General features: G+C 46.7%; 1 protein-coding gene across 1 annotated transcript; it reads right to left on the reverse strand.

Moving 5' to 3' along the window:
• Positions 1-7,784: 7,784 nt before the first annotated feature.
• LOC112238825 (sodium bicarbonate transporter-like protein 11) lies at positions 7,785-26,498 on the reverse strand. Its single transcript, XM_042330447.1, has 5 exons — positions 26,292-26,498; positions 15,095-15,179; positions 14,377-14,502; positions 14,183-14,296; positions 7,785-7,939 (listed from the first exon to the last, which is right to left on the reverse strand). Exons 1-5 carry the CDS (start codon positions 26,496-26,498, stop codon positions 7,785-7,787), a joined length of 687 nt encoding a protein of 228 aa, XP_042186381.1.
• Positions 26,499-72,089: the final 45,591 nt, after the last annotated feature.

Consider the following 72,089-nt stretch of genomic DNA (forward strand, 5'->3'; position numbering starts at 1 on the left):
GTACCTCTGTTTAAACTGGTAGAGGGGGTTCTGCTGTACCTCTGTTTAAACTGGTAGAGGAGGTTCTGCTGTACCTCTGTTTAAACTGGTAGAGGGGGTTCTGCTGTACCTCTGTTTAAACTGGTAGAGGGGGTTCTGCTGTACCTCTGTTTAAACTGGTAGAGGGGGATCTACTGTACCTCTGTTTAAATTGGTAGAGGGGTTCTACTGTACCTCTGTTTAAACTGGTAGAGTAGGTTCTGCTGTACCTCTGTTTAAACTGGTAGAGGGGGTTCTGCTGTACCTCTGTTTAAATTGGTAGAGGGTGTAGCCCAGCCACAGGGTTCCCAGCATCAGCAGCAGGCACAGGACTGGTCTCTCCCTGGTACACTGGATGAAGGAGTCAGGCAGAGGGAGAGAGCTCCCCATCCCTCCTCCCCCCGCCCCCGTCCCATTACCCCCCAGTAGGGTCACACCCCCCTGCTCCTGTAGCCGTAGCAATGCCTCCCCACTTCCATTGGTCAGTACCGGGGCGTGGTAGTATTTATGGAAGACTGAAGGGTGGAGACACAACAGGGAGTAATTAATTATCATCACTTCAACATATCAAATTGGATCATCTCCATGACACCTTGGGCATGGTAGCCTACTGAAAGAAAATGGTATATAGTAATCTGAATGGTCTGTATGGTATATAATCATCTGAATGGTCTGTATGGTATATAATCATCTGAATGGTCTGTATGGTATATAATCATCTGAATGGTCTGTATGGTATATAATCATCTGTATGGTCTGTATGGTATATAATCATCTGAATGGTCTGTATGGTATATAATAATCTGTATGGTCTGTATTGTATATGGTCTGTATGGTATATAATCATCTGAATGGTCTGTATGGTATATATTCTGTATGGTATATAATCATCTGAATTGTCTGTATGGTATATGTTCTGTATGGTCTGTATGGTATATAATCATCTGAATGTTCTGTATGGTATATAATCACCTGAATGGTCTGTATGGTATATGATCATCTGTATGGTCTGTATGGTATGTAATCATCTGAATGGTCTGCATTGTATATAATCATCTGAATGGTCTGCATTGTATATAATCATCTGAATGGTCTGCATTGTATGTAATCATCTGAATGTTCTGTATGGTCTGTATGGTATATAATCATCTGCATGTTCTGTATGGTATGCAATCATCTGAATTGTCTGTATGGTATATAATCATCTGAATGGTCTGTATGGTATGTAATCAACTGAATGGTCTGTATGGTATATAATCATCTGAATGGTCTGCATTGTATGTAATCAACTGAATGGTCTGTATGGTATATGTTCTGATTGGTCTGTATGGTATATGTTCTGATTGGTCTGTATGGTATATAATCATCTGAATGGACTGTGAGGTATATGTTCTGATTGGTCTGTATGGTATATGTGCTGAATGGTCTGTATGGTATATAATCATCCGAATGGACTGTATGGTATATGTTCTGATTGGTCTGTATGGTATATAATCATCTGACTTGTCTGTGTGGTATATAATCATCTGAATGGTCTGTATGGTATTTGTTATGTATGGTCTATATGGTATATAATCATCTGAATGGTCTGTATGGTATATGTTCTGATTGGTCTGTATGGTATATAATCATCCGAATGGTCTGTATGGTATATGTTCTGATTGGTCTGTATGGTATATAATCATCTGACTTGTCTGTGTGGTATATAATCATCTGAATGGTCTGTATGGTATTTGTTATGTATGGTCTATATGGTATATGTTCTGATTGGTCTATATGGTATATAATCATCCGAATGGTCTGTATGGTATATGTTCTGATTGGTCTGTATGGTATATAATCATCTGACTTGTCTGTGTGGTATATAATCATCTGAATGGTCTGTATGGTATTTGTTATGTATGGTCTATATGGTATATAATCATCTGAATGGTCTGTATGGTATATGTTCTGATTGGTCTGTATGGTATATAATCATCCGAATGGACTGTATGGTATATGTTCTGATTGGTCTGTATGGTATATAATCATCTGACTTGTCTGTGTGGTATATAATCATCTGAATGGTCTGTATGGTATTTGTTATGTATGGTCTATATGGTATATAATCATCTGAATGGTCTGTATGGTATGTAATCATCTGAATGGTCTGTATGGTATATAATCATCTGTATGGTCTGTAATCATCTGAATGGTCTGTATGGTATATAATCATCTGAATGTTATGTATGGTATATAATCATCTGAATGGTCTGTATGGTATATAATAATCTGTATGGTATATAATAATCTGTATGGTCTGTATGGTATTAAGTTCTGTATGGTCTGTATGGTATATAATCATCTGAATGGTCTGTATGGTATATAATCATCTGTATGGTCTGTATGGTATATCATCATCTGTATGGTGTGTATGGTATATATTCTGTATAGTCTGTATGGTATATGTTCTGTATGGTCTGTATGGTATTAGTTCAGTATGGTCTGTATGACCTATATTGAGTTGTCCTCCTCCTTACTTTTGATGGTTCCTTTCAGAGCGTCCACTACGAAGGCTATAGAGATGAACAGAGCTATGACCTCCTCTGTTGACCTGGGAGACGACAAGAACAACAAGAGAAACAACAATAGACAAGGCAACAGTAAACATGTTGTCCCCCACCAACGATTCAGCACTTCCCTTGGGCCAAATGAGATATCACATTTCACTAACACATTCCAGTTAATTACTATAGCTCCCGACTTGGGCCTATCGCTGTCATTTTGTAAATGTCGGATCTCTATGGCAAGATGCATCATTCAACCAAGTTTTGTCAAAATCGGGCCATTGCTGTCTGAGTCACTAATGTACGGACGAACAGAGACACATCCACAGTCCCCTCCCCAACGACAACATCAGTGAAATGATGGCTTGTACCCCATGTCTATGTGTCTATGATGTAGGTGACAAGACCTTTAAAACAGCTTCATGACATTGTAGATGTTACTGTACGTTATACCATGGCATTGTTGAATACGTGTTTCTGATTGGCTTGACGGCCATTCTAGAGCGTGCATTGTTTAAGGAATAAGGCCAGAGGGGGTGTGGTATATGACCAATCTACCACGGCTAAGTCTGTTCTTCACACGACGCAACGCAGACTGCCTGGATACAGCCTTTAGCCGTGGTATCTTGGCCATATACCACAACCCCCGAGGTGCCTTATTGCTATTATAAAATCAAATCAAATTTTATTTGTCACATACACATGGTTAGCAGATGTTAATGCGAGTGTAGCGAAATGCTTGTGCTTCTAGTTCCGACAATGCAGTAATAAAAAGCAAGTAATCTAACTAACAATTCCAAAAAAAACTACTGTCATATACACAGTGTAAGGGGATAAAGAATATGTACATAAGGATATATGAATGAGTGATGGTACAGAGCAGCATAGGCAAGATACAGTAGATGATATCGAGTACAGTATATACATATGAGATAAGTATGTAAACCAAGTGGCATAGTTAAAGTGGCTAGTGATACATGTATTACATAAGGATGCAGTCGATGATATAGAGTACAGTATCTACGTATGCATATGAGATGAACAATGTAGGGTAAGTAACATTATATAAGGTAGCATTGTTTAAAGTGGCTAGTGATATATTTACATCATTTCCCATCAATTCCCATGATTAAAGTGGCTGGAGTAGAGTCAGTGTCATTGACAGTGTGTTGGCAGTAGCCACTCAATGTTAGTGGTGGCTGTTTAACAGTCTGATGGCCTTGAGATAGAAGCTGTTTTTCAGTCTCTCGGTCCCAGCTTTGATGCACCTGTACTGACCTCGCCTTCTGGATGACAGCGGGGTGAACAGGCAGTGGCTCGGGTGGTTGATGTCCTTGATGATCTTTATGGCCTTCCTGTAGCATCGGGTGGTGTAGGTGTCCTGGAGGGCAGGTAGTTTGCCCCGGTGATGCGTTGTGCAGACCTCACTACCCTCTGGAGAGCCTTACGGTTGAGGGCGGTGCAGTTGCCATACCAGGCGGTGATACAGCCCGCCAGGATGCTCTCGATTGTGCATCTGTAGAAGTTTGTGAGTGCTTTTGGTGACAAGCCGAATTTCTTCAGCCTCCTGAGGTTGAAGAGGCGCTGCTGCGCCTTCCTCACGATGCTGTCTGTGTGAGTGGACCAATTCAGTTTGTCTGTGATGTGTATGCCGAGGAACTTAAAACTTGCTACCCTCTCCACTACTGTTCCATCGATGTGGATAGGGGGTGTTCCCTCTGCTGTTTCCTGAAGTCCACAATCATCTCCTTAGTTTTGTTGACGTTGAGTGTGAGGTTATTTTCCTGACACCACACTCCGAGGGCCCTCACCTCCTCCCTGTAGGCCGTCTCGTCGTTGTTGGTAATCAAGCCTACCACTGTTGTGTCGTCCGCAAACTTGATGATTGAGTTGGAGGCGTGCATGGCCACGCAGTCGTGGGTGAACAGGGAGTACAGGAGAGGGCTCAGAACGCACCCTTGTGGGGCCCCAGTGTTGAGGATCAGCGGGGAGGAGATGTTGTTGCCTACCCTCACCACCTGGGGGCGGCCCGTCAGGAAGTCCAGTACCCAGTTGCACAGGGCGGGGTCGAGACCCAGGGTCTCGAGCTTGATGACGAGCTTGGAGGGTACTATGGTGTTGAATGCCGAGCTGTAGTCGATGAACAGCATTCTCACATAGGTATTCCTCTTGTCCAGATGGGTTAGGGCAGTGTGCAGTGTGGTTGAGATTGCATCGTCTGTGGACCTATTTGGGCGGTAAGCAAATTGGAGTGGGTCAAGGGTGTCAGGTAGGGTGGAGGTGATATGGTCCTTGACTAGTCTCTCAAAGCACTTCATGATGACGGATGTGAGTGCTACGGGGCGGTAGTCGTTTAGCTCAGTTACCTTAGCTTTCTTGGGAACAGGAACAATGGTGGCCCTCTTGAAGCATGTGGGAACAGCAGACTGGTATAGGGATTGATTGAATATGTCCGTAAACACACCGGCCAGCTGGTCTGCGCATGCTCTGAGGGCGCGGCTGGGGATGCCGTCTGGGCCTGCAGCCTTGCGAGGGTTAACACGTTTAAATGTCTTACTCACTTCGGCTGCAGTGAAGGAGAGACCGCATGTTTCCGTTGCAGGCCGTGTCAGTGGCACTGTATTGTCCTCAAAGCGGGCAAAAAAGTTATTTAGTCTGCCTGGGAGCAAGACATCCTGGTCCGTGACTGGGCTGGGTTTCTTCCTGTAGTCCGTGATTGACTGTAGACCCTGCCACATACCTCTTGTGTCTGAGCCGTTGAATTGAGATTCTACTTTGTCTCTGTACTGGCGCTTAGTTTGTTTGATAGCCTTGCGGAGGGAATAGCTGCACTGTTTGTATTCAGTCATGTTACCAGACACCTTGCCCTGATTAAAAGCAGTGGTTCGTGCCTTCAGTTTCACACGAATGCTGCCATCAATCCACGGTTTCTGGTTAGGGAATGTTTTAATCGTTGCTATGGGAACGACATCTTCAACGCACGTTCTAATGAACTCGCACACCGTATCAGCGTATTCGTCAATGTTGTTGTCTGACGCAATACGAAACATCTCCCAGTCCACGTGATGGAAGCAGTCTTGGAGTGTGGAGTCAGCTTGGTCGGACCAGCGTTGGACAGACCTCAGCGTGGGAGCTTCTTGTTTTAGTTTCTGTCTGTAGGCAGGGATCAACAAAATGGAGTCGTGGTCAGCTTTTCCGAAAGGGGGGCGGGGCAGGGCGAAAAACATATTCTTGGTCGTACTGATGGTGAGTTGACGCTGATCTTATATTCAGTAGTTCTTCTCGGCTGTATGTAAAGAAACCTAAGATGACCTGGGGTACTAGTGTAAGAAATAACACGTAAAAAAACAAAAAACTGCATAGTTTCCTAGGAACGCGAAGCGAGGCGGCCATCTCTGTCGGCGCCGGAAACTGGTTACTGATAAGATAATTTATATGCTTAAAGGTAATGACTAAACAATTCCACCCTTAAATGTAATTATGACATTATGTAACAGATATAATGAATAATTAGACAAACGTAACTATTAGTAATCATTCGATTCTGTAACATGTATAATTCATTAGAACGATAAACGTAAGTCCAATAAGGTTCGGTAGAGACAAGTAAGGGAGAGAAATGTGTGTGTGACTAAGACAATACCGAGAACAATTCAACTGTGTATGACCTGACCTGGTTAGAACTCTGGGAAACTCACGACAGGACAGGGAGTCCAGTCAAGGTTCCTCTAATCTCAGGAGGAGGGAACTGCTAGCTTGGTAGTGATAAACAGTGGTGAGAACCATAGGGAAGTATACATCCCACCTACTGTTCGTGTGTGGAGGTATGTGGGTAGGTTATCTACTGTTTGTGTGGAGGTATGTGGGTAGGTTATCTACTGTTTGTGTGGAGGTATGTGGGTTGGTTATCTACCGTTTGTGTGGAGGTATGTGGGTAGGTTATCTACCGTTTGTGTGGAGGTATGTGGGTAGGTTATCTACTGTTTGTGTGGAGGTATCTGGGTAGGTTATCTACTGTTTGTGTGGAGGTTATGTCACGTTCTGACCATCGTTCGTATGTGTTTTCCTTGTTTTAGTGTTGGTCAGGACGTGAGCTGGGTGGGCATTCTATGTTGTGTGTCTGGTTGGTCTATTTCTATGTTTGGCCTGATATGGTTCTCAATCAGAGGCAGGTGTTAGTCATTGTCTCTGATTGGGAACCATATTTAGGTAGCCTGTTTTGTGTTGGGTTTTGTGGGTGATTGTTCCTGTCTCTGTGTTTGCACCAGATAGGACTGTTTAGGTTTTCACTTTTCTTGTTTTGTTTAGTCTGTTCATGTATAGTCGTCATTCTAAATTAAACATGAATAACCACCACGCTGCATTTTGGTCCTTCTCTCTTTCACCACAGGAAAACCCTTACAGGTTATCTACTGTTTGTGTGGAGGTATGTGCGTAAGTAGGGAGTGGGACATAAAATGGCATGTCTTTGTATTATGGACTTTAGAACGTTCTCTGAATAAACTGTATGAACCTTTTGCATTAGCTGAGTCTTTGCCTAATTATTATTATTAAACCCAGGGTCTTACAACCCTCTGGGATTGGTCAAATCTTATTGATTGTTAGTTATTATCATTGGGATTGAAAATTCTCGTGACAGTTACCAACGTAATTAGAGCAGTAAAAATATATGTTTTGTAAACCCTGTGGTATATGGTCTGATATACCACGGCTGCCAGCCAATTAGCATTCAGGGTTTAAACCACTCAGTTTATATTTCCCTATAACACACAGTGTATCAGCACGGTAGAATTCGATGGCTATAGTTCTTACATGTTCTATGTCTGAGCTGCTTTTGAAAGCAGAAGTTGAACTGAAAACATTTTTGCCGTTGCGATTGTTGATTTTAATAATACCAAGCTAGGACTGATGGTTTAATTAGCTAAACTAGCAAGTCTGTTTGTTTGGTTACCACAGAAACTACTGTAGATTTCTACTAATCTTTCAAGCTACTTCAGTGGATGTTTTAGCATTTCTAGCTTCATACGTGGTAAATTATAGACATGGTATGAAAGGGATAATCAACTCGGGGCTCTATGCGGTTTCTGGAAAATAATGCAACTCTGTGGAAGGGTGTGTGTTCCACTCTGCTAGCACGTCATGGAAAACACCTTCCATGTCATTCATTAGAACTATAGAACTCATAGCCCTTCGTTGATATAAACACTGGAACACAGTATACTATTCAATCCATACAGAGTACCTTTTGAACAGCTTCATGAGCAGGGAGACGTTGAAGATGCCTCCCAGGATGAGGAAGAGGGAGTTCCAGAGACCGATGCAGGCGTAGAACGCTGGAAAGTCCAGATCATAGTCGTCACAGAGACCACGGATCACTGTAGACACACAGAGAATTCTATTTGTTAATGATCAGGGAGATAGAAGAAGACTTTATTAGTCAACACAAGACAGAAATATGTCCAAACCCTGTGATATATACGCATTAGTAGAAGAGAGGAAAGGGCAGCTGTAGTGCAACACCCAATGAGAAGTTTAAGTTGCTTGTTCAAGCAGGTGCTGGCCAACTTCCTTAACCTTGATAGACAGTTTGTTTCCGGCAATGCATCAGTGCTCCTGCTTACGTTGCTCCACGGTCGGGGATATCCAACACCATATCCTTGAGACTACTGCAGTGCCCTGTCAGTCTGGGTAGACAGACAGGAAAGTGAAGACAGTGGGACAGACTACAGTAGGATTCAACTAGCCGTGAGACCAAACCCCAGGCTCAGCTACAGACATGTCTGATGGTGCCAGACAAATATAACTCCAGTGTTACCAACATTATACAGCAACAAAAACACCATGGGCTTCCTCAGACAAACAACTGTTTTACCACCATGGGCTTCCTCAGACAAACAACTGTTTTACCACCATGTTTTACCACTAGGTGATCCACCTCTACACAGACGACACCATTCTGTATACTTTGGACAATGTGTTAACTAACCTCCAGACGAGCTTCAATGCCATACAACTCTCCTTCCATGGCCTCCAACTGCTCTTAAATGCAAGTAAAACTAAATGCATGCTCTTCAACTGATCGCTGCCCGCACCAACATCACTACTCTGGACGGTTCTGACTTAGACTATGTGGTCAACTACAAATACCTAGGTGTCTGGTTAGACTGTAAACTCTCCTTCCAGACCCACATCAAACATCTCCCTACTCAACAAACTGGATGCAGTCTATCACAGTGCCATCCGTTTTGTCACCAAAGCCTCATATACTACCCACTATTGCGACCTGTACGCTCTAGTTGGCTGGCCCTCGCTTCATACTCGTCGCCAAACCCACTGGCTCCATGTCATCTACAAGACCCTGCTAGGTAAAGTCCCCCCTTATCTCAGCTCGCTGGTCACCATTGCATCATCCACCAGTAGCACGCGCTCCGGCAGGTATATCTCTCTGGTCACCCCCAAAACCAATTCTCTCCTTCCAGTTCTCTGCTGCCAATGACTGGAACGAACTACAAAAATCTCTGAAACTGGAAACACTTATCTCCCTCACTAGCTTTAAGCACCAGCTGTCAGAGCAGCTCACAGATTACTGCACCTGTACATAGCCCACCTATAATTTAGCCCAAACAACTACGTCTTCCCTACTGTCACGCCCTGGTCAAAGTATTTTGTGTTTATCTTTATGTATTTGGTCAGGCCAGGGTGTGGCATGGGGTTTTTGTAATTGTGGTGTGTTTGTCTTGGGGTTTTGGTGGTGGTATTGGGATTGTAGCTTAGTGGGTTGTCGAGCAAGGTCTATGGCTGTCTGGAGTGGTTCTCAATCAGAGGCAGGTGCTTATCGTTGTCTCTGATTGGGAACCATATTTAGGCAGCCATATTCTTTGAGTTTGTCGTGGGTGATTGTCCTGAGTGTCTTGATGTCCTTGTTTGATGTTAGTTGACACAAGTATAGGCTGTTTTCAGTTTTCGTTTCGTTTATTGTTTGTAGTGTTCGTGTTTAGTCGTGTTTACGTTTGTTTAAATAAACATGGATCGCAATCGACACGCTGCAGTTTGGTCCGACTCTCCTTCACTATATGAAAACCGTTACAGAATCACCCACCACCAACGGACCAAGCAGCGTGTCAACAGGCAGGAGCAGCAGGAGAGGCAACAGGTGCAGCAGGAGAGGAGGCAACAGGAGCAGCCCAAAGAGGAGTACAGTATGGACTATACTTCTTGGGAGGAGATAGACAGGTGGGCGGTCGACCCAGGGAGAGTGCCGGAGCCCGCCTGGGATTCGATGGAGCAGTGCGCGGAAGGTTATCGGAGAATGAGGTTGGCGAAGCAAGCATGGCGGCGCGGACGGAAGCCCGAGAGTCAGCCCCAAAAATTTCTTGGGGGGGGGCTCACAGGGAGTATGGCTATGCCAGGTAGGAGACCTGCGCAAACTCCCTGTGCTTACCGGGGGGCTGGAGAGACCGGGCAGGCACCGTGTTATGCTGTGGAGCGCACGGTGTCTCCAGTGCGGGTGCACAGCCCGGTTCGGTATATTCCAGCTCCTCCTATCGGCCGGGCTAGAGTGGGCATCGAGCCAGGTAAGGTTGGGCAGGCTCGGTGCTCAAGAGCTCCAGTGCGCCTGCACGGTCCGGTCTATCCAGTACCACCTCCACACCCCAGCCCTCCGGTAGCAGCTCCCCGCACCAGGCTTCCTGTGCGTGTCCTCGGTCCAGTACCACCAGTACCAGCACCACGCATCAGGCCTACAGTGCGCCTCGCCTCTCCAGCGCTGTCGGAGCCTTTCTCCTCTCCTGCGCTGCCGGAGTCTCCCGCCTATCTAGCGCTGTTAGAGCTTTCCTCATCTCCAGCGCTGCCGGAGTCTCCCGCCTGTTCAGCGCAGCCAGAGCCTTCCTCCGACACAGCGCTGCAGGAGTCTCCCGCCTGTTCAGCGCAGCCAGAGCTGCCAGTCTGCATGAAGCAGCCAGAGCTGTCAGTCTGCATGGAGCAGTCAGAGCTGTCAGTCTGCATGGAGCAGCCAGAGCTTCCAGTCTGCATGAAGCAGCCAGTCTACATGGAGCAGCCAGAGCTGTCAGTCCGCATGGAGCAGCCAGAGCTGTCAGTCTACATGAAGCAGCCCGAGCTGCCAGTCTGCATGAAGCAGCCAGTCTACATGGAGCAGCCAGAGATGTCAGTCTGCATGAAGCAGCCAGAGCTGTCAGTCTGCATGGAGCAGCCAGTCTGCATGGAGCAGCCAGTCTGCATGGAGCTGCCAGTCTGCATGGAGCTGCCAGTCTGCAAGGAGCTTCCAGTCTGCAAGGAGCTGTCAGTCTGCACGGAGCTGTCAGTCTGCACGGAGCTGTCAGTCTGTAAGGAGCTGCCAGTCTGCAAGGAGCTGCCAGTCAGCACGGAGCCGCCAGAGCGGTCAGTCTGTAAGAAGCCGCCAGAGCTGTCAGCCTATATGGAGCAGCTAGTGCCGCCAGTCTGCCCAGCGCCGCCAGTGCCCCCAGTCTGCCCAGCGTCGCCAGTCTGCACAGCGCCGTCAGTCTGCCCAGCATCGCCAGTCTGCCCAGCATCGCCAGTCGGCCCAGCACCGCCAGTCTGCCCAGCATCGTCAGTCTGCCCAGCGTCGTCAGTCTGCCCAGCGCTACCAGTCTGCCCAGCACCGCCAGTCTGCCCAGCACCACCAGTCTGCCCAGCGCCGCCAGTCTGCCCAGCATCGCCAGTCTGCCCAGCGCCGCCAGTCTGCCCAGCGCTGCCAGTCTGCCCAGCGCCGCCAGATCTGCCAGTCAGCCAGACTCTTCCAGATCTGCCAGTCAGCCAGACTCTTCCAGATCTGCCAGTCAGCCAGACTCTTCCAGATCTGCCAGTCAACCAGAATCTTCCAGATCTGCCAGTCAACCTGACTCTTCCAGATCTGCCAGTCAACCTGACTCTTCCAGTCAACCAGACTCTTCCAGATCTGCCAGTCAACCAGACTCTTCCAGATCTGCCAGTCAGCCAGGATCTGCCAGTCAGCCAGGATCTGCTAGTCAGCCAGGATCTGCTGAAACCACCAGCCAGCCAGGAGCTGGTAGATCTATCTACCTGCCTGAGCTTCCTCTCACTCCTGAGCTTCCTCTCACTCCTGAGCTTCCTCTCACTCCTGAGCTTCCTCTCACTCCTGAGCTTCCTCTCACTCCTGAGCTTTCTCTCACTCCTGAGCTTTCTCTCACTCCTGAGCTTTCTCTCACTCCCGAGCTTCCCCTCAGTCCCGAGCTGCCTCGGTCCCGAGCTGTCCTTCAGTCCCGATCTGCTCCTCAGTCCAGTGGGGTTCTGGGTGAGGACTACTAGGCCATGGTCGGCGGCGAGGGTGGACTATCCAGGGACGAAGGGAGAGGGGACTAAGACATTAAAGGAGTGGGGTCCACGTCCCGCACCGGAGCAGCCACCATGGACAGACGCCCACCCGGACCCTCCCTATTGTTTTGAGGTGCGTTCGGGAGTCCGCACCTTAGGGGGGTTCTGTCACGCCCTGGTCAAAGTATTTTGTGTTTATCTTTATGTATTTGGTCAGGCCAGGGTGTGGCATGGGGTTTTTGTAATTGTGGTGTGTTTGTCTTGGGGTTTTGGTGGTGGTATTGGGATTGTAGCTTAGTGGGTTGTCTAGCAAGGTCTATGGCTGTCTGGAGTGGTTCTCAATCAGAGGCAGGTGCTTATCGTTGTCTCTGATTGGGAACCATATTTAGGCAGCCATATTCTTTGAGTTTGTCATGGGTGATTGTCCTGAGTGTCTTGATGTCCTTGTTTGATGTTAGTTGACACAAGTATAGGCTGTTTTCGGTTTTCGTTTCGTTTATTGTTTGTAGTGTTCGTGTTTAGTCGTGTTTACGTTTGTTTAAATAAACATGGATCGCAATCGACACGCTGCAGTTTGGTCCGACTCTCCTTCACTATATGAAAACCGTTACACCTACTGTATTTATTTTATTTTATTTATTTATTTTGCTCCTTTGCACCCCATTATTTTTATTTCTACTTTGCACATTCTTCCACTGCAAATCTACCATTCCAGTGTTTTACTTGCTATATTGTATTTACTTTGCCACCATGGCCTTTTTTGCCTTTACCTCCCTTATCTCACCTCATTTGCTCACATCATATATAGACTTGTTTCTACTGTATTATTGACTGTATGTTTGCTTTATTCCATGTGTAACTCTGTGTCATTGTATGTGTCGAACTGCTTTGATTTATCTTGGCCGGGTCGCAATTGTAAATGAGAACTTGTTCTCAACTTGCCTACCTGGTTAAATAAAGGAGAAATAAATAAAAACATTTAAAAAAAACATGGGTTTCCTCAGACAAACAACTGATGAGAAAGACCTACTACTGATGAAGAAGAAGAGAAAGACCTACTACTGATGAAGAAGAAGAGAAAGACCTACTACTGATGAAGAAGAAGAGAAAGACCTACTACTGATGAAGAAGAAGAGATACCTACTACTGATGAAGAAGAAGAGATACCTACTACTGATGAAGAAGAAGACAGACCTACCACTGATGAGGAAGAAGAGAAAGCCCTACTACTGATGAAGAAGAAGAGAAAGACCTACTACTGATGAAGAAGAGATACCCACTACTGATGAAGAAGAAGACAGACCTACCACTGATGAGGAAGAAGAGAAAGCCCTACTACTGATGAAGAAGAAGAGAGACCTACCACTGATGAAGAAGAAGAGAGATACCTACTACTGATGAAGAAGAAGAGAGACCTACCACTGATGAAGAAGAAGAGAAAGACCTACCTCTGATGAAGGAGAAGAGAGATCTACCACTGAAGAAGAGAGATACCTACTACTGATGAAGGAGAAGAGAGACCTACCACTGATGAAGAAGAAGAGAAAGACCTACTACTGATGAAGAAGAAGAGAAAGACCTACTACTGATGAAGAAGAAGAGAGACCTACCACTGATGAAGAAGAAGAGAGATACCTACTACTGATGAAGAAGAAGAGAGACCTACCACTGATGAAGAAGAAGAGAAAGACCTACTACTGATGAAGGAGAAGAGAGATCTACCACTGAAGAAGAGAGATACCTACTACTGATGAAGGAGAAGAGAGACCTACCACTGATGAAGAAGAAGAGAAAGACCTACTACTGATGAAGAAGAAGAGAGATACCTACCACTTATGAAGAAGAAGAGAGATACCTACTACTGATGAAGAAGAAGATAAATACCTACTACTGATGAAGATGAAGAGAGAGACGTACCACTGATGAAGAAGAAGAGAGTGACCTACCACTGATGAAGAAGAAGAGAGAGACCTATCACTGATGAAGAAGAGAGACCTACCACTGATGAAGAAGAGAGACCTACCACTGATGAAGAAGAAGAGAGACCTACCACTGATGAAGAAGAAGAGAGAGACCTACCACTGATGAAGAAGAAGAGAAAGACCTACCACTGATGAAGAAGAAGAGAGTGACCTACTACTGATGAAGAAGAAGAGATACCTACTACTGATGAAGAAGAAGAGAGAGACCTACCACTGATGAAGAAGAAGAGAGAGACCTACCACTGATGAAGAAGAGAAAGACCTACTACTGATGAAGAAGAAGAGAAATACCTACTACTGATGAAGAAGAAGAGAGTGACCTACCACTGATGAAGATGGCCAGAGGAGCTGTGGTCAGAGGGATGACCAACGGTGACCCAGCGAAAAGAGAATAGATGAGCCCTCCTATACTTTGGCCGATAATGGTCTTCCTGACATCTGAAAAGACACACACACAGTCAGGTGTGTGTGTGTGTGTTTGCGTGCATGCGTGCGTGCGTGTCTGTGTGCGTGTATACCAATCTCGCCCCGCGTTCTCTCATCGTTGAGTGAGCCGAAAGCGATTGCAGGGAGGAGGATAGCAATGTACAGGAAGATAGCTGTTGTCATGTACTTCAGTACAGTCTTATTACTGCCTACTACACCTGGGGAGAGGGAGGAGGCAGAGACGAGAGGAGGAAAGGGAGGAGAGAGGGAGGAGCAGGAGAGAGGGAGGATAATAGAGGGAGGAGGTGAGGGTGAGGAGGTGAGAGGGAGGAGAAGAAGAGAGGGAGGAGGAGGGGAAGGAGGAGAAGAAGGGAAGGAGGAGAAGAGAGGTAGGAGGAGGTTAGGTGTCAACTCAAGCACTCAATAAACTTACTTGCTTCAATTACCCTGATTACTAAAACACAGTAACATGCTGATGTTCTATCTAGAATGTAGTTTATACACAATAACATACTGATGTTCTATCTAGAATGCAGTTTATACACAATAACATACTGATGTTCTATCTAGAATGGAGTTTACACACAATAACATACTGATGCTCTATCTAGAATGGAGTTTACACACAATAACATACTGATGCTCTATCTAGAATAGAGTTTATACATAGTAAATGATATATATATAATTTACTAATTGAATAAGTGAGAATAATGCTAGTAGTGGGAAACAGAGCAGGGTATGAGAAGCCAGCACCACTGAGCTGTTGACAGGAAGAGCTGATAAGCAGAGGAGTTTGACCCAGCCTACCATCTGTAAAGTCTGAAGAGTACAGTGGCAGTCTGCGACACAGGTCTTCATAAATCCCCCGCCCGGGCCTGAAGAAGTCTTTCCACTGGAGATACACAGTAGGGTTTACAAATAAAAGTCAAAAGCACCATCAAACAATTTCCAAATAAACCTCTAATTTACTGGTTATTAACCTATGTTTACAGGTGAAGACTTGTATATCTATATTTTAAATAAAAGTTGGATAGAGGTAAGAGAACTTAGTGTGAAAATCACTCCAGCCCCTTATTCCTGTCACGCTGGTATAAGGGATCAGGAGACAGGCGCAGGAATGCATAATGGGGGGTTTTATTTCCCAAATTATGGCGTGCCGTGTAAAGGCATGAGGACGAAGACCAAACCAACACGTACACAAAACACAGGGTTGAAACCCAAACAAAAGAGCGAGTAATACCTCAAATAAATACACGGGGCGAGACCCGTAATCATCTGCACAATACAAGTGGCACGAAAGCCAAAACAACACAGCACAGGTAGTCACACCACCAACGGACATTGGACCAATAATCGACAGGACAATGGTGAACAAAGGGTACACTGATACAATACACAATCAGTGGGAATGGGAACCAGGTGTGATAATGACAGTTCCGGAAGGATCCGTGACAATTCCTGCATTAAGACTATTGTTATGTCCAGGGTTGGGTAGGTCAATCTAAATGTAATCCGTTACTCCCCAACCCTGGTTATGTCCCAAATGGCAGTCTCTTATCCAAATATAGTGCACTACTTTAGGAGTCTGGGTGTCGTTTGGGATGCAGCCTTCATATTGTCTGTTAGTGAGCACTTCTCCTTTCCCAAGATAATCCTGACCGGTTTGGCATATCAAGAAGCTGATAAAACAGCATGATCATTACACAGGTGGACCTTGTGCTGGGGACAATAAAAGGGCACTCTAAAATGTGTAGTTTTGTCACAACAGAATGCCACAGATGTCACAAGTTTTGAGGGAGAGTGCAATTGGCATGCTAACTGCAGGAATGTCCACCAGCGCTATTGCCAGAGAATGTAATGTTCATTTCTCTACCATAAGCCACATCCAATGTCGTTTTAGAGAATTTGGCAGTATGTCCAATCGGTCTCACAACCGCAGACCACATGTAACCACGCCAGCCCGGGACCTCCACATCTGGTTCCTTCACCTGCGGGATCGTCTGAGACCAGCCACCAGGACAGCTGATGTAACTGTGGTTGCACAACCAAAGAATGTCTGCACAAACCGTCTCAGGGAAGTTCATCTGCGTGCTCGTCGTCCTCATCAGGGTCTTGACCTGACTGCAGTTCGGCATTGTAACCGACTTCATTGGGCAAATGCTCACCTTCGATGGCCACTGGCACGCTGGAGAAGTGTGCTCTCCAAGGATGAATCCTGGTTTCAACTGTACCGGGATGATGGCAGACAGCGTGTATGGTGTTGTGTGGGTGAGTGGTTTGCTGATGTCAACGTTGTGAACTGAGTGCTCCATGGTGGTGGGGGGGTTATGGTATGGGAAGGCATAAACTACGGACAACGATGGCAATTTGAATGCACAGAGATACTGTAACGAGATCCTGAGGCCTATTGCCGTGCCAGTCATCAGCCGCCATCACCTCATGTTTCAGAATGATAATGTACAGCTACATGTCGCAAGGATCTGTACACAATTCCTGGAAGCAGAAAATGTTCTTCCGTGACCTGCATACTCACCAGACATGTCACCCATTGAGCATGTTTGGGATGCTCTGGATCAACGTGTACGACAGTATGTTCTAGTTCAAGCCAATATCCAGCAACTTCCCACAGCCATTGAAGAGGAGTGGGACAACATTCCACAGGCCACAATCAACAGCCTGATCAACTCTATGTGAAGGAGATGTGTCGCGCTGCATGAGACAAACAGCGGTCACACCAGATACTGACTGGTTTTCTGATCCACGCCCCTACCTTTTTTTTTTAAGGTATCTGTGACCGACAGATGCATATCTATATTCCCCGTCATGTGAAATCCATAGATTAGTGCCTAACGAATGCATTTAAATGACTGATTTACTTACATGAAATGTAACTCAGTTGAATCTATAAAATTGTTGAAGGTAGCGTTTCTATTTTTTGTTCAGTTTATAAAGCCAGACCCACATGTTTGTTTAGAGGATGTCTGAACCGACTGAATGAGCTGTTCTCTGTGTGTGTAGTACATTTCATACCTCACCAGAGTACCTTTGACTGCACTATGGGGCCTCACCAGGGTACCTAAGACTGCACTAAATCAAATTGTATTGGTCACATACACATGGTTAGCAGATGTTAATGTGAGTGTAGAAAAATGCTTGTGCTTCTAGTTTTGACAGTGCCGTAATATCTAACAAGTAATCTAACAATTCCACAACAACTACCTAATACACACAAATCTAAAGAGGTGAATGAGAATATATACATATAAATATATGGATGAGCGATGGCCGAGCGGCATAAGCAAGGTGCAATAGATGGTATAAAATACAGTATATACAGTACATATGAGATGAGTAATGTAAGATATGTAAACATGATTAAAGTGGCATTATTTAGAGTGGCATTGTTTAAAGTGACTGGGTCTCAATGTAGGCAGCAGCCTCTCTGAATTAGTTATGGCTGTTAAGCAGTCTGATCCCAACTTTGATGCACCTGTACTGATGTTGCCTTCTGGATGGTAGTGGTATGAACGGGCAGTGACTCGGGTGGTTGATGTCCTTGATGATATTTTTGTCCTTCCTGTGTCATCGGGTGCTGAATGGTGTCATGGAGGGCAGGTAGTTTGCCCCCGTTGTGCAGACTGCACCACGCTCTGGAGAGCCCTGCGGTTAAGGGAGGAGCAGTTGCCGTACCAGGCGGTGATACAGTCTGACAGGATGCTCTCGATTGTGCATCTGTAAAAGTTTGTCAGGGTTTTGGTTGACAAGCCAAATTTCTTCAGCCGCCTGAGGCTGAAGAGGTGCTATTGCGCCTTCTTCACTACACTGTCTGTGTGGGTGGATAATTTCAAATTTATCCATGATGTGTACACCGAGGAACTTAAAACTTTCCACCTTCTCGACTGCTGTCCCTTCGATGTAGATAGGGGGGTGTTTGCTGAAGTCCACGATCATCTCCTTTGTTTTGTTGATGTTAACTGAGAGGTTGTTTTCCTGACACCACACTCAGAGGGCCCTCACCTCCTCCCTGTAGGCTGTCTCGTCGTTATTGGTAATCAAGCCCATTACTGTTGATGATTGAGTTGGAGGTGTGCATGGCCATGCAGTCGTGGGTGAACAAGGAATACAGGAGGGGGCTGAGCACGCACCCTTGTGGGGCCCCCGAAGTGGAGATGTTATTTCCTACCTTCACCACCTGGGGGTGGCCCGTCAGGAAGTCCAGGACCCAATTGCACAGGGCGGGGTCGAGACCCAGGGTCTCGAGCTTAATGACGAGTTTGGAGGGTACTATGGTGTTGAATGCTGAACTGTAGTCAATGAACAGCATTCTTACATAGGTATTCCTCTTGTTCAGATGGGATAGGGCAGTGGGCAGTGTGATGGCGATTGCATCGTCTGTGGACCTATTGGGACAGTATGCAAACTGAAGTGGGTCTAAGGTGGCCGGTAAGGTGGAGGTGATATGATCCTTGACTAGTCTCTCAAAGCACTTCATAATGACAGAAGTGAGTGCTACGGGGTGGTAGTCATTTAGTTCAGTTACCTTTGCCTTCTTGGGTACAGGAACAATGGTAGCCATCTTGAAGCATGTGGGGACAGCAGACTGGGATAGGGAGAGATTGAATATGTCCGTTAACACACCAGCCATCTGGTCTGCACATTCTCTGAGGACGTGGCTAGACCTTGTGAGGGGTAACACGTTTAAATGTTTTACTCACGTCGGCCACGGAGAAGGAGGGGGGGGCGCAGTCCTTGTTTGCGGGCTGCGATGGTGGCACTGTATTATCCTCAAAGCGGGCAAAGAAGGTGTTAAGTTGTGGCTGTGGCTATTCACCAAAATAAGGGGAGAACAGTTCTGGTAGCGCTTTGACTAGGGCTGTGGCGGTCACCAAAATAAGGGGAGAAAAGTTCTGGTAGCGCTTTGACTAGGGCTGTGGCGGTCACCAAAATAAGGGGAGAAAAGTTCTGGTAGCGCTTTGACTAGGGCTGTGGCGGTCACCAAAATAAGGGGAGAACAGTTCTGGTAGCACTTTGACTAGGGCTGTGGCGGTCACCAAAATAAGGGGAGAACAGTTCTGGTAGCGATTTTAGTTGGCCTTGCTGTTAGGATTTTAGTTGGCCTTGCTGTTAGGATTTTACTTGGCCTTGCTGTTAGGATTTTACTTGGCCTTGCTGTTAGGATTTTACTTGGCCTTGCTGTTAGGATTTTACTTGACCTTGCTGTTAGGATTTTACTTGGCCTTGCTGTTAGGATTTTACTTGACCTTGCTGTTAGGATTTTACTTGGCCTTGCTGTTAGGATTTTACTTGGCCTTGCTGTTAGGATTTTACTTGACCTTGCTGTTAGGATTTTACTTGGCCTTGCTGTTAGGATTTTACTTGGCCTTGCTGTTAGGATTTTACTTTGCCTTGCTGTTAGGATTTTACTTGGCCTTGCTGTTAGGATTTTACTTGGCCTTGCTGTTAGGATTTTACTTGGCCTTGCTGTTAGGATTTTACTTGGCCTTGCTGTTAGGATTTTACTTGGCCATGCTGTTAGGATTTTACTTGGCCTTGCTGTTAGGATTTTACTTGGCCTTGCTGTTAGGATTTTACTTGGCCTTGCTGTTAGGATTTTACTTGGCCTTGCTGTTAGGATTTTACTTGGCCTTGCTGTTAGGATTTTACTTGGCCTTGCTGTTAGGATTTTACTTGGCCTTGCTGTTAGGATTTTACTTGGCCTTGCTGTTAGGATTTTACTTGGCCTTGCTGTTAGGATTTTACTTGGCCTTGCTGTTAGGATTTTACTTGGCCTTGCTGTTAGGATTTTACTTGGCCTTGCTGTTAGGATTTTACTTTGCCTTGCTGTTAGGATTTTACTTGGCCTTGCTGTTAGGATTTTACTTGGCCTTGCTGTTAGGATTTTACTTGGCCTTGCTGTTAGGATTTTACTTGGCCTTGCTGTTAGGATTTTACTTGACCTTGCTGTTAGGATTTTACTTGGCCTTGCTGTTAGGATTTTACTTGGCCTTGCTGTTAGGATTTTACTTGGCCTTGCTGTTAGGATTTTACTTGGCCTTGCTGTTAGGATTTTACTTTGCCTTGCTGTTAGGATTTTACTTGGCCTTGCTGTTAGGATTTTACTTGGCCTTGCTGTTAGGATTTTACTTGGCCTTGCTGTTAGGATTTTACTTGGCCTTGCTGTTAGGATTTTACTTGACCTTGCTGTTAGGATTTTACTTGGCCTTGCTGTTAGGATTTTACTTGGCCTTGCTGTTAGGATTTTACTTGGCCTTGCTGTTAGGATTTTACTTGGCCTTGCTGTTAGGATTTTACTTGGCCTTGCTGTTAGGATTTTACTTGGCCTTGCTGTTAGGATTTTACTTGGCCTTGCTGTTAGGATTTTACTTGGCCTTGCTGTTAGGATTTTACTTGGCCTTGCTGTTAGGATTTTACTTGGCCTTGCTGTTAGGATTTTACTTGGCCTTGCTGTTAGGATTTTACTTGGCCTTGCTGTTAGGATTTTACTTGGCCTTGCTGTTAGGATTTTACTTGGCCTTGCTGTTAGGATTTTACTTGGCCTTGCTGTTAGGATTTTACTTGGCCTTGCTGTTAGGATTTTACTTGGCCATGCTGTTAGGATTTTACTTGGCCTTGCTGTTAGGATTTTACTTGGCCATGCTGTTAGGATTTTACTTGGCCTTGCTGTTAGGATTTTACTTGGCCTTGCTGTTAGGATTTTACTTGGCCTTGCTGTTAGGATTTTACTTGGCCATGCTGTTAGGATTTTACTTGGCCTTGCTGTTAGGATTTTACTTGGCCATGCTGTTAGGATTTTACTTGGCCTTGCTGTTAGGATTTTACTTGGCCTTGCTGTTAGGATTTTACTTGGCCTTGCTGTTAGGATTTTACTTGGCCTTGCTGTTAGGATTTTACTTGGCCATGCTGTTAGGATTTTACTTGGCCTTGCTGTTAGGATTTTACTTGGCCTTGCTGTTAGGATTTTACTTGGCCTTGCTGTTTTCTGTTTTCCTTTGTCTTTCTCTTTTTTTCTCTTTTGTTCATTTTGTTGATTGTTGATGCATTGGGGGTGGGGAATGGAATTGCTTGTAAAAATTATTATTATTATTATTATTTTTCTGAGGGGGCTGTGTGGGGGGTCTCGGATGGTTGAGGGGCAGCTCTTGGGGAACTCTGGGGGGGATCTTGGATGGCTGTCGGTTGGGAGCTTGGGCCAGTGGCTGATGGATTGCTGGTTCAGGTCACTGTTTTTTGACCTTGTGGGAGATCTGTCGACGTGCCCTTGAGCTGGGAGGGACCTTGGTTGCTTCTTTGTGTCACTCTGGATGGGAGTCTGTTCCATAACTAATGTGATGTCGTTTTTGAGCGGCTTCACTGCAAGTATATTGTATGTTTTAAACATTCAATATTTGTATTTTGTTTTTATAATTAAATAAAAACATTTCACAAGGCTTGTGAGCAAAGGGAAGGCGACAAACCTTAGCCTCTTATTGTGTGAGTCGTGTTCTGGCTTAAAAAATATTTAAAAGATGGGAGATGATCAAGGAAGCATTTATTGAGGCTGCAGACTCGCTGTTGGGGATTTTAAGAATAAGACTGAAATTTTGGCTGCCATCAATGACATTCAGTTGTCCAGAAATACGATGACAAGAAGATGTGAGAGTGCATGTTACGTAGAGCAAGTCCAGAGTTTGACAGTCATTTCACTGACTTTGAATCACTTGAGCCTATTGCCACTTATGTGCCTTCCGTTTGGCACAGACATAAATGTGGAAGTCTTAGCCTACAAAATGGGACCACTTTTTCAGTTGGACACAACTATAGCAGAAACCGAAATTCTCCCCTTTCAAAATGACATTCAGCTGAAATCCAGGGCAACCACCGAGATGAAGGAAGAGTTCTGGGAGCTACTGCTAGAGGAGAAGTATCCTGCCACGACTCCTGGTCGTCGTCAGCCGGTCCGCCTGCTCTTTGTGCGGGATTGTTCTATGTGTACTTGTCGTGCACGCATGTATGTCACGGCTGTTTTGTGTACGTGAGCTGTTTTTTGGATACAGTTTAGTTCCCCTGTGGTTTGGGGTATTTGTGTTGAGTGGCGTCTGCTTTTTCACCTGGTCGGTGTATTAAAGACGTGCCTCCTCTGAACTCTCTGTCTCCTGCGTCTGACTCCTTCCTCCACTACACCCCGGACATTACATATCCCAACATAAGAAGATGTGCTCTCAACTTATCAACCCTTTTTGGATCAACCTGCCTCTGTGAGTCTGCATTTTCTCACATGAAGATAATGAAGTCCAAGTACCGATCTACTTTGACTGATGACCATGAGACTTGCTACAAGCTGCTACAGCCCTGACTAAAAAAAATTACTTGCCTCCACTCAATGCCAAAAGTCACACTAAGGTAGGAAATGAAATTAGTTGCACTTATTGGAAAACATGTTATTGGTCCACATTATATTTGGGTGTCAAATAGATGTCATAGCAACAGGTCCATACTCAGTGGTGTGTTGCGTTTCATACAGTTTGTTGGTTGGTTTAGATTTAGAGACTGGTAGATCTCGTCAGGCTGATAAATGAAAAAGTAGATCAAAGAAGGTTGGGCACACCTGATGTAGAAAATCCCCTTCTAATGACTTTTGTGTGGCTTGCTTTAGTTTGTAGCTCAAATCATTTGGACTCTACAGATTTGATTGTAAAAAGACCAGGCCCCGGGCCCCTCTGGGAAAAGACCAGGCCCAGGCCCCTCTGGGAATAGACCTGGCCCCGGGCTCCTCTGGGAAAATACCCTTACCTGGGCACCTCTGGGAATAGACCCAGGCCCAGGCCCCTTCAGAATCCGCGCATGTCGCGCAAAAACCATTCTAGCTCAGCTCCCACTCTCAGCTCTCACATGATGTTCAAAGTTAGAATCCAAAACACACAGGTGTTACGGCGGGACTCATTGGGTTAATCCTTGTCCTGGGGAACCAAAGGGATGCACATTTCTGTTTTTTCCCCTACACACCTGATTCCACTAATTCACTCATTGTCAAATATTTCATCAGTGGAATCAGGTTTGTAGTGATGGGGCAAAAACTAAAAATGTGCACCCACTTGGGTCCCCAGGACCAGTTCATGCAGTTTTGGTATTGTGGCCCTGTCTAGACTTGACAGTTCATGGGGTTTTAATATTCTGACTGTGTCTAGACTTGACAGTTCATGGGGTTTTAATATTCTGACTGTGTCTAGACTTGACAGTTCATGGGGTTTTAATATTCTGACTGTGTCTAGACTTGACAGTTCATGGGGTTTTAATATTCTGACTGTGTCTAGACTTGACAGTTCATGGGGTTTTAATATTCTGACTGTGTCTAGACTTGACAGTTCATGGGGTTTTAATATTCTGACTGTGTCTAGACTTGACAGTTCATGGGGTTTTAATATTCTGACTGTGTCTAGACTTGACAGTTCATGGGGTTTTAATAATCTGACTGTGTCTAGACTTGACAGTTCATGGGGTTTTAATATTCTGACTGTGTCTAGACTTGACAGTTCATGGGGTTTTAATATTCTGACTGTGTCTAGACTTGACAGTTCATGCAGTTTTAATATTCTGGCCCTGTCTAGACTTGACAGTTCACGCAACATTAGCAGTCTGATCAGTGTTCTGATCATGGAATTCTGAACTCGTGTTGCGTCTACACCTACATTTAAACGTCTACCGTGTCCACAGTGTGTCTGAATTCCCTTTTCCTGCACTATATTCAAATGTGCATTCAATATGCATTCTACAAATGGTGGAATAGGCAAAATATGATAACACAACAACAACTGATGGCAGTAGCTAACTAGCCAGTTAACCTCTAGTTAGCCAGCAAGAAAGCAAGCAAAGCTAAAGGGATAGCAAATGGGTTAGCATAACTCTAAGACGAAGGGGTGGGGGTGTGTGTCTATTTGTCAATAACAGCTGGTGCGCGATGTCTAATATTAAAGAAGTCTCGAGGTATTGCTCACCTGAGGTAGAGTACCTTATGATAAGCTGTAGACCACACCATCTACCAAGAGAGTTCTCATCTATATTATTCGTAACCGTCTATTTACCACCACAGAATGAAACTGGCACTAAGACCGCTCCCAACCAACTCTATAAGGCCATAAACAAAGAAGAAAATGCTCATCCAGAAGTGGCGCTCCTAGTGGCCGGGGACTTTAATGCAGGCAAACTTAAATCTGTTTTACCAAATGTTTACCAGCATGTCACATGTGCAACCAGAGAAAAAAAAGAGTCCTAGACCACCTTTACTCCACACACAGAGATGCATACAAAGCTCTCCCTCGCCCTCCATTTGGCAAATCAGACCATAATTCTATCCTCCTGATTCCTGCTTACAATCAAAAACTATAGCAGGAAGTACCAGTGACTCGCTCAATACGGAAGTGGTCAGACGACATGGATGCTACACTACAGGACTGTTTTTCTAGCACAGACTGGAATATGTTCCTGGATTCATCCAATGGCATTGAGGAGTACACCACCTTAGTCATCGGCTTCATCAATAAGTGCATTGACGACGTCGTCCTCACAGTGACTGTACGTACATATCCCAACCAGAAGCCATGGATTACAGGCAACATCCGCATCGAGCTAAAGGCTAGAGCTGCCGCTTTCAAGGAGCAGGAGACTAATCCGGACACTTATAAGAAATTCCGCTATGCCCTCAGACTAACCATCAAACAAGCAAAGCGTCAATACTGGATTAAGATTGAATCCTACTTCACCGGCTCTGACGTTCGTCAGACTATTACGGACTACAAATGGAAGCCCAGACGTGAGCTGCCCAGTGACACGAGCCTACCAGGTGAGCTAAATGCCTTTTATGCTCGCTTTGAGGCAAGCAACACTGATGCATGCACAAGAGCACCAACTGTTCTGGATGACCGTATGATCACTCTCTCGGGTAGCCGATTTGAACAAAACCTTTAAACAGGTCAACATTCACACACGACTGCATGGCCAAACACGACTCCAACACCATCATTAAGTTTGCTGACGACACAACAGTGGTAGGCCTGATCACCGACAACGATGAGACAGCCTATAGGAAGGAGGTCAGAGAACTGGCAGTGTGGTGCCAGGACAACAACCACTCCCTCAATGTGAGCAAGACAAAGGAGCTGATCGTGGACTACAGGAAAAGGCAGGCCGAACAGTCCCCCATTAACATCGTTGGGGCTGTGTGGAGCAGATTGAGAGCTTCAAGTTCCTTGGTGTCCACATCACCAACAAACTATCATGGTCCAAACAGTCGTGAAGAGGGCACGACAAAACCTTTTCCCCCCCAGGAGACTGAGAAGATTTGGCATAGCTCCCCAGATCCTCAAAAGGTTCTACAGCTGCACCATCGAGAGCATCCTGACTGGTTGCATCACTGCCTGGTAATGACAACTGCACAGCATCTGACCGTAAGAAGCTGAAGAGGGTAGTGCATACTGTCCAGTACATCACAGGGGCCAAGCTTCCTGCCATCCAGGACCTATATAATAGGCGGTGTCAGAGGGAAGCCCATAAAATTGTCAGAGACTCCAGTCACCCAAGACTGTTTTCTCAAGCGATATCGGAGCACCAAGTCTAGGACCAAAAGGCTCTTCAGCCTCAGGCGGCTGAAGAAATTTGGCTTGTCAACCAAAACCCTGACAAACTTTTACAGATGCACAATCAAAAGGCTTCTACCCCCAAGCCATAAGACTGCTGAACAATGAATAAAATCGGCCCCGGACAATTTACATTGAAACCTGTGCTCCTACTCGCTGTTTATTATCTATGCATAGTCACTTCAACCCAACCTACATGTACAAATGACCTCTTGTGGATGGGTGGTGGGGGTGGGCTCATGATTAAACATTTTTTAGATTCTTCAAAGTAGCCCCCCTTTGCCTTGATGACAGCTTTGCTTTGGGGTAGGGGTGGGCTCATGTCACTTCATGTGCCCAGCTGGGACACGTGTGTTGAGTGTTGGGAGCCTCACCTTGAGTGGTTTGTGGGAGTGTGGGTCAGTCTCCTCCTCCTCTTCTTCCTCCTCCTCCACGGCAGCAGGTTGCTGATTGGCTGCTGTGAGCTGGTGTCGTTGGAACACCAGGGCTTCTTTAAACTCCTCCTGGGTCTTGGTCTCTAGGAGCTTCTGTCTGAACGAGATGTCTGAGAATAATGTCCCAAATGTCCTGCCCAGCTCCATCGCTGTCTTTGTACTCTTCTGTGCAAAGGAGAGGAGATAGAGAGACCATTATAACTGGACAAACCAAAACGACGAACAAGTTGTTTAGTCTGTCTATTGATGAACAAATTAGAAGAAGAAGAAGAAGAAAAAGGGGAAGAAGAAGAGGAGGAGCAGGACGTGTTGGGGAATAATCAGAATTAGTTGGTAACATAGATAAGATGTTTTATATTCATTATATGCTTGTGAGTTACTTCTCATCAGAATGTCTATTTTTGGATAATACTGTTGGCCGGTTGCAGTTCTCTGTTGTCTGACATGGGGTCAGTTACTTTGCCGCAGAGAGGGGAGGGGACATATCTTTTAAATCAATTATCTCTTGGCTCCACAATGTCTGTGTGCCAGTCACTGTGTCTCTGTGATCTTGTCAAGGAGGGGTGGATTTTATATATGCCTGTTGATATGAGGATTTGTTTTATGGTCCTGAGAGCGAGAAAAGAACATAGTTTAGGAGACAAAGCTGAACGATAATTTATGGCCAATGCTGACTGGCTATGTGTGTCTTTGCTATAAAGGATCTCAGTTGCAATGTGTAAGGACTCTCAGAGAATTCATTTATAAACACTGAATTGATCTGAGAGTCACAGGGTTGTGATGGAGCTCATATAATTAAAGATGGACTTTATGATAACTCTGACTTGTGTGTGGTTTGCTCTCATGATTTGGTAAATACAGGAAATTTCTACGACAGAAGAGAAGAAGACTGCGTTCAAACAGAGAAGAAGAGACCATATCACACAGCAGGGAGTTTAAAGCACCCCAACTCATCCTCCGTCTCCCCCTGGCTTCCCCCAACTCATCCTCCGTCTCCCCTTGGCTTCCCCCAACTCATCCTCCGTCTCCCCCTTGGCTTCCCCACCTTATCCTCCGTCTCCCCCTGGCTTCCCTCACCTCATCCTCCGTCTCCCCCTGGCTTCCCCACCTCATCCTCCGTCCCCCTTGGCTTCCCCCACGAGAGAGAGAGAGGGATGCTATGTTAGCTAGCTGGCTATGGCTATCCAACAGAGAGGGATGCTATGTTAGCTAGCTGGCTATGGCTATCCAACACTGGAACTCTTCCAAGTCAAGGTAAGGTTTTGGTTTTAATAAATTATTGCCTCCTGGGTAACTGCTAAACTGCTTGCTGACTGTACACTCTACTACATGATTGTAGCGGGTTTACTAACGCATTAGTTATATTAGCTCTGTTGACTATGACGTTAGATAATATGGTGACTACGATGTAGGCTGTGTGTAGCGGTTAGCGGTAATGAGAGCATGGTTCCAAATCAAATCAAATCAAATTTTATTTGTCACATACACATGGTTAGCAGATGTTAATGCGAGTGTAGCGAAATGCTTGTGCTTCTAGTTCCGACAATGCAGTAATAACGAACAAGTAATCTAACTAACAATTCCAAAAAACTACTGTCTTATACACAGTGTAAGGGGATAAAGAATATGTACATAAGGATATATGAATGAGTGATGGTACAGAGCAGCATAGGCAAGATACAGTAGATGATATCGAGTACAGTATATACATATGAGATGAGTATGTAAACCAAGTGGCATAGTTAAAGTGGCTAGTGATACATGTATTACATAAGGATGCAGTCGATGATATAGAGTACAGTATCTACGTATGCATATGAGATGAATAATGTAGGGTAAGTAACATTATATAAGGTAGCATTGTTTAAAGTGGCTAGTGATATATTTACATAATTTCCCATCAATTCCCATGATTAAAGTGGCTGGAGTAGAGTCAGTGTCATTGACAGTGTGTTGGCAGTAGCCACTCAATGTTAGTGGTGGCTGTTTAACAGTCTGATGGCCTTGAGATAGAAGCTGTTTTGCAGTCTCTCGGTCCCAGCTTTGATGCACCTGTACTGACCTCGCCTTCTGGATGACAGCGGGGTGAACAGGCAGTGGCTCGGGTGGTTGATGTCCTTGATGATCTTTATGGCCTTCCTGTAGCATCGGGTGGTGTAGGTGTCCTGGAGGGCAGGTAGTTTGCCCCCGGTGATGCGTTGTGCAGACCTCACTACCCTCTGGAGAGCCTTACGGTTGAGGGCGGTGCAGTTGCCATACCAGGCGGTGATACAGCCCGCCAGGATGCTCTCGATTGTGCATCTGTAGAAGTTTGTGAGTGCTTTTGGTGACAAGCCGAATTTCTTCAGCCTCCTGAGGTTGAAGAGGCGCTGCTGCGCCTTCCTCACGATGCTGTCTGTGTGAGTGGACCAATTCAGTTTGTCTGTGATGTGTATACCGAGGAACTTAAAACTTGCTACCCTCTCCACTACTGTTCCATCGATGTGGATGGGGGTGTTCCCTCTGCTGTTTCCTGAAGTCCACAATCATCTCCTTAGTTTTGTTGACGTTGAGTGTGAGGTTATTTTCCTGACACCACACTCCGAGGGCCCTCACCTCCTCCCTGTAGGCCGTCTCGTCGTTGTTGGTAATCAAGCCTACCACTGTTGTGTCACCCGCAAACTTGATGATTGAGTTGGAGGCGTGCGTGGCCACGCAGTCGTGGGTGAACAGGGAGTACAGGAGAGGGCTCAGAACGCACCCTTGTGGGGCCCCAGTGTTGAGGATCAGCGGGGAGGAGATGTTGTTGCCTACCCTCACCACCTGGGGGCGGCCCGTCAGGAAGTCCAGTACCCAGTTGCACAGGGCGGGTTACTTCTTATTCTGATGACGAGCTTGGAGGGTACTATGGTGTTGAATGCCGAGCTGTAGTCGATGAACAGCATTCTCACATAGGTATTCCTCTTGTCCAGATGGGTTAGTGCAGTGTGCAGTGTGGTTGAGATTGCATCGTCTGTGGACCTATTTGGGCGGTAAGCAAATTGGAGTGGGTCTAGGGTGTCAGGTAGGGTGGAGGTGATATGGTCCTTGACTAGTCTCTCAAAGCACTTCATGATGACGGATGTGAGTGCTACGGGACGGTAGTCGTTTAGCTCAGTTACCTTAGCTTTCTTGGGAACAGGAACAATGGTGGCCCTCTTGAAGCATGTGGGAACAGCAGACTGGTATAGGGATTGATTGAATATGTCCGTAAACACACCGGCCAGCTGGTCTGTGCATGCTCTGAGGGCGCGGCTGGGGATGCCGTCTGGGCCTGCAGCCTTGCGAGGGTTAACACGTTTAAATGTCTTACTCACTTCGGCTGCAGTGAAGGAGAGACCGCATGTTTTTGTTGCAGGCCGTGTCAGTGGCACTGTATTGTCCTCAAAGCGGGCAAAAAAGTTATTTAGTCTGCCTGGGAGCAAGACATCCTGGTCCGTGACTGGGCTGGGTTTCTTCCTGTAGTCTTCCTGGTTTGGCTTGGATGTATGTGGCTGCTATGAGAGTGAACTGTGTTTGCGTGTGATCAGGGGTGTATTCATTCAAATCAAATCAAATGTTCTGCCGAATACAAAAGGTGCTTAATTACGAGCCCCTAACCAACAATGCAATTTAAAAAAAATATGGATGAGAATAAGAAGTAACCAGTAATTAAAGAGCAGCAGTAAAATAACAATAGCGAGACTATATACAGGGGGGTACTGATACAGACTCAATGTGCGTGGGCACCGGTTAGTTGAGGTAGTATGTACATGTAGGTAGAGTTATTAAAGTGACGACGCATAGATGATAACAACAGAGAGTAGCAGCAGTGTAAAAGAGGGGGGGGGGATGCAAATAGTCTATGACTAGTGTGGTTGGAGTCTCTGACAATTTTTCGGGCCTTCCTCTGACACCGCCTATTATATAGGTCCTGGATGGCAGGAAGCTTGGCCCCAGTGATGTACAGTGATGGCCATTCGTATTACCCTCTGTAGTGCCGTGCGATCGGAGACCAGCAGTTGTCATTACCAGGCAGTGATGCAACCATGCTCTCGATGTTGCAGCTGTAGAACTTTTTGAGGATTTGAGGACCCATGGCAAATCTTTTCAGTCTCCTGAGGGAGAATAGGTTTTGTCATGCCCTCTTCACGACTGTCTTGGTGTGCTTGGACCATGTTAGTTTGTTGGTGATGTGGACACCAAGGAACTTGAAGCTCTCAACTTGCTCCACTGCAGCCCCGTTAACGAGAATGGGGGTATGCTCGGTCCTCTTTTCCCTGTAATTCACAATCATCTCCTTAGTCTTGATCACGTTGAGGGAGAGGTTGTTGTCCTGGCACCACACGGCCAGGTGTCTGACCTCCTCCCTATATAAAGATGGAGACCAGGTGTGTGTAATGATGGAGACCAGGTATGTGTAATGATGGGGACCAGGTGTGTGTGTAATGATGAGGACCAGGTGTGTGTAATGATGATGACCAGGTGTGTGTAAGGATGAGGACCAGGTGTGTGTAAGGATGAGGACCAGGTGTGTGTAATGATGGTGACCAGGTGTGTGTAATGATGGAGACCAGGTCTGTGTAATGATGGGGACCAGGTGTGTGTAATGATGGGGACCAGGTGTGTGTAATGATGGGGACCAGGTGTGTGTAATGATGGGGACCAGGTCTGGTCTATCTGGTTTCTATCGGCCATTCATCAGTTGACGACATTCATTCAGTGAGGAAAGAGACGCATTAGCACCTGGTTATCAATGCCATTCGCCCATTTGTCTTGGCCCCTTAAGTTAGTAATAGCTGTTAGAAAACAGGTAAACAACCTCTAAATGTTTTTCCATTTGTGATTTTATAATTCTGACAACTGAGCAATGTATTTAGTCAGGGATGGAGCAGGATGTTCCTTTTTTGGGGGGAATATTTTTTGGGCGATGGCAGTTGTAGAAATCTGATAATTTTGAATCCTATTTTGACAGGTTGTTAGATGAAATAGCTTACTTTCTGAATCATAGGCTTCCATCTCAGTTGTCTTACTTGGCACTGGAATAAAATGGTCTAGAGCCCTGCTGCTAATGTAAAGCAACTGTCCATACAAAATATATATACATTGTATATATTGTTGTATTTGTTATTATCAAAATGGTAATATTTATTGCAATATAACCTTATGCCCATATCTGCCAGCTCTAGCACCCCCCCCCAATATAATTTATCATAATTTATCGCAGATTTATCGTTATCACAATAAATTAGTAAATTTATCATGATATGGCTTGATATCACCCAGCTCTAGAGAAGAGGATAACTATAAGGGGGGCAAAGAGCAGACACATTTGAGAAGGAAAAGGGGGTTGAGATTAGACCATAAGACTGAAGCATAAAGGAAAAGCTGGACAGAAATTATAAGGTTTGTAAAGGATGGCAAAGTTACCATTTTGAGTGGGGCAAGGAAGAGAATGGCATAGTTACAATTTTGAGTGGGGCCAGGAAGAGATTGCCATAGTTACCATTTTGAGTGGGGCAAGGAAGAGACTGCCATAGTTACCATTTTGAGTGGGGCCAGGAAGAGACTGCCATAGTTACCATTTTGAGTGGGGCAAAGAAGAAACTGCCATAGTTACCATGTTGAGTGGGGCCAGGAAGAGAATGCCATAGTTACAATTTTCAGTGGGGCCAGGATGAGGGTGACATAGTTACCATTTTGAGTGGGGCCAGGATGAGGGTGACATAGTTACCATTTTGAGTGGGGCCAGGATGAGGGTGACATAGTTACCATTTTGAGTGGGGCCAAGATGAGAATGCCATAGTTACCATTTTGAGTGGGGCCAGGATGAGGGTGACATAGTTACCATTTTGAGTGGGGCCAGGATGAGGGTGACATAGTTACCATTTTGAGTGGGGCCAAGATGAGAATGCCATAGTTACCATTTTGAGTGGGGCCAGGAGGATGGCATAGTTACCATTTTGGTGACATAGTTACCATTTTGAGTGGGGCCAGGATGAGGTCGGCATAGTTACCATTTTGAGTGGGGCCAGGATGAGGGTGACATAGTTACCATTTTGAATGGGGCCAGGATTAGGATTGCATAGTTACCATTTTGAGTGGAGCCAGGAAGAGAATGGCATAGTTACCATTTTGAGTGGGGCAGGGAAGAGAATGCCATAGTTACCATTTTGAGTGGGGCCAGGCAGAGAATGCCATAGTTACCATTTTGAGTGGGGCCAGGATGAGAATGCCATAGTTACCATTTTGAGTGGGGCCAGGAAGAGAATGCCATAGTTACCATTTTGAGTGGGGCCAGGAGGAGAATTCCATAGTTACAATTTTGAGTGGGGCCAGGATGAGAATGCCATAGTTACCATTTTGAGTGGGGCCATGATGGGGGTGACATATTTACCATTTTGAGTGGGGCCAGGATGAGGGTGACATAGTTACCATTTTGAGTGGGGCCAGGATGAGGGTGACATAGTTACCATTTTGAGTGGGGCCAGGATGAGGGTGAGATAGTTACCATTTTGAGTGGGGCCAGGATGAGGCCATAGTTACCATTTTGAGTGGGGCCAGGATGAGGGTGACATAGTTACCATTTTGAGTGGGGCCAGGATGCCATAGTTACCATTTTGAGTGGGGCCAGGAAGAGTGCCATAGTTACCATTTTGAGTGGGGCCAGGAAGAGAATGCCATAGTTACCATTTTGAGTGGGGCCAGGAGGGAATGCCATAGTTACCATTTTGAGTGGGGCCAGGATGAGAAGCCATAGTTACCATTTTGAGTGGGGCCAGGAAGAGAATGCCATAGTTACCATTTTGAGTGGGGCCAGGATGAGGGTGACATAGTTACCATTTTGAGTGGGGCCAGGATGAGGGTGACATAGTTACCATTTTGAGTGGGGCCAGGATGAGGGTGACATAGTTACCATTTTTTGTGTGGCCAGCCAAGATGAGAATGCCATAGTTATCATTTTGAGTGGGGCCAGGATGAGGGTGCCATAGTTACCATTTTGAGTGGGGCCAGGATGAGGCAGAGAATGCCATAGTTACCATTTTGAGTGGGGCCAGGATGAGAATGCCATAGTTACCATTTTGAGTGAGGGCCAGGATGAGAGAATGCCATAGTTACCATTTTGAGTGGGGCCAGGAAGAGAATGCCATAGTTACCATTTTGAGTGGGGCCAGGAGGAGAATGCCATAGTTACAATTTTGAGTGGGGCCAGGATGAGAATGCCATAGTTACCATTTTGAGTGGGGCCATGTGGGGCCAGGATTTTGAGTGGTTCCCATAGTTACCATTTTGAGTGGGGCCAGGATGAGAATGACATAGTTACCATTTTGAGTGGGGCCAGGATGAGGTGACCATAGTTACCATTTTGAGTGGGGCCAGGAAGAGAATGCCACCATTTTAGTTACCATTTTGAGTGGGGCCAGGAAGAGAATGCCATAGTTACCATTTTGAGTGGGGCCAGGAAGAGAATGCCATAGTTACCATTTTGAGTGGGGCCAGGAGGAGAATGCCATAGTTACCATTTTGAGTGGGGCCAGGAAGAGAATGCCATAGTTACCATTTTGAGTGGGGCCAGGATGAGAATGCCATAGTTACATTTTCAGTGGGGCCAGGATGAGGGTGACATAGTTACCATTTTGAGTGGGGCCAGGATGAGGTGACATAGTTACCATTTTGAGTGGGGCCAGGATGAGGGTGACATAGTTACCATTTTGAGTGGGGCCAGGATGAGAATGCCATAGTTACCATTTTGAGTGGGGCCAGGATGAGGGTGACATAGTTACCATTTTGAGTGGGGCCAGGATGAGGTCCATAGTTACCATTTTGAGTGGGGCCAGGATGAGGGTGACATAGTTACCATTTTGAGTGGGGCCAGGATGAGGGTGACATAGTTACCATTTTGAGTGGGGCCAGGATGAGAATGCCATAGTTACCATTTTGAGTGGGGCCAGGATGAGAGAATGGGGCCATAGCATAGTTACCATTTTGAGTGGGGCCAGGATGAGGGTGACATAGTTACCATTTTGAGTGGGGCCAGGATTAGGATTGCATAGTTACCATTTTGAGTGGGGCCAGGAAGAGAATGGCATAGTTACCATTTTGAGTGGGGCCAGGAAGAGAATGCCATAGTTACCATTTTGAGTGGGGCCAGGCAGAGAATGCCATAGTTACCATTTTGAGTGGGGCCAGGATGAGAATGCCATAGTTACCATTTTGAGTGGGGCCAGGATGAGAATGCCATAGTTACCATTTTGAGTGGGGCCAGGAGGAGAATGCCATAGTTACATTTTGAGTGGGGCCAGGATGAGAATGCCATAGTTACCATTTTGAGTGGGGCCATGATGGGGTGACATACCATTTACCATTTTGAGTGGGGCCAGGATGAGGGTGACATAGTTACCATTTTGAGTGGGGCCAGGATGAGGGTGACATAGTTACCATTTTGAGTGGGGCCAGGATGAGGGTGACATAGTTACCATTTTGAGTGGGGCCAGGATGAGGGTGACATAGTTACCATTTTGAGTGGGGCCAGGGAGAGGGTGACAAAGTTACCATTTTGAGTGAGGGCAGGATGAGGGTGACATAGTTACCATTTTGAGTGGGGCCAGGATGAGGTCGGCATAGTTACCATTTTGAGTGGGGCCAGGATGAGGTGGCATAGTTACCATTTTGAGTGGGGCCAGGACTAGGGTGACATAGTTACCATTTTGAGTGGGGCCAGGATTAGGATTGCATAGTTACCATTTTGAGTGGGGCCAGGAAGAGAATGGCATAGTTATCATTTTGAGTGGGGCCAGGAAGAGAATGCCATAGTTACAATTTTGAGTGGGGCCAGGCAGAGAATGCCATAGTTACCATTTTGAGTTGGGCCAGGATGAGAATGCCATAGTTACCATTTTGAGTGGGGCCAGGATGAGAATGCCATAGTTACCATTTTGAGTGTGGCCAGGATGAGAATACCATAGTTATCATTTTGAGTGGGGCCAGGAGGAGAATGCCATAGTTACAATTTTGAGTGGGGCCAGGATGAGAATACCATAGTTACCATTTTGAGTGGGGCCTGGATGGGAATACCATAGTTACCATTTTGAGTGGGGCCAGGAAGAGAATGCCATAGTTACCATTTTGAGTGGGGCCAGGAAGAGAATGCCATAGTTACCATTTTGAGTGGGGCCAGGAGAGAATGCCATAGTTACCATTTTGAGTGGGGCCAGGATGAGAATGCCATAGTTACCATTTTGAGTGGGGCCAGGATGAGAATGCCATAGTTACCATTTTGAGTGGGGCCAGGATGAGAATGCCATAGTTACCATTTTGAGTGGGGCCAGGATGAGAATGCCATAGTTACCATTTTGAGTGGGGCCAGGATGAGGGTGACATAGTTACCATTTTGAGTGGGGCCAGGATGAGGTGGCATAGTTACCATTTTGAGTGGGGCCAGGATGAGGGTGACATAGTTACCATTTTGAATGGGGCCAGGATTAGGATTGCATAGTTACCATTTTGAGTGGAGCCAGGAAGAGAATGGCATAGTTACCATTTTGAGTGGGGCCAGGAAGAGAATGCCATAGTTACCATTTTGAGTGGGGCCAGGCAGAGAATGCCATAGTTACCATTTTGAGTGGGGCCAGGATGAGAATGCCATAGTTACCATTTTGAGTGGGGCCAGGAAGAGAATGCCATAGTTACCATTTTGAGTGGGGCCAGGAGGAGAATTCCATAGTTACAATTTTGAGTGGGGCCAGGATGAGAATGCCATAGTTACCATTTTGAGTGGGGCCATGATGGGGTGACACATTTACCATTTTGAGTGGGGCCAGGATGAGGGTGACATAGTTACCATTTTGAGTGGGGCCAGGATGAGGGTGACATAGTTACCATTTTGAGTGGGGCCAGGATGAGGGTGACATAGTTACCATTTTGAGTGGGGCCAGGATGGGGCCAGGATGAGGGTGACATAGTTACCATTTTGAGTGGGGCCAGGAAGAGAATGCCATAGTTACCATTTTGAGTGGGGCCAGGAAGAGAATGCCATAGTTACCATTTTGAGTGGGGCCAGATGAGAATGCCATAGTTACCATTTTGAGTGGGGCCAGGAAGAGAATGCCATAGTTACCATTTTGAGTGGGGCCAGGAAGAGAATGCCATAGTTACAATTTTCAGTGGGGCCAGGATGAGGGTGACATAGTTACCATTTTGAGTGGGGCCAGGATGAGGGTGACATAGTTACCATTTTGAGTGGGGCCAGGATGAGGGTGACATAGTTACCATTTTGAGTGGGGCCAAGATGAGAATGCCATAGTTACCATTTTGAGTGGGGCCAGGATGAGGGTGACATAGTTACCATTTTGAGTGGGGCCAGGATGAGGTCAGCATAGTTACCATTTTGAGTGGGGCCAGGATGAGGGTGACATAGTTACCATTTTGAGTGGGGCCAGGATGAGGGTGACATAGTTACCATTTTGAGTGCCATAGTTACCATTTTGAGTGGGGCCAGGATGAGGGTGACATAGTTACCATTTTGAGTGGGGCCAGGATGAGGTCGGCATAGTTACCATTTTGAGTGGGGCCAGGATGAGGGTGACATAGTTACCATTTTGAATGGGGCCAGGATTAGGATTGCATAGTTACCATTTTGAGTGGAGCCAGGAAGAGAATGGCATAGTTACCATTTTGAGTGGGGCCAGGAAGAGAATGCCATAGTTACCATTTTGAGTGGGGCCAGGCAGAGAATGCCATAGTTACCATTTTGAGTGGGGCCAGGATGAGAATGCCATAGTTACCATTTTGAGTGGGGCCAGGAAGAGAATGCCATAGTTACCATTTTGAGTGGGGCCAGGAGGAGAATTCCATAGTTACAATTTTGAGTGGGGCCAGGATGAGAATGCCATAGTTACCATTTTGAGTGGGGCCATGATGGGGGTGACATATTTACCATTTTGAGTGGGGCCAGGATGAGGGTGACATAGTTACCATTTTGAGTGGGGCCAGGATGAGGGTGACATAGTTACCATTTTGAGTGGGGCCAGGATGAGGGTGACATAGATACCATTTTGAGTGGGGCCAGGATGAGGGTGACATAGTTACCATTTTGAGTGGGGCCAGGATGAGGGTGACAAAGTTACCATTTTGAGTGAGGGCAGGATACCATTTTGAGTGGGGCCAGGATGAGAATGCCATAGTTACCATTTTGAGTGGGGCCAGGATGAGAATGCCATAGTTACCATTTTGAGTGGGGCCAGGATGAGTACCATAGTTACCATTTTGAGTGGGGCCAGGATAGTTACCATTTTGGTGGGGCCAGGCAGCCATAGTTACCATTTTGAGTGGGGCCAGGGAGCCATAGTTACCATTTTGAGTGGGGCCAGGTGAGAATGCCATAGTTACCATTTTGAGTGGGGCCAGGAAGAGAATGCCATAGTTACCATTTTGAGTGGGGCCAGGAAGAGGCCATAGTTACCATTTTGAGTGGGGCCAGGATGAGGGTGACATAGTTACCATTTTGAGTGGGGCCAGGATTAGGATTGCATAGTTACCATTTTGAGTGGGGCCAGGATGAATGCCATAGTTACCATTTTGAGTGGGGCCAGGACATAGCATAGTTACCATTTTGAGTGGGGCCAGGAAGAGAATGCCATGTTACCATTTTGAGTTACCATTTTGAGTGGGGCCAGGATGAGAATGCCATAGTTACCATTTTGAGTGGGGCCAGGATGAGAATGCCATAGTTACCATTTTGAGTGGGGCCAGGATGAGAATACCATAGTTATCATTTTGAGTGGGGCCAGGAGGAGAATGCCATAGTTACATTTTGAGTGGGGCCAGGATGAGAATACCATAGTTACCATTTTGAGTGGGGCCAGGATGGGGGCCATAGTTACCATTTTGAGTGGGGCCAGGAAGAGAATGCCATAGTTACCATTTTGAGTGGGGCCAGGAAGAGAATGCCATAGTTACCATTTTGAGTGGGGCCAGGAAGAGAATGCCATAGTTAAAATTTTCAGTGGGGCCAGGATGAGGGTGACATAGTTACCATTTTGAGTGGGGCCAGGATGAGGGTGACATAGTTACCATTTTGAGTGGGGCCAGGATGAGGGTGACATAGTTACCATTTTGAGTGGGGCCAAGATGAGAATGCCATAGTTACCATTTTGAGTGGGGCCAGGATGAGGGTGACATAGTTACCATTTTGAGTGGGGCCAGGATGAGGTCGGCATAGTTACCATTTTGAGTGGGGCCAGGATGAGGGTGACATAGTTACCATTTTGAATGGGGCCAGGATTAGGATTGCATAGTTACCATTTTGAGTGGAGCCAGGAAGAGAATGGCATAGTTACCATTTTGAGTGGGGCCAGGAAGAGAATGCCATAGTTACCATTTTGAGTGGGGCCAGGCAGAGAATGCCATAGTTACCATTTTGAGTGGGGCCAGGATGAGAATGCCATAGTTACCATTTTGAGTGGGGCCAGGAAGAGAATGCCATAGTTACCATTTTGAGTGGGGCCAGGAGGAGAATTCCATAGTTACAATTTTGAGTGGGGCCAGGATGAGAATGCCATAGTTAACATTTTGAGTGGGGCCATGATGGGGGTGACACATTTACCATTTTGAGTGGTTCCAGGATGAGGGTGACATAGTTACCATTTTGAGTGGGGCCAGGATGAGGGTGACATAGTTACCATTTTGAGTGGGGCCAGGATGAGGGTGACATAGTTACCATTTTGAGTGGGGCCAGGAAGAGAATGCCATAGTTACCATTTTGAGTGGGGCCAGGATGAGGGTGACATAGTTACCATTTTGAGTGGGGCCAGGAAGAGAATGCCATAATTACCATTTTGAGTGGGGCCAGGAAGAGAATGCCATAGTTACCATTTTGAGTGGGGCCAGGAGGAGAATGCCATAGTTACCATTTTGAGTGGGGCCAGGAAGAGAATGCCATAGTTACCATTTTGAGTGGGGCCAGGAAGAGAATGCCATAGTTACAATTTTCAGTGGGGCCAGGATGAGGGTGACATAGTTACCATTTTGAGTGGGGCCAGGATGAGGGTGACATAGTTACCATTTTGAGTGGGGCCAGGATGAGGGTGACATAGTTACCATTTTGAGTGGGGCCAAGATGAGAATGCCATAGTTACCATTTTGAGTGGGGCCAGGATGAGGGTGACATAGTTACCATTTTGAGTGGGGCCAGGATGAGGTCAGCATAGTTACCATTTTGAGTGGGGCCAGGATGAGGGTGACATAGTTACCATTTTGAGTGGGGCCAGGATGAGGGTGACATAGTTACCATTTTGAGTGGGGCCAAGATGAGAATGCCATAGTTACCATTTTGAGTGGGGCCAGGATGAGGGTGACATAGTTACCATTTTGAGTGGGGCCAGGATGAGGTCGGCATAGTTACCATTTTGAGTGGGGCCAGGATGAGGGTGACATAGTTACCATTTTGAATGGGGCCAGGATTAGGATTGCATAGTTACCATTTTGAGTGGAGCCAGGAAGAGAATGGCATAGTTACCATTTTGAGTGGGGCCAGGAAGAGAATGCCATAGTTACCATTTTGAGTGGGGCCAGGCAGAGAATGCCATAGTTACCATTTTGAGTGGGGCCAGGATGAGAATGCCATAGTTACCATTTTGAGTGGGGCCAGGAAGAGAATGCCATAGTTACCATTTTGAGTGGGGCCAGGAGGAGAATTCCATAGTTACAATTTTGAGTGGGGCCAGGATGAGAATGCCATAGTTACCATTTTGAGTGGGGCCATGATGGGGTGACATATTTACCATTTTGAGTGGGGCCAGGATGAGGGTGACATAGTTACCATTTTGAGTGGGGCCAGGATGAGGGTGACATAGTTACCATTTTGAGTGGGGCCAGGATGAGGGTGACATAGATACCATTTTGAGTGGGGCCAGGATGAGGGTGACATAGTTACCATTTTGAGTGGGGCCAGGATGAGGGTGACAAAGTTACCATTTTGAGTGAGGGCAGGATGAGAATGCCATAGTTACAATTTTGAGTGGGGCCAGGAGAGAATGCCATAGTTACCATTTTGAGTGGGGCCAGGATGAGAATGCCATAGTTACCATTTTGAGTGTGGCCAGGATGAGAATACCATAGTTACCATTTTGAGTGGGGCCTGGATGGGAATACCATAGTTACCATTTTGAGTGGGGCCAGGCAGAGAATCTCATAGTTACCATTTTGAGTGGGGCCAGGATGAGAATACCATAGTTACCATTTTGAGTGGGGCCAGTGTGAGAATGCCATTGTTACCATTTTGAGGGGGGCCAGGAAGAGAATGCCATAGTTACAATTTTGAGTGGGGCCAGGAAGAGAATGCCATAGTTACTATTTTGAGTGGGGCCAGGATGAGGGTGACACAGTTACCATTTTGAGTGGGGCCAGGATTAGGATTGCATAGTTACCATTTTGAGTGGGGCCAGGATGAGGATGCCATAGTTACCATTTTGAGTGGGGCCAGGACGAGAATGGCATAGTTACCATTTTGAGTGGGGCCAGGAAGAGAATGCCATAGTTACCATTTTGAGTGGGGCCAGGAAGAGAATGCCATAGTTACCGTTTTGAGTGGGGCCAGGATGAGAATGCCATAGTTACCATTTTCAGTGGGGCCAGATTACCATAGTTACCATTTTGAGTGGGGCCAGGAAGAGAATGCCCTAGTTACCATTTTGAGTGGGGCCAGGATGAGGGTGACACAGTTACCATTTTGAGTGGGGCCAGGATTAGGATGGCATAGTTACCATTTTGAGTGGGGCCAGGAAGAGAATGCCATAGTTACCATTTTGAGTGGGGAAAGGAAGAGAATGCCATAGTTACCATTTTGAGTGGGGCCAGGATGAGAATGCCATAGTTACCATTTTGAGTGGGGCCATGATGGGGGTGACATATTTACCATTTTGAGTGGTTCCAGGATGAGGGTGACATAGTTACCATTTTCAGTGGGGCCAGGATGAGAATACCATAGTTACCATTTTGAGTGGGGCCAGGAAGAGAATGCCATAGTTACAATTTTGAGTGGGGCCAGGAAGAGAATGCCATAGTTACAATTTTGAGTGGGGCCAGGAAGAGAATGCCATAATTACCATTTTGAGTGGGGCCAGGAAGAGAATGCCATAGTTACCATTTTGAGTGGGGCCAGGAAGAGAATGCCATAGTTACCATTTTGAGTGGGGCCAGGAAGAGAATGCCATAGTTACCATTTTGAGTGGGGCCAGGAAGAGAATGCCATAGTTAAAATTTTCAGTGGGGCCAGGATGAGGGTGACATAGTTACCATTTTGAGTGGGGCCAGGATGAGGGTGACATAGTTACCATTTTGACTGGGGCCAGGATGAGGGTGACATAGTTACCATTTTGAGTGGGGCCAAGATGAGAATGCCATAGTTACAATTTTGAGTGGGGCCAGGATGAGGGTGACATAGTTACCATTTTGAGTGGGGCCAGGATGAGGTCGGCATAGTTACCATTTTGAGTGGGGCCAGGATGAGGGTGACATAGTTACCATTTTGAATGGGGCCAGGAATAGGATTGCATAGTTACCATTTTGAGTGGAGCCAGGAAGAGAATGGCATAGTTACCATTTTGAGTGGGGCCAGGAAGAGAATGCCATAGTTACCATTTTGAGTGGGGCCAGGCAGAGAATGCCATAGTTACCATTTTGAGTGGGGCCAGGATGAGAATGCCATAGTTACCATTTTGAGTGGGGCCAGGAAGAGAATGCCATAGTTACCATTTTGAGTGGGGCCAGGAGGAGAATTCCATAGTTACAATTTTGAGTGGGGCCAGGATGAGAATGCCATAGTTAACATTTTGAGTGGGGCCATGATGGGGGTGACACATTTACCATTTTGAGTGGTTCCAGGATGAGGGTGACATAGTTACCATTTTGAGTGGGGCCAGGATGAGGGTGACATAGTTACCATTTTGAGTGGGGCCAGGATGAGGGTGACATAGTTACCATTTTGAGTGGGGCCAGGAAGAGAATGCCATAGTTACCATTTTGAGTGGGGCCAGGATGAGGGTGACATAGTTACCATTTTGAGTGGGGCCAGGAAGAGAATGCCATAATTACCATTTTGAGTGGGGCCAGGAAGAGAATGCCATAGTTACCATTTTGAGTGGGGCCAGGAAGAGAATGCCATAGTTACCATTTTGAGTGGGGCCAGGAAGAGAATGCCATAGTTACCATTTTGAGTGGGGCCAGGAAGAGAATGCCATAGTTACAATTTTCAGTGGGGCCAGGATGAGGGTGACATAGTTACCATTTTGAGTGGGGCCAGGATGAGGGTGACATAGTTACCATTTTGAGTGGGGCCAGGATGAGGGTGACATAGTTACCATTTTGAGTGGGGCCAAGATGAGAATGCCATAGTTACCATTTTTTGTGGGGCCAGGATGAGGGTGACATAGTACCATTTTGAGTGGGGCCAGGATGAGGTCAGCATAGTTACCATTTTGAGTGGGGCCAGGATGAGGGTGACATAGTTACCATTTTGAATGGGGCCAGGATTAGGATTGCATAGTTACCATTTTGAGTGGAGCCAGGAAGAGAATGGCATAGTTACCATTTTGAGTGGGGCCAGGAAGAGAATGCCATAGTTACCATTTTGAGTGGGGCCAGGCAGAGAATGCCATAGTTACCATTTTGAGTGGGGCCAGGATGAGAATGCCATAGTTACCATTTTGAGTGGGGCCAGGAAGAGAATGCCATAGTTACCATTTTGAGTGGGGCCAGGAGGAGAATCCATAGTTACAATTTTGAGTGGGGCCAGGATGAGAATGCCATAGTTACCATTTTGAGTGGGGCCAGTGGTTCCAGGATGAGGGTGACCATAGTTACCATTTTGAGTGGGGCCAGGATGAGGGTGACATAGTTACCATTTTGAGTGGGGCCAGGATGAGGGTGACATAGTTACCATTTTGAGTGGGGCCAGGAAGAGAATGCCATAGTTACCATTTTGAGTGGGGCCAGGATGAGGGTGACATAGTTACCATTTTGAGTGGGGCCAGGAAGAGAATGCCATAGTTACCATTTTGAGTGGGGCCAGGAAGAGAATGCCATAGTTACCATTTTGAGTGGGGCCAGGAAGAGAATGCCATAGTTACCATTTTGAGTGGGGCCAGGAAGAGAATGCCATAGTTACCATTTTGAGTGGGGCCAGGAAGAGAATGCCATAGTTACCATTTTGAGTGGGGCCAGGATGAGGGTGACATAGTTACCATTTTGAGTGGGGCCAGGATGAGGGTGACATAGTTACCATTTTGAGTGGGGCCAGGATGAGGGTGACATAGTTACCATTTTGAGTGGGGCCAAGATGAGAATGCCATAGTTACCATTTTTTGTGGGGCCAGGATGAGGGTGACATAGTTACCATTTTGAGTGGGGCCAGGATGAGGTCAGCATAGTTACCATTTTGAGTGGGGCCAGGATGAGGGTGACATAGTTACCATTTTGAATGGGGCCAGGATTGATTGCATAGTTACCATTTTGAGTGGAGCCAGGAAGAGAATGGCATAGTTACCATTTTGAGTGGGGCCAGGAAGAGAATGCCATAGTTACCATTTTGAGTGGGGCCAGGCAGAGAATGCCATAGTTACCATTTTGAGTGGGGCCAGGATGAGAATGCCATAGTTACCATTTTGAGTGGGGCCAGGAAGAGAATGCCATAGTTACCATTTTGAGTGGGGCCAGGAGGAGAATTCCATAGTTACAATTTTGAGTGGGGCCAGGATGAGAATGCCATAGTTACCATTTTGAGTGGGGCCATGATGGGGTGACATATTTACCATTTTGAGTGGTTCCAGGATGAGGGTGACATAGTTACCATTTTGAGTGGGGCCAGGATGAGGGTGACATAGTTACCATTTTGAGTGGGGCCAGGATGAGGGTGACATAGTTACCATTTTGAGTGGGGCCAGGATGAGGGTGACAAAGTTACCATTTTGAGAGAGAGGGGGCAGGATGAGGGTGACATAGTTACCATTTTGAGTGGGGCCAGGATGAGGTCGGCATAGTTACCATTTTGAGTGGGGCCAGGAAGAGAATACCATAGTTACCATTTTGAGTGGGGCCAGGAAGAGAATGCCATAGTTACCATTTTGAGTGGGGCCAGGATGAGGGTGACACAGTTACCATTTTGAGTGGGGCCAGGATTAGGATGGCATAGTTACCATTTTGAGTGGGGCCAGGAAGAGAATGCCATAGTTACCATTTTGAGTGGGGAAAGGAAGAGAATGCCATAGTTATCATTTTGAGTGGGGCCAGGATGAGAATGCCATAGTTACCATTTTGAGTGGGGCCATGATGGGGGTGACATATTTACCATTTTGAGTGGTTCCAGGATGAGGGTGACATAGTTACCATTTTGAGTGGTTCCAGGATGAGGGTGACATAGTTACCATTTTCAGTGGGGCCAGGATGAGAATACCATAGTTACCATTTTGAGTGGGGCCAGGAAGAGAATGCCATAGTTACCATTTTGAGTGGGGCCAGGAAGAGAATGCCATAGTTACAATTTTGAGTGGGGCCAGGAAGAGAATGCCATAGTTACCATTTTGAGTGGGGCCAGGAAGAGAATGCCATAGTTACCATTTTGAGTGGGGCCAGGAAGAGAATGCCATAGTTACAATTTTGAGTGGGGCCAGGAAGAGAATGCCATAATTACCATTTTGAGTGGGGCCAGGAAGAGAATGCCATAGTTACAATTTTCAGTGGGGCCAGGATGAGGGTGACATAGTTACCATTTTGAGTGGGGCCAGGATGAGGGTGACATAGTTACCATTTTGAGTGGGGCCAGGATGAGGGTGACATAGTTACCATTTTGAGTGGGGCCAAGATGAGAATGCCATAGTTACCATTTTGAGTGGGGCCAGGATGAGGTCAGCATAGTTACCATTTTGAGTGGGGCCAGGATGAGGTCAGCATAGTTACCATTTTGAGTGGGGCCAGGATGAGGGTGACATAGTTACCATTTTGAATGGGGCCAGGATTAGGATTGCATAGTTACCATTTTGAGTGGAGCCAGGAAGAGAATGGCATAGTTACCATTTTGAGTGGGGCCAGGCAGAGAATGCCATAGTTACCATTTTGAGTGGGGCCAGGATGAGAATGCCATAGTTACCATTTTGAGTGGGGCCAGGAAGAGAATGCCATAGTTACCATTTTGAGTGGGGCCAGGAGGAGAATTCCATAGTTACAATTTTGAGTGGGGCCAGGATGAGAATGCCATAGTTACCATTTTGAGTCGTGCCATGATGGGGGTGACATATTTACCATTTTGAGTGGTTCCAGGATGAGGGTGACATAGCTAACATTTTGAGTGGGGCCAGGATGAGGGTGACATAGTTACCATTTTGAGTGGGGCCAGGATGAGGGTGACATAGTTACCATTTTGAGTGGGGCCAGGATGAGGGTGACAAAGTTACCATTTTGAGAGAGGGCAGGATGAGGGTGACATAGTTACCACTTTGAGTGGGGCCAGGATGAGGTCGGCATAGTTACCATTTTGAGTGGGGCCAGGAAGAGAATACCATAGTTACCATTTTGAGTGGGGCCAGGAAGAGAATGCCATAGTTACCATTTTAGTGGGGCCAGGATGAGGGTGACACAGTTACCATTTTGAGTGGGGCCAGGATTAGGATGGCATAGTTACCATTTTGAGTGGGGCCAGGAAGAGAATGCCATAGTTACCATTTTTGGGGAAAGGAAGAGAATGCCATAGTTACCATTTTGAGTGGGGCCAGGATGAGAATGCCATAGTTACCATTTTGAGTGGGGCCATGATGGGGTGACATATTTACCATTTTGAGTGGTTCCAGGATGAGGGTGACATAGTTACCATTTTGAGTGGGGCCAGGATGAGGGTGACATAGTTACCATTTTCAGTGGGGCCAGGATGAGAATACCATAGTTACCATTTTGAGTGGGGCCAGGAAGAGAATGCCATAGTTACAATTTTGAGTGGGGCCAGGAAGAGAATGCCATAATTACCATTTTGAGTGGGGCCAGGAAGAGAATGCCATAGTTACCATTTTGAGTGGGGCCAGGAAGAGAATGCCATAGTTACCATTTTGAGTGGGGCCAGGAAGAGAATGCCATAGTTACCATTTTGAGTGGGGCCAGGAAGAGAATGCCATAGTTACAATTTTCAGTGGGGCCAGGATGAGGGTGACATAGTTACCATTTTGAGTGGGGCCAGGATGAGGGTGACATAGTTACCATTTTGAGTGGGGCCAGGATGAGGGTGACATAGTTACCATTTTGAGTGGGGCCAAGATGAGAATGCCATAGTTACCATTTTGAGTGGGGCCAGGATGAGGGTGACATAGTTACCATTTTGAGTGGGGCCAGGATGAGGTCAGCATAGTTACCATTTTGAGTGGGGCCAGGATGAGGGTGACATAGTTACCATTTTGAATGGGGCCAGGATTAGGATTGCATAGTTACCATTTTGAGTGGAGCCAGGAAGAGAATGGCATAGTTACCATTTTGAGTGGGGCCAGGAAGAGAATGCCATAGTTACCATTTTGAGTGGGGCCAGGCAGAGAATGCCATAGTTACCATTTTGAGTGGGGCCAGGATGAGAATGCCATAGTTACCATTTTGAGTGGGGCCAGGAAGAGAATGCCATAGTTACCATTTTGAGTGGGGCCAGGAGGAGAATTCCATAGTTACAATTTTGAGTGGGGCCAGGATGAGAATGCCATAGTTACCATTTTGAGTGGGGCCATGATGGGGGTGACATATTTACCATTTTGAGTGGTTCCAGGATGAGGGTGACATAGTTACCATTTTGAGTGGGGCCAGGATGAGGGTGACATAGTTACCATTTTGAGTGGGGCCAGGATGAGGGTGACAAAGTTACCATTTTGAGAGAGGGCAGGATGAGGGTGACATAGTTACCACTTTGAGTGGGGCCAGGATGAGGTGGCATAGTTACCATTTTGAGTGGGGCCAGGAAGAGGTTACCATTTTGAGTGGGGCCAGGAAGAGAATGCCATAGTTACCATTTTTAGTGGGGCCAGGATGAGGGTGACATAGTTACCATTTTGAGTGGGGCCAGGATGAGGATGGCATAGTTACCATTTTGAGTGGGGCCAGGATGAGGGTGACATAGTTACCATTTTGCCAGGATGGGGACAAAGTTACCATTTTGAGAGAGGGCAGGATGAGGGTGACATAGTTACCATTTTGAGTGGGGCCAGGATGAGGTCGGCATAGTTCCATTTTGAGTGGGGCCAGGAAGAGAATACCATAGTTACCATTTTGAGTGGGGCCAGGAAGAGAATGCCATAGTTACCATTTTTAGTGGGGCCAGGATGAGGGTGACACAGTTACCATTTTGAGTGGGGCCAGGATTAGGATGGCATAGTTACCATTTTGAGTGGGGCCAGGAAGAGAATGCCATAGTTACCATTTTGAGTGGGGAAAGGAAGAGAATGCCATAGTTACCATTTTGAGTGGGGCCAGGATGAGAATGCCATAGTTACCATTTTTTGAGACATATTTACCATTTTGGGGCCAGGATGAGGGTGACATAGTTACCATTTTGAGTGGGGCCAGGATGAGGGTGACATAGTTACCATTTTGAGTGGGGCCAGGATGAGAATACCATAGTTACCATTTTGAGTGGGGCCAGGAAGAGAATGCCATAGTTACCATTTTGAGTGGGGCCAGGAAGAGAATGCCATAGTTACCATTTTGAGTGGGGCCAGGAAGAGAATGCCATAGTTACATTTTCAGTGGGGCCAGGATGAGGGTGACATAGTTACCATTTTGAGTGGGGCCAGGATGAGGGTGACATAGTTACCATTTTGAGTGGGCAGGATGAGGGTGACATAGTTACCATTTTGAGTGGGGCCAAGATGAGAATGCCATAGTTACCATTTTGAGTGGGGCCAGGATGAGGTGACATAGTTACCATTTTGAGTGGGGCCAGGATGAGGTCAGCATAGTTACCATTTTGAGTGGGGCCAGGATGAGGGTGACATAGTTACCATTTTGAATGGGGCCAGGATTAGGATTGCATAGTTACCATTTTGAGTGGAGCCAGGAAGAGAATGGCATAGTTACCATTTTGAGTGGGGCCAGGAAGAGAATGCCATAGTTACCATTTTGAGTGGGGCCAGGCAGAGAATGCCATAGTTACCATTTTGAGTGGGGCCAGGATGAGAATGCCATAGTTACCATTTTGAGTGGGGCCAGGAAGAGAATGCCATAGTTACCATTTTGAGTGGGGCCAGGAGGAGAATTCCATAGTTACAATTTTGAGTGGGGCCAGGATGAGAATGCCATAGTTACCATTTTGAGTGGGGCCATGATGGGGGTGACATATTTACCATTTTGAGTGGTTCCAGGATGAGGGTGACATAGCTAACATTTTGAGTGGGGCCAGGATGAGGGTGACATAGTTACCATTTTGAGTGGGGCCAGGATGAGGGTGACATAGTTACCATTTTGAGTGGGGCCAGGATGAGGGTGACAAAGTTACCATTTTGAGTGGGGCAGGATGAGGGTGACATAGTTACCACTTTGAGTGGGGCCAGGATGAGGTCGGCATAGTTACCATTTTGAGTGGGGCCAGGAAGAGAATACCATAGTTACCATTTTGAGTGGGGCCAGGAAGAGAATGCCATAGTTACCATTTTTAGTGGGGCCAGGATGAGGGTGACATAGTTACCATTTTGAGTGGGGCCAGGATTAGGATGGCATAGTTACCATTTTGAGTGGGGCCAGGAAGAGAATGCCATAGTTACCATTTTGAGTGGGGAAAGGAAGAGAATGCCATAGTTACCATTTTGAGTGGGGCCAGGATGAGAATGCCATAGTTACCATTTTGAGTGGGGCCATGATGGGGGTGACATATTTACCATTTTGAGTGGTTCCAGGATGAGGGTGACATAGTTACCATTTTGAGTGGGGCCAGGATGAGGGTGACATAGTTACCATTTTCAGTGGGGCCAGGATGAGAATACCATAGTTACCATTTTGAGTGGGGCCAGGAAGAGAATGCCATAGTTACAATTTTGAGTGGGGCCAGGAAGAGAATGCCATAATTACCATTTTGAGTGGGGCCAGGAAGAGAATGCCATAGTTACCATTTTGAGTGGGGCCAGGAAGAGAATGCCATAGTTACCATTTTGAGTGGGGCCAGGAAGAGAATGCCATAGTTACCATTTTGAGTGGGGCCAGGAAGAGAATGCCATAGTTACAATTTTCAGTGGGGCCAGGATGAGGGTGACATAGTTACCATTTTGAGTGGGGCCAGGATGAGGGTGACATAGTTACCATTTTGAGTGGGGCCAGGATGAGGGTGACATAGTTACCATTTTGAGTGGGGCCAAGATGAGAATGCCATAGTTACCATTTTGAGTGGGGCCAGGATGAGGGTGACATAGTTACCATTTTGAGTGGGGCCAGGATGAGGTCAGCATAGTTACCATTTTGAGTGGGGCCAGGATGAGGGTGACATAGTTACCATTTTGAATGGGGCCAGGATTAGGATTGCATAGTTACCATTTTGAGTGGGCCAGGAAGAGAATGGCATAGTTACCATTTTGAGTGGGGCCAGGAAGAGAATGCCATAGTTACCATTTTGAGTGGGGCCAGGCAGAGAATGCCATAGTTACCATTTTGAGTGGGGCCAGGATGAGAATGCCATAGTTACCATTTTGAGTGGGGCCAGGAAGAGAATGCCATAGTTACCATTTTGAGTGGGGCCAGGAGGAGAATTCCATAGTTACAATTTTGAGTGGGGCCAGGATGAGAATGCCATAGTTACCATTTTGAGTGGGGCCATGATGGGGGTGACATATTTACCATTTTGAGTGGTTCCAGGATGAGGGTGACATAGTTACCATTTTGAGTGGGGCCAGGATGAGGGTGACATAGTTACCATTTTGAGTGGGGCCAGGATGAGGGTGACATAGTTACCATTTTGAGTGGGGCCAGGATGAGGGTGACAAAGTTACCATTTTGAGAGAGGGCAGGATGAGGGTGACATAGTTACCATTTTGAGTGGGGCCAGGATGAGGTCGGCATAGTTACCATTTTGAGTGGGGCCAGGAAGAGAATACCATAGTTACCATTTTGAGTGGGGCCAGGAAGAGAATGCCATAGTTACCATTTTTAGTGGGGCCAGGATGAGGGTGACACAGTTACCATTTTGAGTGGGGCCAGGATTAGGATGGCATAGTTACCATTTTGAGTGGGGCCAGGATGAGGGTGACATAGTTACCATTTTGAGTGGGGCCAGGATGAGGGTGACAAAGTTACCATTTTGAGAGAGGGCAGGATGAGGGTGACATAGTTACCACTTTGAGTGGGGCCAGGATGAGGTCGGCATAGTTCCATTTTGAGTGGGGCCAGGAAGAGAATACCATAGTTACCATTTTGAGTGGGGCCAGGAAGAGAATGCCATAGTTACCATTTTTAGTGGGGCCAGGATGAGGGTGACACAGTTACCATTTTGAGTGGGGCCAGGATTAGGATGGCATAGTTACCATTTTGAGTGGGGCCAGGAAGAGAATGCCATAGTTACCATTTTGAGTGGGGAAAGGAAGAGAATGCCATAGTTACCATTTTGAGTGGGGCCAGGATGAGAATGCCATAGTTACCATTTTGAGTGGGGCCATGATGGGGTGACATATTTACCATTTTGAGTGGTTCCAGGATGAGGGTGACATAGTTACCATTTTGAGTGGTTCCAGGATGAGGGTGACATAGTTACCATTTTCAGTGGGGCCAGGATGAGAATACCATAGTTACCATTTTGAGTGGGGCCAGGAAGAGAATGCCATAGTTACAATTTTGAGTGGGGCCAGGAAGAGAATGCCATAGTTACAATTTTGAGTGGGGCCAGGAAGAGAATGCCATAATTACCATTTTGAGTGGGGCCAGGAAGAGAATGCCATAGTTACCATTTTGAGTGGGGCCAGGAAGAGAATGCCATAGTTACCATTTTGAGTGGGGCCAGGAAGAGAATGCCATAGTTACCATTTTGAGTGGGGCCAGGAAGAGAATGCCATAGTTACAATTTTCAGTGGGGCCAGGATGAGGGTGACATAGTTACCATTTTGAGTGGGGCCAGGATGAGGGTGACATAGTTACCATTTTGAGTGGGGCCAGGATGAGGGTGACATAGTTACCATTTTGAGTGGGGCCAAGATGAGAATGCCATAGTTACCATTTTGAGTGGGGCCAGGATGAGGTCAGCATAGTTACCATTTTGAGTGGGGCCAGGATGAGGTCAGCATAGTTACCATTTTGAGTGGGGCCAGGATGAGGGTGACATAGTTACCATTTTGAACAATGGGGCCAGGATTAGGATTGCATAGTTACCATTTTGAGTGGAGCCAGGAAGAGAATGGCATAGTTACCATTTTGAGTGGGGCCAGGAAGAGAATGCCATAGTTACCATTTTGAGTGGGGCCAGGCAGAGAATGCCATAGTTACCATTTTGAGTGGGGCCAGGATGAGAATGCCATAGTTACCATTTTGAGTGGGGCCAGGAAGAGAATGCCATAGTTACCATTTTGAGTGGGGCCAGGAGGAGAATTCCATAGTTACAATTTTGAGTGGGGCCAGGATGAGAATGCCATAGTTACCATTTTGAGTGGGGCCATGATGGGGTGACATATTTACCATTTTGAGTGGTTCCAGGATGAGGGTGACATAGTTAACATTTTGAGTGGGGCCAGGATGAGGGTGACATAGTTACCATTTTGAGTGGGGCCAGGATGAGGGTGACATAGTTACCATTTTGAGTGGGGCCAGGATGAGGGTGACAAAGTTACCATTTTGAGAGAGGGCAGGATGAGGGTGACATAGTTACCACTTTGAGTGGGGCCAGGATGAGGTCGGCATAGTTACCATTTTGAGTGGGGCCAGGAAGAGAATACCATAGTTACCATTTTGAGTGGGGCCAGGAAGAGAATGCCATAGTTACCATTTTGAGTGGGGCCAGGATTAGGATGGCATAGTTACCATTTTGAGTGGGGCCAGGAAGAGAATGCCATAGTTACCATTTTGAGTGGGGAAAGGAAGAGAATGCCATAGTTACCATTTTGAGTGGGGCCAGGATGAGAATGCCATAGTTACCATTTTGAGTGGGGCCAGGATGGGGTGACATATTTACCATTTTGAGTGGTTCCAGGATGAGGGTGACATAGTTACCATTTTGAGTGGGGCCAGGATGAGGGTGACATAGTTACCATTTTCAGTGGGGCCAGGATGAGAATACCATAGTTACCATTTTGAGTGGGGCCAGGAAGAGAATGCCATAGTTACAATTTTGAGTGGGGCCAGGAAGAGAATGCCATAATTACCATTTTGAGTGGGGCCAGGAAGAGAATGCCATAGTTACCATTTTGAGTGGGGCCAGGAAGAGAATGCCATAGTTACCATTTTGAGTGGGGCCAGGAAGAGAATGCCATAGTTACCATTTTGAGTGGGGCCAGGAAGAGAATGCCATAGTTACAATTTTGAGTGGGGCCAGGATGAGGGTGACATAGTTACCATTTTGAGTGGGGCCAGGATGAGGGTGACATAGTTACCATTTTGAGTGGGGCCAGGATGAGGGTGACATAGTTACCATTTTGAGTGGGGCCAAGATGAGAATGCCATAGTTACCATTTTGAGTGGGGCCAGGATGAGGGTGACATAGTTACCATTTTGAGTGGGGCCAGGATGAGGTCAGCATAGTTACCATTTTGAGTGGGGCCAGGATGAGGGTGACATAGTTACCATTTTGAATGGGGCCAGGATTAGGATTGCATAGTTACCATTTTGAGTGGAGCCAGGAAGGAATGGCATAGTTACCATTTTGAGTGGGGCCAGGAAGAGAATGCCATAGTTACCATTTTGAGTGGGGCCAGGCAGAGAATGCCATAGTTACCATTTTGAGTGGGGCCAGGAAGAGAATGCCATAGTTACCATTTTGAGTGGGGCCAGGAAGGAGAATGCCATAGTTACCATTTTGAGTGGGGCCAGGATGAGAATGCCATAGTTACCATTTTGAGTGGGGCCATGATGGGGTGACATATTTACCATTTTGAGTGGGGCCAGGATGAGGGTGACATAGTTAACATTTTGAGTGGGGCCAGGATGAGGGTGACATAGTTACCATTTTGAGTGGGGCCAGGATGAGGGTGACATAGTTACCATTTTGAGTGGGGCCAGGATGGGGTGACAAAGTTACCATTTTGAGAGAGGGCAGGATGAGGGTGACATAGTTACCATTTTGAGTGGGGCCAGGATGAGGTCGGCATAGTTACCATTTTGAGTGGGGCCAGGATGAGAATGCCATAGTTACCATTTTGAGTGGGGCCATGATGGGGTGACATATTTACCATTTTGAGTGGTTCCAGGATGAGGGTGACATAGTTACCATTTTGAGTGGGGCCAGGATGAGGGTGACATAGTTACCATTTTCAGTGGGGCCAGGATGAGAATACCATAGTTACCATTTTGAGTGGGGCCAGGAAGAGAATGCCATAGTTACAATTTTGAGTGGGGCCAGGAAGAGAATGCCATAATTACCATTTTGAGTGGGGCCAGGAAGAGAATGCCATAGTTACCATTTTGAGTGGGGCCAGGAAGAGAATGCCATAGTTACCATTTTGAGTGGGGCCAGGAAGAGAATGCCATAGTTACCATTTTGAGTGGGGCCAGGAAGAGAATGCCATAGTTACAATTTTCAGTGGGGCCAGGATGAGGGTGACATAGTTACCATTTTGAGTGGGGCCAGGATGAGGGTGACATAGTTACCATTTTGAGTGGGGCCAGGATGAGGGTGACATAGTTACCATTTTGAGTGGGGCCAAGATGAGAATGCCATAGTTACCATTTTGAGTGGGGCCAGGATGAGGGTGACATAGTTACCATTTTGAGTGGGGCCAGGATGAGGTCAGCATAGTTACCATTTTGAGTGGGGCCAGGATGAGGGTGACATAGTTACCATTTTGAATGGGGCCAGGATTAGGATTGCATAGTTACCATTTTGAGTGGAGCCAGGAAGAGAATGGCATAGTTACCATTTTGAGTGGGGCCAGGAAGAGAATGCCATAGTTACCATTTTGAGTGGGGCCAGGCAGAGAATGCCATAGTTACCATTTTGAGTGGGGCCAGGAAGAGAATGCCATAGTTACCATTTTGAGTGGGGCCAGGAGGAGAATTCCATAGTTACAATTTTGAGTGGGGCCAGGATGAGAATGCCATAGTTACCATTTTGAGTGGGGCCATGATGGGGTGACATATTTACCATTTTGAGTGGTTCCAGGATGAGGGTGACATAGTTAACATTTTGAGTGGGGCCAGGATGAGGGTGACATAGTTACCATTTTGAGTGGGGCCAGGATGAGGGTGACAAAGTTACCATTTTGAGTGAGGGCAGGATGAGGGTGACATAGTTACCACTTTGAGTGGGGCCAGGATGAGGTGGCATAGTTACCATTTTGAGTGGGGCCAGGAAGAGAATACCATAGTTACCATTTTGAGTGGGGCCAGGAAGAGAATGCCATAGTTACCATTTTTAGTGGGGCCAGGATGAGGGTGACACAGTTACCATTTTGAGTGGGGCCAGGATTAGGATGGCATAGTTACCATTTTGAGTGGGGCCAGGATGAGGGTGACATAGTTACCATTTTGAGTGGGGCCAGGATGAGGGTGACATAGTTACCATTTTGAGTGGGGCCAGGATGAGGGTGACAAAGTTACCATTTTGAGTGGGGCCAGGACTAGGGTGACATAGTTACCATTTTGAGTGGGGCCAGGATTAGGATTGCATAGTTACCATTTTGAGTGGGGCCAGGAAGAGAATGGCATAGTTACCATTTTGAGTGGGGCCAGGATGAGGGTGACATAGTTACCATTTTGAATGTGGCCAGGACTAGGATTGCATAGTTACCATTTTGAGTGGAGCCAGGAAGAGAAAGGCATAGTTACCATTTTGAGTGGGGCCAGGAAGAGAATGCCATAGTTACCATTTTGAGTGGGGCCAGGCAGAGAATGCCATAGTTACCATTTTGAGTGGGGCCAGGCAGAGAATGCAATAGTTACCATTTTGAGTTGGGCCAGGATGAGAATGCCATAGTTACCATTTTGAGTGTGGCCAGGATGAGAATACCATAGTTACCATTTTGAGTGGGGCCAGGAGGAGAATGCCATAGTTACAATTTTGAGTGGGGCCAGGATGAGAATACCATAGTTACCATTTTGAGTGGGGCCTGGATGGGAATACCATAGTTACCATTTTGAGTGGGGCCAGGCAGATAATCTCATAGTTACCATTTTGAGTGGGGCCAGGATGAGAATACCATAGTTACCATTTTGAGTGGGGCCAGTGTGAGAATGCCATTGTTACCATTTTGAGGGGGGCCAGGAAGAGAATGCCATAGTTACAATTTTGAGTGGGGCCAGGAAGAGAATGCCATAGTTACCATTTTGAGTGGGGCCAGGATGAGGGTGACACAGTTACCATTTTGAGTGGGGCCAGGATTAGGATTGCATAGTTACCATTTTGAGTGGAGCCAGGATGAGGATGCCATAGTTACCATTTTGAGTGGGGCCAGGACGAGAATGTTATAGTTACCATTTTGAGTGGGGCCAGGAAGAGAATGCCATAGTTACCATTTTGAGTGGGGCCAGGAAGAGAATGCCATAGTTACCGTTTTGAGTGGGGCCAGGATGAGAATGCCATAGTTACCATTTTCAGTGGGGCCAGGAAGAGAATGCCATAGTTACCATTTTGAGTGGGGCCAGGATGAGGGTGACATAGTTACCATTTTGAGTGGGGCCAAGATGAGAATGCCATAGTTACCATTTTGAGTGGGGCCAGGATGAGGGTGACATAGTTACCATTTTGAGTGGGGCCAGGATGAGGTCAGCATAGTTACCATTTTGAGTGGGGCCAGGATGAGGGTGACATAGTTACCATTTTGAATGGGGCCAGGACTAGGATTGCATAGTTACCATTTTGAGTGGAGCCAGGAAGAGAAAGGCATAGTTACCATTTTGAGTGGGGCCAGGAAGAGAATGCCATAGTTACCATTTTGAGTGGGGCCAGGCAGAGAATGCCATAGTTACCATTTTGAGTGGGGCCAGGATGAGAATGCCATAGTTACCATTTTGAGTGGGGCCAGGAAGAGAATGCCATAGTTACCATTTTGAGTGGGGCCAGGAGGAGAATTCCATAGTTACAATTTTGAGTGGGGCCAGGATGAGAATGCCATAGTTACCATTTTGAGTGGGGCCATGATGGGGGTGACATATTTACCATTTTGAGTGGTTCCAGGATGAGGGTGACATAGTTACCACTTTGAGTGGGGCCAGGATGAGGTCGGCATAGTTACCATTTTGAGTGGGGCCAGGATGAGGTCGGCATAGTTACCATTTTGAGTGGGGCCAGGACTAGGGTGACATAGTTACCATTTTGAGTGGGGCCAGGATTAGGATTGCATAGTTACCATTTTGAGTGGGGCCAGGAAGAGAATGGCATAGTTACCATTTTGAGTGGGGCCAGGAAGAGAATGCCATAGTTACCATTTTGAGTGGGGCCAGGCAGAGAATGCCATAGTTACCATTTTGAGTTGGGCCAGGATGAGAATGCCATAGTTACCATTTTGAGTGTGGCCAGGATGAGAATACCATAGTTACCATTTTGAGTGGGGCCAGGAGGAGAATGCCATAGTTACAATTTTGAGTGGGGCCAGGATGAGAATACCATAGTTACCATTTTGAGTGGGGCCTGGATGGGAATACCATAGTTACCATTTTGAGTGGGGCCAGGCAGAGAATCTCATAGTTACCATTTTGAGTGGGGCCAGGATGAGAATACCATAGTTACCATTTTGAGTGGGGCCAGTGTGAGAATGCCATAGTTACCATTTTGAGTGGGGCCATGATGGGGTGACATATTTACCATTTTGAGTGGTTCCAGGATGAGGGTGACATAGCTAACATTTTGAGTGGGGCCAGGATGAGGGTGACATAGTTACCATTTTGAGTGGGGCCAGGATGAGGGTGACATAGTTACCATTTTGAGTGGGGCCAGGATGAGGGTGACAAAGTTACCATTTTGAGAGAGGGCAGGATGAGGGTGACATAGTTACCATTTTGAGTGGGGCCAGGATGAGGTCGGCATAGTTACCATTTTGAGTGGGGCCAGGAAGAGAATACCATAGTTACCATTTTGAGTGGGGCCAGGAAGAGAATGCCATAGTTACCATTTTGAGTGGGGCCAGGATTAGGATGGCATAGTTACCATTTTGAGTGGGGCCAGGAAGAGAATGCCATAGTTACCATTTTGAGTGGGGAAAGGAAGAGAATGCCATAGTTACCATTTTGAGTGGGGCCAGGATGAGAATGCCATAGTTACCATTTTGAGTGGGGCCATGATGGGGGTGACATATTTACCATTTTGAGTGGTTCCAGGATGAGGGTGACATAGTTAACATTTTGAGTGGGGCCAGGATGAGGGTGACATAGTTACCATTTTGAGTGGGGCCAGGATGAGGGTGACATAGTTACCATTTTGAGTGGGGCCAGGATGAGGGTGACAAAGTTACCATTTTGAGAGAGGGCAGGATGAGGGTGACATAGTTACCACTTTGAGTGGGGCCAGGATGAGGTCGGCATAGTTACCATTTTGAGTGGGGCCAGGATGAGAATGCCATAGTTACCATTTTGAGTGGGGCCATGATGGGGGTGACATATTTACCATTTTGAGTGGTTCCAGGATGAGGGTGACATAGTTACCATTTTGAGTGGGGCCAGGATGAGGGTGACATAGTTACCATTTTCAGTGGGGCCAGGATGAGAATACCATAGTTACCATTTTGAGTGGGGCCAGGAAGAGAATGCCATAGTTACAATTTTGAGTGGGGCCAGGAAGAGAATGCCATAATTACCATTTTGAGTGGGGCCAGGAAGAGAATGCCATAGTTACCATTTTGAGTGGGGCCAGGAAGAGAATGCCATAGTTACCATTTTGAGTGGGGCCAGGAAGAGAATGCCATAGTTACCATTTTGAGTGGGGCCAGGAAGAGAATGCCATAGTTACAATTTTCAGTGGGGCCAGGATGAGGGTGACATAGTTACCATTTTGAGTGGGGCCAGGATGAGGGTGACATAGTTACCATTTTGAGTGGGGCCAGGATGAGGGTGACATAGTTACCATTTTGAGTGGGGCCAAGATGAGAATGCCATAGTTACCATTTTGAGTGGGGCCAGGATGAGGGTGACATAGTTACCATTTTGAGTGGGGCCAGGATGAGGTCAGCATAGTTACCATTTTGAGTGGGGCCAGGATGAGGGTGACATAGTTACCATTTTGAATGGGGCCAGGATTAGGATTGCATAGTTACCATTTTGAGTGGAGCCAGGAAGAGAATGGCATAGTTACCATTTTGAGTGGGGCCAGGAAGAGAATGCCATAGTTACCATTTTGAGTGGGGCCAGGCAGAGAATGCCATAGTTACCATTTTGAGTGGGGCCAGGAAGAGAATGCCATAGTTACCATTTTGAGTGGGGCCAGGAGGAGAATTCCATAGTTACAATTTTGAGTGGGGCCAGGATGAGAATGCCATAGTTACCATTTTGAGTGGGGCCATGATGGGGTGACATATTTACCATTTTGAGTGGTTCCAGGATGAGGGTGACATAGTTAACATTTTGAGTGGGGCCAGGATGAGGGTGACATAGTTACCATTTTGAGTGGGGCCAGGATGAGGGTGACAAAGTTACCATTTTGAGAGAGGGCAGGATGAGGGTGACATAGTTACCACTTTGAGTGGGGCCAGGATGAGGTCGGCATAGTTACCATTTTGAGTGGGGCCAGGAAGAGAATACCATAGTTACCATTTTGAGTGGGGCCAGGAAGAGAATGCCATAGTTACCATTTTTAGTGGGGCCAGGATGAGGGTGACACAGTTACCATTTTGAGTGGGGCCAGGATTAGGATGGCATAGTTACCATTTTGAGTGGGGCCAGGATGAGGGTGACATAGTTACCATTTTGAGTGGGGCCAGGATGAGGGTGACATAGTTACCATTTTGAGCGGGGCCAGGATGAGGGTGACAAAGTTACCATTTTGAGTGGGGCCAGGACTAGGGTGACATAGTTACCATTTTGAGTGGGGCCAGGATTAGGATTGCATAGTTACCATTTTGAGTGGGGCCAGGAAGAGAATGGCATAGTTACCATTTTGAGTGGGGCCAGGATGAGGGTGACATAGTTACCATTTTGAATGTGGCCAGGACTAGGATTGCATAGTTACCATTTTGAGTGGAGCCAGGAAGAGAAAGGCATAGTTACCATTTTGAGTGGGGCCAGGAAGAGAATGCCATAGTTACCATTTTGAGTGGGGCCAGGCAGAGAATGCCATAGTTACCATTTTGAGTGGGGCCAGGCAGAGAATGCAATAGTTACCATTTTGAGTTGGGCCAGGATGAGAATGCCATAGTTACCATTTTGAGTGTGGCCAGGATGAGAATACCATAGTTACCATTTTGAGTGGGGCCAGGAGGAGAATGCCATAGTTACAATTTTGAGTGGGGCCAGGATGAGAATACCATAGTTACCATTTTGAGTGGGGCCTGGATGGGAATACCATAGTTACCATTTTGAGTGGGGCCAGGCAGATAATCTCATAGTTACCATTTTGAGTGGGGCCAGGATGAGAATACCATAGTTACCATTTTGAGTGGGGCCAGTGTGAGAATGCCATTGTTACCATTTTGATGGGGGCCAGGAAGAGAATGCCATAGTTACAATTTTGAGTGGGGCCAGGAAGAGAATGCCATAGTTACCATTTTGAGTGGGGCCAGGATGAGGGTGACACAGTTACCATTTTGAGTGGGGCCAGGATTAGGATTGCATAGTTACCATTTTGAGTGGAGCCAGGATGAGGATGCCATAGTTACCATTTTGAGTGGGGCCAGGACGAGAATGTTATAGTTACCATTTTGAGTGGGGCCAGGAAGAGAATGCCATAGTTACCATTTTGAGTGGGGCCAGGAAGAGAATGCCATAGTTACCGTTTTGAGTGGGGCCAGGATGAGAATGCCATAGTTACCATTTTCAGTGGGGCCAGGAAGAGAATGCCATAGTTACCATTTTGAGTGGGGCCAGGATGAGGGTGACATAGTTACCATTTTGAGTGGGGCCAAGATGAGAATGCCATAGTTACCATTTTGAGTGGGGCCAGGATGAGGGTGACATAGTTACCATTTTGAGTGGGGCCAGGATGAGGTCAGCATAGTTACCATTTTGAGTGGGGCCAGGATGAGGGTGACATAGTTACCATTTTGAATGTGGCCAGGACTAGGATTGCATAGTTACCATTTTGAGTGGAGCCAGGAAGAGAAAGGCATAGTTACCATTTTGAGTGGGGCCAGGAAGAGAATGCCATAGTTACCATTTTGAGTGGGGCCAGGCAGAGAATGCCATAGTTACCATTTTGAGTGGGGCCAGGATGAGAATGCCATAGTTACCATTTTGAGTGGGGCCAGGAAGAGAATGCCATAGTTACCATTTTGAGTGGGGCCAGGAGGAGAATTCCATAGTTACAATTTTGAGTGGGGCCAGGATGAGAATGCCATAGTTACCATTTTGAGTGGGGCCATGATGGGGGTGACATATTTACCATTTTGAGTGGTTCCAGGATGAGGGTGACATAGTTACCACTTTGAGTGGGGCCAGGATGAGGTCGGCATAGTTACCATTTTGAGTGGGGCCAGGATGAGGTCGGCATAGTTACCATTTTGAGTGGGGCCAGGACTAGGGTGACATAGTTACCATTTTGAGTGGGGCCAGGATTAGGATTGCATAGTTACCATTTTGAGTGGGGCCAGGAAGAGAATGGCATAGTTACCATTTTGAGTGGGGCCAGGAAGAGAATGCCATAGTTACCATTTTGAGTGGGGCCAGGCAGAGAATGCCATAGTTACCATTTTGAGTTGGGCCAGGATGAGAATGCCATAGTTACCATTTTGAGTGTGGCCAGGATGAGAATACCATAGTTACCATTTTGAGTGGGGCCAGGAGGAGAATGCCATAGTTACAATTTTGAGTGGGGCCAGGATGAGAATACCATAGTTACCATTTTGAGTGGGGCCTGGATGGGAATACCATAGTTACCATTTTGAGTGGGGCCAGGCAGAGAATCTCATAGTTACCATTTTGAGTGGGGCCAGGATGAGAATACCATAGTTACCATTTTGAGTGGGGCCAGTGTGAGAATGCCATTGTTACCATTTTGAGGGGGGCCAGGAAGAGAATGCCATAGTTACAATTTTGAGTGGGGCCAGGATGAGGGTGACACAGTTACCATTTTGAGTGGGGCCAGGATTAGGATGCCATAGTTACCATTTTGAGTGGGGCCAGGACGAGAATGTTATAGTTACCATTTTGAGTGGGGCCAGGAAGAGAATGCCATAGTTACCATTTTGAGTGGGGCCAGGAAGAGAATGCCATAGTTACCGTTTTGAGTGGGGCCAGGATGAGAATGCCATAGTTACCATTTTGAGTGGGGCCAGGAAGAGAATGCCATAGTTACCATTTTGAGTGGGGCCAGGATGAGAATACCATAGTTACCATTTTGAGTGGGGCCAGGAAGAGAATGCCATAGTTACCATTTTGAGTGGGCCCAGGATGAGGGTGACATAGTTACCATTTTGAGTGGGGCCAGGATGAGGGTGGCATAGTTACCATTTTGAGTGGGGCCAGGAAGAGAATGCCATAGTTACCATTTTGAGTGGGGAAAGGAAGAGAATGCCATAGATACCATTTTGAGTGGGGCCAGGATGAGAATGCCATAGTTACCATTTTCAGTGGGGCCAGGATGAGAATACCATAGTTACCATTTTGAGTGGGGCCATGAAGAGAATGCCATAGTTACAATTTTGAGTGGGGCCAGGCGTAGAATGCCATAGTTACCATTTTGAGTGGGGCCATGATGAGGGTTACATATTTACCATTTTGAGTGGGGTCAGGATGAGGTTGACATAGTTACCATTTTGAGTAGGGCCAAGATGAGGGTGACATAGTTACCATTTTGAGTGGGGCCAGGATGAGGGTGACATAGTTACCACTTTGAGTGGGGCCAGGATGAGGGTGACACAGTTACCATTTTGAGTGGGGCCAGGATTAGGATTGCATAGTTACCATTTTGAGTGGGGCCAGGATGAGGATGCCATAGTTACCATTTTGAGTGGGGCCAGGACGAGAATGTTATAGTTACCATTTTGAGTGGGGCCAGGAAGAGAATGCCATAGTTACCATTTTGAGTGGGGCCAGGAAGAGAATGCCATAGTTACCGTTTTGAGTGGGGCCAGGATGAGAATGCCATAGTTACCATTTTCAGTGGGGCAAGGATGAGAATACCATAGTTACCATTTTGAGTGGGGCCAGGAAGAGAATGCCATAGTTACCATTTTGAGTGGGGCCAGGATGAGGGTGACACAGTTACCTTTTTGCGTGGGGCCAGGATTAGGATGGCATAGTTACCATTTTGAGTGGGGCCAGGAAGAGAATGCCATAGTTACCATTTTGAGTGGGGAAAGGAAGAGAATGCCATAGTTACCATTTTGAGTGGGGCCAGGATGAGAATGCCATAGTTACCATTTTCAGTGGGGCCAGGATGAGAATACCATAGTTACCATTTTGAGTGGGGCCATGAAGAGAATGCCATAGTTACAATTTTGAGTGGGGCCAGGCGTAGAATGCCATAGTTACCATTTTGAGTGGGGCCATGATGAGGGTGACATATTTACAATTTTGAGTGGGGCCAGGATGAGGGTGACATAGTTACCATTTTGAGTGGGGCCAGGATGAGGGTGACATAGTTACCATTTTGAGTGGGGCCAGGATGAGGGTGACATAGTTACCACTTTGAGTGGGGCCAGGATGAGGTCGGCATAGTTACCGTTTTGAGTGGGGCCAGGATGAGAATGCCATAGTTACCATTTTCAGTGGGGCCAGGATGAGAATACCATAGTTACCATTTTGAGTGGGGCCAGGAAGAGAATGCCATAGTTACCATTTTGAGTGGGGCCAGGATGAGGGTGACACAGTTACCATTTTGAGTGGGGCCAGGATTAGGATGGCATAGTTACAATTTTGAGTGGGGCCAGGAAGAGAATGCCATAGTTACCATTTTGAGTGGGGAAAGGAAGAGAATGCCATAGTTACCATTTTGAGTGGGGCCAGGATGAGAATGCCATAGTTACCATTTTCAGTGGGGCCAGGATGAGAATACCATAGTTACCATTTTGAGTGGGGCCATGAAGAGTATGCCATAGTTACAATTTTGAGTGGGGCCAGGCGTAGAATGCCATAGTTACCATTTTGAGTGGGGCCATGATGAGGGTGACATATTTACCATTTTGAGTGGGGTCAGGATGAGGGTGACATAGTTACCATTTTGAGTGGGGCCAGGATGAGGGTGACATAGTTACCATTTTGAGTGGGGCCAGGATGAGGGTGACATAGTTACCATTTTGAGTGGGGCCAGGATGAGGGTGACAAAGGTACCATTTTGAGTGAGGGCAGGATGAGGTTGACATAGTTACCACTTTGAGCGGGGCCAGGATGAGGTCGGCATAGTTACCATTTTGAGTGGGGCCAGGATGAGGTCGGCATAGTTACCATTTTGAGTGGGGCCAGGATGAGGGTGACATAGTTACCATTATGAGTGGGGCCAGGAAGAGAATGCCATAGTTACCATTTTGAGTGGGGCCAGGATGAGAATGCCATAGTTACCATTTTCAGTGGGGCCAGGATGAGAATACCATAGTTACCATTTTGAGTGGGGCCATGAAGAGAATGCCATAGTTACAATTTTGAGTGGGGCCAGGCGTAGAATGCCATAGTTACCATTTTGAGTGGGGCCATGATGAGGGTGACATATTTACAATTTTGAGTGGGGCCAGGATGAGGGTGACATAGTTACCATTTTGAGTGGGGCCAGGATGAGGGTGACATAGTTACCATTTTGAGTGGGGCCAGGATGAGGGTGACATAGTTACAATTTTGAGTGGGGCCAGGATGAGGTCGGCATAGTTACCGTTTTGAGTGGGGCCAGGATGAGAATGCCATAGTTACCATTTTCAGTGGGGCCATGATGAGAATACCATAGTTACCATTTTGAGTGGGGCCAGGAAGAGAATGCCATAGTTACCATTTTGAGTGGGGCCAGGATGAGGGTGACACAGTTACCATTTTGAGTGGGGCCAGGATTAGGATGGCATAGTTACCATTTTGAGTGGGGCCAGGAAGAGAATGCCATAGTTACCATTTTGAGTGGGGAAAGGAAGAGAATGCCATAGTTACCATTTTGAGTGGGGCCAGGATGAGAATGCCATAGTTACCATTTTCAGTGGGGCCAGGATGAGAATACCATAGTTACCATTTTGAGTGGGGCCATGAAGAGAATGCCATAGTTACAATTTTGAGTGGGGCCAGGCGTAGAATGCCATAGTTACCATTTTGAGTGGGGCCATGATGAGGGTGACATATTTACCATTTTGAGTGGGGTCAGGATGAGGGTGACATAGTTACCATTTTGAGTGGGGCCAGGATGAGGGTGACATAGTTACCATTTTGAGTGGGGCCAGGATGAGGGTGACATAGTTACCATTTTGAGTGGGGCCAGGATGAGGGTGACAAAGGTACCATTTTGAGTGAGGGCAGGATGAGGTTGACATAGTTACCACTTTGAGCGGGGCCAGGATGAGGTCGGCATAGTTACCATTTTGAGTGGGGCCAGGATGAGGTCGGCATAGTTACCATTTTGAGTGGGGCCAGGATGAGGGTGACATAGTTACCATTATGAGTGGGGCCAGGAAGAGAATGCCATAGTTACCATTTTCAGTGGGGCCAGGAAGAGAATGCCATAGTTACCATTTTGAGTGGGGCCTGGATGGGAATACCATAGTTACCATTTTGAGTGGGGCCAGGCAGATAATCTCATAGTTACCATTTTGAGTGGGGCCAGGATGAGAATACCATAGTTACCATTTTGAGTGGGGCCAGTGTGAGAATGCCACTGTTACCATTTTGAGGGGGCCAGGAAGAGAATGCCATAGTTACAATTTTGAGTGGGGCCAGGAAGAGAATGCCATAGTTACCATTTTGAGTGGGGCCAGGATGAGGGTGACACAGTTACCATTTTGAGTGGGGCCAGGATTAGGATTGCATAGTTACCATTTTGAGTGGGGCCAGGATGAGGATGCCATAGTTACCATTTTGAGTGGGGCCAGGACGAGAATGTTATAGTTACCATTTTGAGTGGGGCCAGGAAGAGAATGCCATAGTTACCATTTTGAGTGGGGCCAGGAAGAGAATGCCATAGTTACCGTTTTGAGTGGGGCCAGGATGAGAATGCCATAGTTACCATTTTCAGTGGGGCCAGGAAGAGAATGCCATAGTTACCATTTTGAGTGGGGCCAGGATGAGGGTGACATAGTTACCATTTTGAGTGGGGCCAAGATGAGAATGCCATAGTTACCATTTTGAGTGGGGCCAGGATGAGGGTGACATAGTTACCATTTTGAGTGGGGCCAGGATGAGGTCAGCATAGTTACCATTTTGAGTGGGGCCAGGATGAGGGTGACATAGTTACCATTTTGAATGTGGCCAGGACTAGGATTGCATAGTTACCATTTTGAGTGGAGCCAGGAAGAGAATGGCATAGTTACCATTTTGAGTGGGGCCAGGAAGAGAATGCCATAGTTACCATTTTGAGTGGGGCCAGGCAGAGAATGCCATAGTTACCATTTTGAGTGGGGCCAGGATGAGAATGCCATAGTTACCATTTTGAGTGGGGCCAGGAAGAGAATGCCATAGTTACCATTTTGAGTGGGGCCAGGAGGAGAATTCCATAGTTACAATTTTGAGTGGGGCCAGGATGAGAATGCCATAGTTACCATTTTGAGTGGGGCCATGATGGGGGTGACATATTTACCATTTTGAGTGGTTCCAGGATGAGGGTGACATAGTTACCATTTTGAGTGGGGCCAGGATGAGGGTGACATAGTTACCATTTTGAGTGGGGCCAGGATGAGGGTGACATAGTTACCATTTTGAGTGTGGCCAGGATGAGGGTGACAAAGTTACCATTTTGAGTGAGGGCAGGATGAGGGTGACATAGTTACCACTTTGAGTGGGGCCAGGATGAGGTCGGCATAGTTACCATTTTGAGTGGGGCCAGGATGAGGTCGGCATAGTTACCATTTTGAGTGGGGCCAGGACTAGGGTGACATAGTTACCATTTTGAGTGGGGCCAGGATTAGGATTGCATAGTTACCATTTTGAGTGGGGCCAGGAAGAGAATGGCATAGTTACCATTTTGAGTGGGGCCAGGCAGAGAATGCCATAGTTACCATTTTGAGTTGGGCCAGGATGAGAATGCCATAGTTACCATTTTGAGTGTGGCCAGGATGAGAATACCATAGTTATCATTTTGAGTGGGGCCAGGAGGAGAATGCCATAGTTACAATTTTGAGTGGGGCCAGGATGAGAATACCATAGTTACCATTTTGAGTGGGGCCTGGATGGGAATACCATAGTTACCATTTTGAGTGGGGCCAGGCAGAGAATCTCATAGTTACCATTTTGAGTGGGGCCAGGATGAGAATACCATAGTTACCATTTTGAGTGGGGCCAGTGTGAGAATGCCATTGTTACCATTTTGAGGGGGGCCAGGAAGAGAATGCCATAGTTACAATTTTGAGTGGGGCCAGGATGAGGGTGACACAGTTACCATTTTGAGTGGGGCCAGGATTAGGATGCCATAGTTACCATTTTGAGTGGGGCCAGGACGAGAATGTTATAGTTACCATTTTGAGTGGGGCCAGGAAGAGAATGCCATAGTTACCATTTTGAGTGGGGCCAGGAAGAGAATGCCATAGTTACCGTTTTGAGTGGGGCCAGGATGAGAATGCCATAGTTACCATTTTGAGTGGGGCCAGGAAGAGAATGCCATAGTTACCATTTTGAGTGGGGCCAGGATGAGAATACCATAGTTACCATTTTGAGTGGGGCCAGGAAGAGAATGCCATAGTTACCATTTTGAGTGGGGCCAGGATGAGGGTGACACAGTTACCATTTTGCGTGGGGCCAGGATTAGGATGGCATAGTTACCATTTTGAGTGGGGCCAGGAAGAGAATGCCATAGTTACCATTTTGAGTGGGGAAAGGAAGAGAATGCCATAGTTACCATTTTGAGTGGGGCCAGGATGAGAATGCCATAGTTACCATTTTCAGTGGGGCCAGGATGAGAATACCATAGTTACCATTTTGAGTGGGGCCATGAAGAGAATGCCATAGTTACAATTTTGAGTGGGGCCAGGCGTAGAATGCCATAGTTACCATTTTGAGTGGGGCCATGATGAGGGTGACATATTTACAATTTTGAGTGGGGCCAGGATGAGGGTGACATAGTTACCATTTTGAGTGGGGCCAGGATGAGGGTGACATAGTTACCATTTTGAGTGGGCCCAGGATGAGGGTGACATAGTTACCACTTTGAGTGGGGCCAGGATGAGGTCGGCATAGTTACCGTTTTGAGTGGGGCCAGGATGAGACTGCCATAGTTACCATTTTCAGTGGGGCCAGGATGAGAATACCATAGTTACCATTTTGAGTGGGGCCAGGAAGAGAATGCCATAGTTACCATTTTGAGTGGGGCCAGGATGAGGGTGACACAGTTACCATTTTGAGTGGGGCCAGGATTAGGGTGGCATAGTTACCATTTTGAGTGGGGCCAGGATGAGAATGCCATAGTTACCATTTTCAGTGGGGCCAGGATGAGAATACCATAGTTACCATTTTGAGTGGGGCCATGAAGAGAATGCCATAGTTACAATTTTGAGTGGGGCCAGGCGTAGAATGCCATAGTTACCATTTTGAGTGGGGCCATGATGAGGGTGACATATTTACCATTTTGAGTGGGGTCAGGATGAGGTTGACATAGTTACCATTTTGAGTAGGGCCAGGATGAGGGTGACATAGTTACCATTTTGAGTGGGGCCAGGATGAGGGTGACATAGTTACCACTTTGAGTGGGGCCAGGATGAGGGTGACACAGTTACCATTTTGAGTGGGGCCAGGATTAGGATTGCATAGTTACCATTTTGAGTGGGGCCAGGATGAGGATGCCATAGTTACCATTTTGAGTGGGGCCAGGACGAGAATGGCATAGTTACCATTTTGAGTGGGGCCAGGAAGAGAATGCCATAGTTAACATTTTGAGTGGGGCCAGGAAGAGAATGCCATAGTTACCGTTTTGAGTGGGGCCAGGATGAGAATGCCATAGTTACCATTTTCAGTGGGGCCATGATGAGAATACCATAGTTACCATTTTGAGTGGGGCCAGGAAGAGAATGCCATAGTTACCATTTTGAGTGGGGCCAGGATGAGGGTGACACAGTTACCATTTTGAGTGGGGCCAGGATTAGGATGGCATAGTTACCATTTTGAGTGGGGCCTGGAAGAGAATGCCATAGTTACCATTTTGAGTGGGGAAAGGAAGAGAATGCCATAGTTACCATTTTGAGTGGGGCCAGGATGAGAATGCCATAGTTACCATTTTCAGTGGGGCCAGGATGAGAATACCATAGTTACCATTTTGAGTGGGGCCATGAAGAGAATGCCATAGTTACAATTTTGAGTGGGGCCAGGCGTAGAATGCCATAGTTACCATTTTGAGTGGGGCCATGATGAGGGTGACATATTTACCATTTTGAGTGGGGTCAGGATGAGGTTGCCATAGTTAACATTTTGAGTAGGGCCAGGATGAGGGTGACATAGTTACCATTTTGAGTGGGGCCAGGATGAGGGTGACATAGTTACCACTTTGAGTGGGGCCAGGATGAGGTCGGCATAGTTACCGTTTTGAGTGGGGCCAGGATGAGAATGCCATAGTTACCATTTTCAGTGGGGCCAGGATGAGAATACCATAGTTACCATTTTCAGTGGGGCCAGGATGAGAATACCATAGTTACCATTTTGAGTGGGGCCATGAAGAGAATGCCATAGTTACAATTTTGAGTGGGGCCAGGCGTAGAATGCCATAGTTACCATTTTGAGTGGGGCCATGATGAGGGTGACATATTTACAATTTTGAGTGGGGCCAGGATGAGGGTGACATAGTTACCATTTTGAGTGGGGCCAGGATGAGGGTGACATAGTTACCATTTTGAGTGGGCCCAGGATGAGGGTGACATAGTTACCATTTTGAGTGAGGGCAGGATGAGGGTGACATAGTTACCACTTTGAGTGGGGCCAGGATGAGGTCGGCATAGTTACCGTTTTGAGTGGGGCCAGGATGAGACTGCCATAGTTACCATTTTCAGTGGGGCCAGGATGAGAATACCATAGTTACCATTTTGAGTGGGGCCAGGAAGAGAATGCCATAGTTACCATTTTGAGTGGGGCCAGGATGAGGGTGACACAGTTACCATTTTGAGTGGGGCCAGGATTAGGGTGGCATAGTTACCATTTTGAGTGGGGCCAGGAAGAGAATGCCATAGTTACCATTTTGAGTGGGGAAAGGAAGAGAATGCCATAGATACCATTTTGAGTGGGGCCAGGATGAGAATGCCATAGTTACCATTTTCAGTGGGGCCAGGATGAGAATACCATAGTTACCATTTTGAGTGGGGCCATGAAGAGAATGCCATAGTTACAATTTTGAGTGGGGCCAGGCGTAGAATGCCATAGTTACCATTTTGAGTGGGGCCATGATGAGGGTGACATATTTACCATTTTGAGTGGGGTCAGGATGAGGTTGCCATAGTTACCATTTTGAGTAGGGCCAGGATGAGGGTGACATAGTTACCATTTTGAGTGGGGCCAGGATGAGGGTGACATAGTTACCACTTTGAGTGGGGCCAGGATGAGGTCGGCATAGTTACCGTTTTGAGTGGGGCCAGGATGAGAATGCCATAGTTACCATTTTCAGTGGGGCCAGGATGAGAATACCATAGTTACCATTTTGAGTGGGGCCAGGAAGAGAATGCCATAGTTACCATTTTGAGTGGGGCCAGGATGAGGGTGACACAGTTACCATTTTGAGTGGGGCCAGGATTAGGATGGCATAGTTACCATTTTGAGTGGGGCCAGGAAGAGAATGCCATAGTTACCATTTTGAGTGGGGAAAGGAAGAGAATGCCATAGTTACCATTTTGAGTGGGGCCAGGATGAGAATGCCATAGTTACCATTTTCAGTGGGGCCAGGATGAGAATACCATAGTTACCATTTTGAGTGGGGCCATGAAGAGAATGCCATAGTTACAATTTTGAGTGGGGCCAGGCGTAGAATGCCATAGTTACCATTTTGAGTGGGGCCATGATGAGGGTGACATAGTTACCATTTTGAGTGGGGCCAGGATGAGGGTGACATAGTTACCATTTTGAGTGGGGCCAGGATGAGGGTGACATAGTTACCATTTTGAGTGGGGCCAGGATGAGGGTGACATAGTTACCACTTTGAGCGGGGCCAGGATGAGGTCGGCATAGTTACCATTTTGAGTGGGGCCAGGATGAGGTCGGCATAGTTACCATTTTGAGTGGGGCCAGGATGAGGGTGACATAGTTACCATTATGAGTGGGGCCAGGTAGAGAATGCCATAGTTACCATTTTGAGTGGGGCCAGGCAGAAAATGCCATAGTTACCATTTTGAGTGGGGCCAGGATGAGAATACCATAGTTACCATTTTGAGTGGGGCCAGGAAGAGAATGCCATAGTTACCATTTTGAGTGGGGCCAGGAAGAGAATGCCATAGTTACCATTTTGAGTGGGGCCAGGATGAGGGTGACATAGTTACCATTTTGAGTGGAGCCAGCATGAGGGTGACATAGTTACCATTTTGAGTGGGGCCAGCATGGGGTGACATAGTTACCATTTTGAGTGGGGCCAGCATGGGGTGACATAGTTACCATTTTGAGTGGGGCCAGGATGAGGATGACATAGTTACCATTTTAAGTGGGGCCAGGATGAGGGTAACATAGTTACCATTTTGAGTGGGGCCAGGCAGAGAAAGCCATAGTTACCATTTTGAGTGGGGACAGGATGAGAATACCATAGTTGCCATTTTGAGTGGGGCCCGGAAGAGAATGCCAGAGTTACAATTTTGAGTGGGGCCAGGATGAGGGTGACATAGTTACCATTTTGAGTGGTGCCAGCATGAGGGTGACATAGTTACCATTTTGAGTGGGGCCAGCATGATGGTGACATAGTTACCATTTTGAGTGGGGCCAGGATGAGGATGACATAGTTACCATTTTGAGTGGGGCCAGGATGAGGGTGACATAGTTACCATTTTGAGTGTGGCCAGGAAGAGAATGCCATAGTTACCATTTTGAGTGGGGTCATGATGAGAATGCCATAGTTACCATTTTGAGTGGGGCCAGGATGAGAATGCCATAGTTACCATTTTGAGTGGGGCCAGGCAGAGAATGCCATAGTTACCATTTTGAGTGGGGCCAGGAAGAGAATGCCATAGTTACCATTTTGAGTGGGGCCAGGAAGAGAATGCCATAGTTACCATTTTGAGTGGGGCCAGGATGAGGGTGACATAGTTACCATTTTGAGTGGTGCCAGCATGAGGGTGACATAGTTACCATTTTGAGTGGGGCCTGGGTGAGGGTGACATAGTTACCATTTTGAGTGGGGCCAGGATGAGGGTGACATAGTTACCATTTTGAGTGGGGCCAGGATGAGGG

The sequence above is a fragment of the Oncorhynchus tshawytscha genome, linkage group LG11, assembly GCF_018296145.1.
Source record: "Oncorhynchus tshawytscha isolate Ot180627B linkage group LG11, Otsh_v2.0, whole genome shotgun sequence".
NCBI classification, from domain to species: domain Eukaryota; kingdom Metazoa; phylum Chordata; class Actinopteri; order Salmoniformes; family Salmonidae; genus Oncorhynchus; species Oncorhynchus tshawytscha.

Excerpts from the sequence above, each read along its gene's own strand:
- LOC112238825 (XM_042330447.1), bottom strand. The coding sequence starts at position 26,498 with ATGGAGCTGGGCAGGACATTTGGGACATTATTCTCAGACATCTCGTTC. Across the intron at positions 15,180-26,291 it reads ACTCCCACAAACCACTCAAG|TGGAAAGACTTCTTCAGGCC; the intron begins GTGAGGCTCCCA and ends GTGTATCTCCAG. Across the intron at positions 14,503-15,094 it reads CTCTTCAGACTTTACAGATG|GTGTAGTAGGCAGTAATAAG; the intron begins GTAGGCTGGGTC and ends CCCTCTCCCCAG.